General features: G+C 36.7%; 6 protein-coding genes, 1 long non-coding RNA gene and 1 other non-coding gene across 9 annotated transcripts; 4 read left to right on the top strand and 4 right to left on the bottom strand.

Moving 5' to 3' along the window:
* Positions 1-2,464: 2,464 nt before the first annotated feature.
* On the bottom strand, positions 2,465-9,784 carry LOC141902871 (sodium- and chloride-dependent glycine transporter 1-like). The gene is made up of 16 exons (XM_074790794.1): positions 9,628-9,784; positions 7,636-7,857; positions 7,056-7,341; positions 6,828-6,971; positions 5,816-5,981; positions 5,542-5,674; positions 5,244-5,378; positions 5,064-5,167; positions 4,819-4,943; positions 4,627-4,739; positions 4,409-4,540; positions 4,213-4,312; positions 4,009-4,109; positions 3,758-3,925; positions 3,527-3,676; positions 2,465-3,184 (listed from the first exon to the last, which is right to left on the bottom strand). Exons 1-16 carry the CDS (start codon positions 9,658-9,660, stop codon positions 3,089-3,091), a joined length of 2,208 nt encoding a protein of 735 aa, XP_074646895.1. The 5' UTR covers positions 9,661-9,784; the 3' UTR covers positions 2,465-3,088.
* A 1,056-nt stretch (positions 9,785-10,840) lies between these two features.
* LOC141901197 (uncharacterized) lies at positions 10,841-11,252 on the bottom strand. Its single transcript, XR_012618813.1, has 3 exons — positions 11,205-11,252; positions 10,990-11,131; positions 10,841-10,896 (listed from the first exon to the last, which is right to left on the bottom strand). It is a non-coding gene; the product is annotated as an uncharacterized LOC141901197 (long non-coding RNA).
* An 8,097-nt stretch (positions 11,253-19,349) lies between these two features.
* Positions 19,350-25,522, bottom strand: LOC141901289 (uncharacterized). The gene is made up of 2 exons (XM_074788439.1): positions 24,940-25,522; positions 19,350-24,170 (listed from the first exon to the last, which is right to left on the bottom strand). The coding sequence occupies exons 1-2, from the start codon at positions 25,310-25,312 to the stop codon at positions 23,776-23,778; spliced, it is 768 nt and encodes a 255-aa protein (XP_074644540.1). The 5' UTR covers positions 25,313-25,522; the 3' UTR covers positions 19,350-23,775.
* A 784-nt stretch (positions 25,523-26,306) lies between these two features.
* Positions 26,307-26,393, top strand: Trnastop-uca (transfer RNA opal suppressor (anticodon UCA)). The gene has a single exon. It is a non-coding gene; the product is annotated as a tRNA-Sec (tRNA).
* A 4,919-nt stretch (positions 26,394-31,312) lies between these two features.
* On the top strand, positions 31,313-37,175 carry LOC141901522 (uncharacterized). Of its 2 annotated transcripts, none has more exons than XM_074788824.1 (4): positions 31,313-31,442; positions 32,017-32,067; positions 32,642-32,731; positions 35,301-37,175. In XM_074788824.1, exons 2-4 carry the CDS (start codon positions 32,052-32,054, stop codon positions 36,410-36,412), a joined length of 1,218 nt encoding a protein of 405 aa, XP_074644925.1. In that variant the 5' UTR covers positions 31,313-31,442; positions 32,017-32,051; the 3' UTR covers positions 36,413-37,175. The 2 variants fall into 2 exon arrangements, with proteins under 2 accessions (XP_074644925.1, XP_074644924.1); XM_074788823.1 differs by having other exon boundaries at positions 31,322-31,434.
* Positions 37,176-45,814: 8,639 nt separating this feature from the next.
* On the bottom strand, positions 45,815-59,424 carry LOC141901580 (putative receptor-type tyrosine-protein phosphatase mosPTP-1). The gene is made up of 28 exons (XM_074788907.1): positions 59,268-59,424; positions 58,865-58,947; positions 58,458-58,772; positions 57,967-58,087; positions 57,616-57,806; positions 57,298-57,512; positions 57,054-57,192; positions 56,729-56,929; positions 56,530-56,625; positions 56,091-56,275; positions 55,744-55,873; positions 55,548-55,659; positions 55,363-55,433; positions 53,491-53,550; positions 51,744-51,844; positions 51,548-51,641; positions 51,381-51,460; positions 51,176-51,310; positions 50,913-51,047; positions 50,662-50,813; positions 50,368-50,503; positions 49,983-50,229; positions 49,806-49,882; positions 49,582-49,710; positions 49,377-49,502; positions 49,132-49,277; positions 48,902-49,037; positions 45,815-48,789 (listed from the first exon to the last, which is right to left on the bottom strand). The coding sequence occupies exons 2-28, from the start codon at positions 58,923-58,925 to the stop codon at positions 48,565-48,567; spliced, it is 3,816 nt and encodes a 1,271-aa protein (XP_074645008.1). The 5' UTR covers positions 58,926-58,947; positions 59,268-59,424; the 3' UTR covers positions 45,815-48,564.
* A 336-nt stretch (positions 59,425-59,760) lies between these two features.
* LOC141901392 (mitochondrial-processing peptidase subunit beta-like) lies at positions 59,761-63,150 on the top strand. Its single transcript, XM_074788600.1, has 12 exons — positions 59,761-59,895; positions 60,629-60,769; positions 60,866-60,952; positions 61,041-61,170; positions 61,278-61,369; positions 61,467-61,573; positions 61,661-61,850; positions 61,936-62,174; positions 62,265-62,330; positions 62,459-62,633; positions 62,726-62,801; positions 62,905-63,150. Exons 1-12 carry the CDS (start codon positions 59,833-59,835, stop codon positions 62,967-62,969), a joined length of 1,431 nt encoding a protein of 476 aa, XP_074644701.1. The 5' UTR covers positions 59,761-59,832; the 3' UTR covers positions 62,970-63,150.
* A 306-nt stretch (positions 63,151-63,456) lies between these two features.
* Positions 63,457-66,595, top strand: LOC141902380 (uncharacterized). The gene is made up of 9 exons (XM_074790079.1): positions 63,457-63,590; positions 63,682-63,755; positions 63,892-64,671; positions 64,802-64,876; positions 64,969-65,097; positions 65,226-65,334; positions 65,446-65,531; positions 65,615-66,224; positions 66,314-66,595. The coding sequence occupies exons 2-9, from the start codon at positions 63,705-63,707 to the stop codon at positions 66,364-66,366; spliced, it is 1,893 nt and encodes a 630-aa protein (XP_074646180.1). The 5' UTR covers positions 63,457-63,590; positions 63,682-63,704; the 3' UTR covers positions 66,367-66,595.
* The last annotated feature ends 5,007 nt before the right edge of the window (positions 66,596-71,602 follow it).

Below are 71,602 nucleotides of genomic sequence, written 5' to 3'. Positions count from 1 at the left end.
TGGGCCGTATTGAGCAATTTACGAACTACGTAAGATTGAACTATTATCTTAGGATTGGAACCTTCCGTCATAAATGTCATCGGCTTCGATCCTGTAACCAAAGAAATATACGGAATAGCTGTGAATAAAAGGGCCTACCTGATCAGCAAAGACAACGGACTTACCTGGCGCTCAATACCGCCTTCAAAATGGATGGAATCTCAAAATACCGTAGGCCTAGCCAGAGCCATGAACGTTGATTGGAAGGAACTAACGGCTGGTAACCAACCAGAAGCTGCCTTGAAAGTTGCCAACAAATGGGGAGGTAATCCACGAGTTGTAGTTAGAAAATCACCAGATTTAAGAGCAAACAAACCATTCATTCCAGCGTATAAATTCTTGAAATTGAAATCCTTTGGGTTGCAATTGAGACCCTACATACAGGAAATGGTACTTATAATGATATTCGGTCTGGTCTGGTACTAATGATCTGAAATACTCGTATCGAACGTTTCGTTAGATTTATGATGCTCGATCAGCTTGAGTACTAACATGTATATCGTGTATGCTATTAAATAAATGTTATTCTTTAAAATATCTTCATGACGCAGTTTGTTGGTGCATTTTGTGGCATAACTTTGTACGCTATCGGTTGTGTTACATCGACTTCATGCGCGAATGATACTATTGTAGACGCACTGACGGTGATGATGTTGCTACTTTTTCCTTTGCACTTGCATGATCAGTTTTCTTCGCATTCTCTCTTATGAATGAATTACGAAAGTCGTCCACATTATGATAAAGTTTTGCTTCATATCGACCTATTGACTTCTTTTTTATCGAATATCTTGATGTTATTTCCATATTTTCCTTTCATTTCCTTTTTCGTAGATTAACCCTTTCACCAATTTTCATCTCCCGAATTAACAACACGATACCTGATTATTCCTATAACAAAAGGCAAATCCATCACAAATCCGTCCGCACTTCATGATATGGCCTAATTGTTGGCATTTAATGGTGACCATATCCACCTAAGATAGATCCTTTCCATTTTGTTAAACAGAGTTATGCCACTAAAGCATCATCCATGGTGAAGGGGTTGATTAATTGTCCTATTCTTTATATGTTTTCGCTATTCTTGTTTTATTCTAGCCAACTACAACGGCATGTACGTGACAAAAGATGGTGGCAGTACCTGGATACAAGTTTCTAACTGGAATACCTGCTGTACTTAAAACGACTAGCTAAAACGACATTTCTGTAAATAGAATATCGAAATCATTTATAAACGAAACTGTAAAACTGAACAGATTTGTTTGTTCTCATTCCACAATTAATCCTTGATCTAATACGGAATCAGCTAATGTTCCCGCGGCATCATTAGCCGTGTTATTTATGAAAGCAGCATCCGTCACTTTGTACGGCATCTACTGCAGAATCAATAGGGTTTCAGGCAATATGTAAATGTAACTGCTGAATTTATATCATCTTGAGAACATTATAGACAGGTTTACTTACCATATTCGTTACACTCAATTGAGTAGCCCATGTACTAGCCCATCAGTAGCCTTAGTGTTTGTTAAATTAGAGCTATATATTTGTTTTTGATTTAAATCATCGCAGGATATCGTATTTTACCGAAAATTTAAGTTTTACAGAGTTTATAACTGTTTTCTTTCTAAATTAAAATATGTGTGTGTGTGTGATACGAAAAACATATGCCGTCGATGCAGTAGCCTGTGATTGTAATATATTTTCAATCGAAATTACTACATCAAAAGCAGTGATATGTTTTTGCATACGACAATGATGTCTGATTGAAAACCGTTTTTTTAGATCGGTCAATCAGCTGTGGCTGTTGAGTTAAACGCGATTCAATTACATTAAGTTTGCCGTTACTGTTACTGTTACAGTGATTAAGTTGACGACATGATGAACGATTTGTTGACATTTCTTCTGTATATCTTTCACGTGAAGTTTCTCTCAAACTGACTTTTTTCATCGTATGAATATAACATATTAATTTTATATACAGCAGCTAATTCTATACCTCTGTGCTTCAGCTTTATGTATTGCTTGAGTAAAGCTCATTAATGGTGACTTAAATCCAGTTACTTGTTGTGATTGATTCGTAATGAACGCCTGCTTTCGTCCAGATATTTCGAACCTCATATCGTTATATTTTTACTTTCTTTGAAATCGTCCGTATATATTGTACATAATATTTATTTAACTCGATAAAAATTCCGTCCAGGCCCATGAAAACTATGTCATACCAGGCACATATTGCTGTTAAATCTAACCTTCTGAAATTGATAATAAATGTTTATCACTGTTAAATGTTGCGTATATCTTCCTTACTTTCGTTTGGATATCGGCCGAACAGAGTTAGCATTGAAGAATCGCCGGTAGAGATCAGAGGCACAATCTAACAAATCCAGAAAAATGAAGAAAAGAAACCCATGCATTATTCATTACTCATTTCACTCTTTTTATTACGCATTGCTATATTCTTATCTAAAAAAAAATCCGATAGAGGTAAGTATTAAGAACAGCTAAATACGGACGTCATTCAGTACATGTATATAAACGATGAGAAGTATGAATAAACAAATAATGACTACACACGCCAGACCGTTTGCTCTTACGCATATTCGATAGTTGTATTCGTCCCTATCTCTTTAAAATTGGATTCAAATATTTAAAAAGCGATCAAATATAAAAACGATCGCACGATTATCAGATAGAGCTTACGTTACATCTAAAATTAATTTGCAAATTACAATTATTACAAGATTCATCATAGTAGTAAAATAATCAACGAAAATCAGGTTGAAACATTGAGTGACGTAAAAATTCGGAATTTCTTAAAAGGACGGTTTCATTACACATTCAATAAAAATGGTGGACGGCGTTTGAATGTAAAGATTAAAACAAACTATTGCAAAGAAAAGGACATCATAAAAATGTCATGGAGATTCTAAAATCAATTGACCGACAGAAGCTTTTAACCGAATTCTGTAAATACCTATGGAAGAACCCAAAATCTGAAAGTTTATCGGGAAAATGTGGAGAATTACGTCCTGTGGTACTCAAGTAGACAATATTAAAGAACTGATTCCTGCGAGCCGTCAGTACTACGGGACTGAGTCGTCTTGATAGTTCCTCGGCCGCTGTCTGGTGTAGCCTGCATACTAGTTCCCTGTGAAGAAAAAACGGATATTCATATAAAAACCTCAACATTCGTTTTGTGACACTGCTCCATATAATAATCAGTATAATGAATATACATATATTACTAAAAATAAAAATGCTGTACCGGGTATACCTAAAGTATTTAAGAAAATCCTTAAGCAGACCCGACTAATGCAAATAAAATCCAGTGTAGCTTATACAAAATAGCATGAATATCAATATCAAATTACGTACGTTAGTCAAACGTATGGTAACTCTATAATTAAAATGCATTTATTTGTACAAACAAGAAATATATACATTTTGGGTGAATTATCGATTGATGTTCAGCTGTATGGTTTTTACTTACGTTGTTTAACTTTGGCTCTTTTATATTTTGATCTTCGACATCAGCATTCGGGTAGACTTTGAAATCGGGGGCGTACCCCAAACAAAGAACTCGGTGTTTTGGAAGAGCTGGCCCCCAGTCATCGGACACTCGTACTGCTGCTTTCAACCTCTATAACATTGAACACGATCCGTCGTTACTTTCAGAATACACGTATAATGGATAAACCGATGTCATAGGGTCAACACCTACCTCGACGAATGATCCTTTCTGTACAACGATCTGATAAATGATTAATATCGGGATCCAAATAACGGCAGATATCGTCATAAACCAACCGATTGTGTCAGCCCATACTGGATAAGCTTGTTCTCCGTAGCGAGCAGGGCTATAATCAATCCACGCAAATAAGAGAACAGCCTGCAGAAAGATTCGAAAATCATATATTCTTATGTTTCATGGCCATGCAATGAACGAATGGACAGAGATCTGAGTCGACGTACCACAATGAGGATAGGGGTGATGAATTGCCAGGTCATCCTCCACCATATTGTGGGCCTTCTTCCCATCATGATTCCAATATCACTGAAATATCTATCCCAGCCTGAAATGATATCGATACATGAATTAGTTTACTGCATCGTATCAACCGCTACCGCTTGAGAATAGAGTCTATTCTCAAGCGTGATGTAAAATTGTCTACTGACCGTATATCCATCCAATTCCAATACATTCGCATAGTCCAATCACCAAGAGCGTCCAGCCACCCGCGTATGAGTCCATCAGTTGTAACCAATACGGCCCGGACTGAAAAATATATCATATATTATCACTTGTAGCATTTCATTGATCTCTTTTTCGAAATGAATTTTACTATGAAGTAGAAATTGTTTGCAGACTTACGCCGGTGCAAAGAGTAAGGCCGAGCAAAAAGAATATAAGACTGAAGACAAGGATAGTTAGCAGTTTCTTGCTTCGGAGCTTCTCTGGGTATTTGTCTATAATCGCGGTGACCACCGTTTCCATCATAGCGAACTGAAAGTTAATTAGAATAATAAATTTTACAAATTTTCTATTTCTATATGTCTTGCAACGTTCAAGCAGTTATTCGATGTACTCACCTGACTGTCCAGACCTAACAATAACAGCATTATAAAGAAGAGGATAGCCCAAAGAGGTGACACAGGCATATAGGTCACAGCAGCCGGGTAGACGATAAAAGCTAAGCCCGCTCCTGCATTGGGTAGTAAACTTAGAATCAAAACATTTGAAAGAATATCTGGATGTATATTTCAAAAATGTAAGAAACTTACCACTACTGGCCACCTTCTCAACTGTAGTGTTCATGATACCAGCCATGTACCCGAGGAACGAAAATATGACGAAACCGGCAAAAATGCTAGTTCCACAATTACCGAGAGTTACTATGAGCGTATCCCTGAAATAATACAAATCATAAGACCATTTAGTTTAAGAGATAGTTTAGAATGATTTATATACTGGATGAAAAAAAACAACCCTGATACATACAAATTAAAACACAAACTTATAGGCTTACCTGAGGGCGTTATTGTTGAATTTGTTGTAACTGGCCAAAGTAATGAGTCCACCCCAGCAGTTGGACAACGAGAAAAATATTTGGACGGCAGCATCATTCCATACCTATAAAAGTGTTCTGATATTCATTAATGAATCTGCCGAGTGGTAAACTTAAATACGTAACAGATTATCTACATACACTGGCATCGAGGAGTTTTTTCCATTTCGGTACAATGTAGAAGAATATCCCTTCGCTAGCATTCGGCAAAGTGACTCCGCGGAAAAACAATATCACCAACACGACATACGGAAACAAAGCTGTAAAATACACAACCTAAAATGAAAAAGCAAAACATTTCTTGATATCTTTCAAGTAATCAATATCTACAAATATGTGGTAGGGATAAAATTTATGCTAATCAGCTTTGTCTTTTGTTAAGAGGATTACTTATTGAAGCGAATAGACAGGCAGCAGCGAATTTGCGGACCAAACTTACCTTTCCTGACGACTTGATGCCCTTGATCAAACAGAAGAACACGATTACCCAGGCGAGAAGTAAACACAAAACAAGCTCCCAATACGGCTCTGTTGTTTCGTTAATACTGTTGGTGATGTGCAACATCCGATGGCTAAAAAATTGTAAGATTTAAAGTGAAAAATTGTATTTTTTTTAAACTTGGAACTATCAGATTCTAAGTATAGCACTAAAGAAACATAATTCATTTTTCATCTCATAAGAGAGCATGTAGAGTAGGCCAATTGAAACTTACTTGTAGTACTCCTCACTCGGCGGTATTCGGCGTTTTTTCGTGATGTTTTTATATAATTCGTCATCGTATATACCAACAAGTTGACGACCGATGTAGCACGTGCCGTTGTACAATTTTACCTGTGCCGATTCATTGCACTTAACCAATGGAAGGTTGAGAGAACAATCTGAAACACGACATTTTATTTACTAAAACAGGATGAATAAAGTCGCATAAAATGTTTATTAGCTCAGAAGTATAAATAAAAAAGAAATCTAACATGTATCTTCATTTGTATTTATCTGACTTGCGTTTTTATAACACAAACAGATATTGAATTGTGTACAATTGGTTAAGGCGGTATAACAAGCACTTTCTTTCTGAAGTTGGTAAATAATCGCTATGGGAACGTCGCGAGTTGACCAGAAAGTATTTCACAGTTTGCACACGAGATTAACTGTGAGCATAGCCTCGAGTTCTCATATTGCCATTTCCGTTCCTTAATAGGATATCGTTGTCCGTCATTATATGGTAATTCATTCTTAGGGCAAAGAAAATGAAAGTTCATAGCATTCTTCTGTCGATATAATCATAGACCCGATCGAAAACAAGTTTCCAAGTGCAAGGCACCTAAACAACATGGGGCTCGGTCGCAGAGGTGGAGGCTTTCAAGGCATTTCATTTATTGCCAAGTCCATAACAATTTCAGTTTATCTAATAGTTTGCATATATTGCGCGAATAGAAATCGAAATGCAGCCGTCCCAGGCAGAAATATCGTTAACATCGAATATAATATGTTCATTTTATTTCTGTAAAATTGTTCATATACATGTATGTACATATATATATTTGTTCATATATATGTATACATATTTGGCAATTTTTTTCTTCGTATGTGAGTCACGCACAGTGCAGGCGCTTTGTGGACAAAAACTTTTATGGCGTCTTCACGTGAATCGGTTCTCTGACATTGAACTATAGCGCCAGTGAAACGTAACGAATGAGAAAAATGTGGCATATAAGGAATCGTACCTTTAGTGTTCCAAGATCGGTCACAATGTTTCCAAGGTAAATCTCCAGTAAATGATGCGAATAGATAGAACAAAGCGTATGCGATGATCATGTTGTAATAAATACACACTAATCCGGATACTATTACCATCGCAATTCCAATGCCTATTTAAAAATGAAATGATACGTATTGTGAATTCAAAAAGAAATGCGGAGTTTGCGATGGAGAATATTTGAAGAGAGCCATACCTTTGAAAATGGGACAGAATCCCCAGCAAGTTAGCGGCCCACTACTCGTAAACTGTCCAAGAGAGAGTTCCATAAAAAACAGTGGTATACCGACTAGTGACATCATTATTAAGTAAGGTATGAAAAATGCACCGCCTCCGTTACGATAGCACATATACGGGAAACGCCATACGTTCCCCAGGCCAACAGCAAACCCTAAACATGACAGAATAAAATCCAGTTTACCGCTCCAATTCCCTCTTTCTACGTTCTCATCTCCTGAATTATCATCGTCAAAAAGGTTTCTCTGAAATTCAGAAACATGAACAATTTCACTTTATTACTAATCATTGATTTATGGTGTCCTTTACAAACCTACGCCACCCGCCGGGAACGAAACGCCCCCCCCTCGTTTGGGCTTGATTTTTGGATCGGAAATCGAAGAAGCACATTACATATATCAATTAATTGAATGGTCGGTCGAATTTACACAATTTTATGTTGAAATATCGCTATCGTCTTCACAGCGGGAATTACTAAATCGATCTAAATCGCATATAGTTAAAACCGCGAAACTAAACCACGAACGGTGAGTACTTACAGTTGAGGTAGCAGTGCTGGAAGGTACATTAAGGGTATCCACCGAGTACGAATAAACACCCGGGGCTAGATTCGTGGTGATTGTCGATTTGCTTCCGAAAGCAAAATTGTCATTGCCTTCTAGATCGCTAAATTGTTCCTTTTTATCATTGTTCGGTCGAACCTTTAGAACTTTGCTCAGGGCGTTTCTTAGTTTTGATTTCTGTGCCGGAGGATCTTTTTTCTTGAAAAAGAGGAAACAAAATTGAAAAAAGGTTATGAGGAAAGAAGAAATTGAAAAAATAAGTAGTAAATCTTTCAAACAACGATTGAAACAACGCTAAAAGCGAAATGATGCTACGAACAGAATCGAAAGGTAAAGAAACTTTTTAGAATTGATAAATTTTGTTTTTGCTTCTCTTTTTGGAAAAATATGTTGTTCCAGTTTGAAATAAAATGTATCTTGGTGATTTTTTGTTGGAGTGACATGAGTAGATAAATCAACAAATTTGCGTGCCGAGTTATCAGACGATAGCAACGTGGGCTTGGTGTGACGTGTATACATAATCCAACAATTTCCAAAGATCTATACGTCTATCTCTAGGAAATGAATCTAACATAACCGCAAAAAAATACTACAATCCATGAATTCATGCGTCTATCAATTGCTTTTTACAGTGAAGTCCAAACAGCGACAGGTGATTTCAAATTCAATATTACAGACTGTCACGGTTCGATTATTCAAATTGAAACGAACACAGCATCTGCTGCAGCTCTTTGGACTCGATTGTGTCAGGAATTCATTGCGCGTTCACATATATAGTCAGACGTTACAACAGATTGTCCGTACTTACAGCGCCTATTGTATAAACATCATCGTCAATCTCATTGTTTACGAGATACAGCGAGTCCTGTCGTGGTCAATAATCATATATATTTATACACAGTAATATATAACTATATGATAAATATAGGTATGAACAACCTGTTATTATCAGAGGGATTTCCACCTTTTCTTTTCGACTAAAAAGACAGCCAATATATATCTGAAGGGAATTCCATTATTTCAGTAGTCATATATAAACTATATATGACGTTATAAGGCGTTATCTAATGTGTTCAAAATATGGAAATAAAGGATATTTACAGATAAGCGGAATCCTACTTCAAAGCAAAATCAAATCATCTTTAAATTGTTTATGGAACTTCTTTACTTGTGAGCTTATAAATTATGTGCTGACAAATTGTTTGTCCAGTTAATCGAAAGACAAGAGATGTCAATTAGATTCTCATGTATGTAATGTTTGTCAGTCATATTGATCTCAGGGATTAGTTAACCAACATATGACCACTTTGATTATGTTGTACTTTGAATAGACGTTTTACTTTTACACAATATCGGACGAGTTTCCCTTCTATTTTCGCCGAATGATAAGAATAGATCACAGATGAACAATTATCAATCCAATCCCCCTACCATACCATAAAAAATGATACCTTGGTTTCTCCTAATCGACCAGGTCATTTTGTAAATCACAATAAAATTTGTAATCAGCCGCCGGATCTGTTAAGGTTAGCTTGATCATTATATTAAAGAAAATAATCTACACGGTAGATATCGGCCGGCCAGGTCAACTTTCAACTTTTAATTTTAGCCAGACCTTGAAACTAATGATAGTGACCATTTTCCCCGTAGAAAATATTATGGGCCCGGTTCCACAGTCGTGAGTTAAGATTTGACCCCGAGTTAAAACATCGAAAATGAACTAATCTTAACTCAGAGTTAACTCTAACCCACAACTATGGAACCGGATCATGGTGTTTTAATAAAAATTCATTATTCTTTGTTCAGGGCGCAGTATCAAAACAAGTTAAACGCACACATTTTTTGGTTTTTCGAATTTAACCGTTTTAAGCTTAAAATCATTCGTTCAACAAGACCCAGTGTACAACGAAATTAGACATTGTACTGTATAAATGTAAATCGATTCTAACTTAGGACTTTAATGTTTACCTGAGATTCGGTGTTGTCTTGAGTTACTTCCATTTTTCTGTAGCTCCAATTTCAGCAACAGAATATCACATAAGATATAGCCGAAATTCGACATAGAGTTCAAACTCGGTCTGCACGGCACAGGTTTTTGCACAGGTATGAACCACCGCGAATGGGCGTAAATTTGAATTATTCAACTACAGACATGCGAAGCCCGCAGGTTATAAAGCACGTATTGTCACCGAGAGATTGTAGTAAAGCAATTAACCGTTCCGTACGGAAGCCGAGAATGGAAATGTCGCGCAGAATTCCGCGGTTATTCGTCACCTACCAGGTATCAATAATAATTCGTACCAATCATCTCCATTGTTCTACCTAAGTAAGTCAACGCCTTGTTCAAAGCCTTTATCAAAAATTACGTCAACACGACTTAACTGGGGAAATGATTAAGCCAATGACAATAGGGCGCCTAATTTCAAAGATCAGTAAGATCAGAAAGGTGCGAGAAACTAAACACTAAACAAACACATATTTTAACAAAATTTATTCTGCGTTAAAAGGTACACGATAACAAATGTATATAAAACAATCACATGCATGTACATGCTCGGTGGAAAAATAACACTTGTCCAGTATATAATTATAAGATATAGTATAAATCGAATATTTCATATATTTTTCTATCTAGTTCTGTCCCAAGTTATACGAAGTCATTTTTGTGCCCCCTGTGTGAGAAGTTATTCTTCCAGGTTTAATATCTTAAGAGTATTGGCATTCAAGGGTAACATTTCACAATTGAGACCCATTGATTTAAAGGTCGTCGGAAGCAAAATCCAGTCAAATAAATCTAAATCATCGTCGGTGTCGACATTTCGTAAAATGCTAACAAGTTCTTTCGTTTACTCCATGTGCTCTTTGATATGATGTCGAAAGTGGGTAGGAATATACGCGGGAACATAACTCGGTAGTATTCGCTCGGTTGTGGGATCGTTCTCTTCAAGTCTTGAGGCCTGAATTTTCAATCGTTTTTAGACAATTCAGATTTAAGCATCCTTTCCCCGCGAACCCTATTAACTCAGTGTGGTATGCACAGATCAATGCAATTGTCGTATTATCGACGATCATATACTCGACATTCTCCATTCACATCTTCATTACTTACATAACTTTGTATTCTTTGTCCAAGTCATACAAGAAGCTGATTATATCGCAGAAGTAGTCTTGGTACACGATGATGCGTTTTTGTCCCCGTGAAACATATTCTAACAGTCCAGGATCGATTCTACAAGTCTACATTTGCAAATAGTAAACACGTGATTATTACGATGCAAACTAGGCGTGTTACGTAGACATTTCACACAAGCAAGTATTATTGTTACAGACCCAGTTAATGTAGCCGGTCCACGAGATTGCGCTGTTCATAAGACGGGTCACCTCGCAAAATAGTGCAGATCTCACTTCCGGCTGTGCTCCAACTGCCAGGATATAGTTAAATTGATCTTGCTGCGACCAGAAAAACGGGTGACTGTAATGGAAATTTCAAAGATTTTGAATGGTGAACATGAAGTGCGGATTTAACCTTTTCAAATGATACATACTCAGTACAGACTTGTACCGATCGCCTCTTATTCGGTTCTGGATGTAACATACAGCCCATGATGTGCATGGTTATGTCGTCGAGGTTCGGGTGAAGTTTCGGGCGGCATTGTCTGACGAGAAGCTCACTCATGGCGGGATCATTGCCGAAAGGATGGCTTCCTCCAGTAATCATATAATGAAACAACATACCGGAAACCTATCTCAAAATAATGAAACAGTGCTTAATCAAACTTATACATTAACGAACTGTATGGGAAAAAGCACGATGCCGAAAAGAAAAAAAAATATACTTGTATATCGGACGCTTCGGTGTAAGGCATTCGACTTTCTCCGGGCAGTAAACATTCGGTAGGCTTCCAGCACAGTCCTGTTCTATTGACCGGAGTTTGTGCAGACGTAACGCTATCTCCTTCGAATATTCCATAATCCGCTAATTTCAAGTTTCCTTCTTTCGTTATTAGCACGTTGCTTGGCTATAGAAACGAATATTAGTGTCGGTAATTTGAGATTGTGGTGTTATTTGTGCCATAATATTCGCCAGGAATCATTTCCCAACTGTACGCACTCCAACGAGCTTACCTTCAGATTTCCATGTAGGATATGTTCATTGTGTAGAACTCTCAGTCCTAGTAACACTTGTAGGCACAGATTTCGAGCTTTTCTTTGCCACGTAGTTGGGCGATAAATCAATTCGTTTGGTATGTATTCGTCGAGCGACATCTCAGTCAAATCCGTTATCAAATATCCGAAATGCTGATCTTCCACGTAATCCTAAATGCATTAAAGGTGGAATTAAAGAGTGAACATGGCAGGATATTTTTAAGTTCGCTTTAAAGGTATACCAGATATGCGAGTAAATAAGGGGTCTCTAAATTGCGAAGTTTTAAATCGATAGCTCTGTCCCTTATTGTGGCGGTGTTGAGTTTGAGCATTCGTTTGACGCTGACTTCGCGACCGTCTTCGTGTAGCCCTACACTGATGATATTACCAAATGCACTGGAGGTTAAAAAAAAAGACTTTTCCAGTATAACTGCGATGTAATATCCTTTATCAGTGACAAAGAACCGCAGCGGAATAACTCATTATTCATCTACCACCAAGCACTTACCCTTGCGCGATTACCATCTCCGGATTGTCACAGTACATGTAATACTGGTAGACTTTTGTTCGACACACGGTATCCGCCTTTACCAATTTCTCAAAAAGTTTATTCCATCGATTGCTACATGACGTCCAGTTGATACGCACAGGTTGTGGGGGTGCTGGTGCATGCCATAACTCCTGGAAGGGGTTCCGGTAGATTTCGTGATCGCCAGCATGGTCAACGTTATCACGTGGATACCCATCGGTCACATCGACGGCACCGTCTTCATTCGCCACGAACGTTTTTGTAGACCCGTGAAATATGTGCTGCAAGTCGTCGAATAAGTTCCCTTTTGGCATACTGGGAAAGAACGCTGTAACTGGCTGACACGGAGCAGATGGTTTTTGCTCAGGAATGAGTTGTTTTATTTGTGTCGTTTCTTCGAGTGACGTTATTTCAGAAACACCGTGGACTGCGGGTGATATGCATTTGACATCAATTGATGCGCTCGATGATTTTGGACTTATATCCTCTTGTTCTCTTTTCTCTTCTGATCTTATAACCTCCACAGTAACTTCTTTGGACTTGTCCATTTCCACTTTGGACATCCCATCTGTGTCTTGTGAATGCGGATCAGTGATGCTGCTAGATTCTTGTTCGGGATTAGTGTCAACTACTTCTTTGTTATCGTCATTGCTTTTTGTATCGTTTTGATCGGATGATGATGAACAGCTCACGTAATCGTTATTTTCACTGGAGAGTGAAGACGAAAGTGAACCCCGACCGTCGGCATCCTCGCTAGCGCTCTGATATTCTACAGTAGATAAGTATGCGCTACTCGTTTTCTTAAGCACTGTGGCACTCTTATTTTCATGTCTCGATGATTCTCTAGTCTCTTGTCGTGATTGTTCTTTAGGAGGAATGAACTCGTCCCACTCTTCCAGGTCGGGAAACTGATCGATGTCATCGTCTTTTGCGTCTTTGTCGTCATCGTCAGACGGAAAATCGAACAGGTTATCGATAGCAGCAGTCATACGCATAGTATCAAATTCTTCATCCAGTTTATTCTCTTCAATAACATTAACCGTTACTTTCTCTTTATGCGCGCATCTATCGACAACCTTTTTTTCGGCCTTCCTTATTATATGCGCAGGCATCACGTAAGGCTCCATTCGAACTTTTTTGGAAGGTGCTAGAGCTATTTTTATATCCGGTTTTCGGACGACTTTCGGAGTAACAATTTCTTTTTTGATGGTAGTCTTTGGTGTTGGTGTAAGTAGAGCTGGTGGTTCTGCAGCTTTTGTTGTCTTATCTTCAGTCGCAGGATTGAAGTGTTTACGTCGACATTTAGAACCGAGTCGAGCAGGGTCTTGTGTCTCCGGGCGATTTTTCATCAATTCTTTATCTAAGCTACCACGCTGTACTTGTTCATCTTTTGCCGTTGTATCTTTTCCTTTTGTAACTTTCTCTTTCCAGGCGCCGGTTAACTTACCGCAATCTTCTATTTTAAGATTTTTGAAAGCCATTGTCATAAATTCAGTAAACGGTATCGGCTCTTTTCTCGGCTCCTTCCGAACGGTTTGTGTCCTTGGCGGTGTACCATACGTTGTCGTAAGTGGTGATGGAGGCTTCGTGGACTTTACAGGAGTCGATGGTTGGGATTTCGACTTCGGTCTTAAAGGCTTGTTTGTTTGCCGTCGTTTAGCGTCGTTGTGATCTGATTGTGGTGGATTTCTAAATTTTGGTTCCTCTTGATATTTCATGGACTTCCGTGTGTCGTACTGTAATTGTGGTGTCACTTTTTCATGTTCTTTCATTGCGCATTTCAAACGCTGTTTGTTATTTCTTGGTTCTCGTTTAATGGTTGTCAAAGCCATATTTGGCATGGGTGATGTCGATACCATCATCTTCGTGGCAGAATATAGTGGTACATTTCTCCTCAAATCCTGGTCCGATTCATCACTGCTTTCATCATCTGCGTCGTTTATCGCTGGTGCCACTACAGTATTTTTGCCCTTCAATTGCTCGCATTTTCCTGCTTGTCTCTTCTTCCTTCTCATTTGCCTTCTTTTCTCTGCTCTTTCCTTTTCTGCGCTCTCGGCGGCAATGAGTTCTCTCATGTTCATGTCAGCGACTCGATGTAAAACCAAGTTCAAGATAACATCGGCGTTTTGTACACGGACTTCAAGATAATCTTCTGATGTCAACGCAAGCACACAATCACTCGGTGCTTGATCTGTAAGACTGTTCTTTTGGTCACCAATGAACTTTCCTTTTTTATCAAGGATCTTTGCACACCGCGAAAACAGACGAGCGTGCACTTCAAGCCACTTCCGGCCTTCTTCAACAGAGCAGAAAAAGCCGATGATTACCAGCAAATGGTAAAAAGTGACGTCATCGTTACCGTAGGTCGTGGCGCACTGAAGAAAAATGTCACTAGCTCCAGTTTCGTGAAAATCTTGAAATATCGTTGTTATTTGAGTCTTGTTTAGTTTCATCAGTCGAATCGGATGACCCATAACTATCAGTGACCATGGTAACAGGCGATGCATCGTACGGCAATGTTTGCTGTGGTTATCATGGGAACGGTGCATCATCAGGCGCTCGTAAGATTTCATGCGGAGTTTTTCGGGTATCTTCTGGACCAGCACCAGAAACGGACACAACGAAAACGTCGTCATAAGCAGCAACACTCCATCGTTTTTGTTTCGTCCAAGGATACGCAGACGATTCTAAAATCACCAAAATACAACAACTAACAATATATCAAACTTATGTAGTTTGGATCTTGAGAGTCCATTTGCACAGATATGACTTAAGCTAAAAATTGTCTTAAATCTTAAGATTGATCTTAAGTTGTTAGATTGGACATAGAACTAGGTGGTCTTAAACTAGTCTAAGCCTTGATTATGCAACTGGATGCTGACGTGTCAAATCTACCTTTATGAAAGCGCCAACAAGATTAAGCTTCATGAGTCGATCAGCAAGAATTCTACAACACTTGTCATCTTCTTGGAAAGAGCTTATACAGTAGGCTGTCAAAGGCAGCTAACCAATACAAAACAAAAAACGTTCGTGTGAGTAAAAACAATTCAATCGCGCAAAACGCTTGAAAACGCTTTTTTACAATTTTCACCATTATTCAGTGGTCTGCATGATTACAGTAACTCACGTTTCGTCTTGCAAAGATATCGGCTCCACATTTCATTAACAAAAAACGTATAACGTCCTCGTGCTGTTCAACAGCAGCAAAAACCAAAGCGGTGTTACCCATCTAGAAATTTAAATGATGCAGTTTAATGTAACCTCCTCCCTTGATGATAAAGCATTCATTACGTCGAACTTCGAAATATCAAATGCAATATATGAATTCATACTCGCCTTTGTTTGTAAGTTTATGTTCAAAACCCTCTGCGCCGTTAATATTTTTATAGCCTTGAAGTCTCCGTTATTAGCAGCGATCATTATGGCCGTGTGGCCAGTCTAGATATTAAAGAAATAAAACGTGGAGTCCTCAAATTTCAATGAGGATAACGATTCAAACTTAACCGTTTCAGCTTCAGAAAAATTCTGATACAGAACTTACGCGATTCAAAATATTAGGATTTTCAAATTATTAATAGAAATAATAGTCAGATGCGTAATAAATCAACTCCATCTATCATCAATCAAAGTCGTTGAGAACGTTTGAAAATAATTAGTTTTTTTCTATCATACGAAGGCCTAAAAAGAAGGCCAATTAATGGTTTTTCGGATATCTATTCTACCTTGTTTTGTATATTGACTTTAGCTCCTCCGGCTATCAGTCGTTTCATGCATTCATATTGTCCATTAGCAGTAGCTTCCATCAGAGCTGTATTTCCATTCTGAAACAAGAGTAGTAGAAGTCCAATGAAATGGAAGTATAAGCTATGCACATTTAGATACGTGTTAACCAAAAGAGGATGAAGAAACTGTTTGCCGATGCCTACCGTTTGCTGATGGTTCACATTTGCCCCTGAATCTATCAATTTGAGCAACATCAAAGCATCTCCACGAGCAGTGAAGAGGTGTAACATGGTGATCTTATCCTTAAATTTAAAGCAAATTTTAGCAATAGTAAATTATTCGTTGTATTAGATGTAATACAAGATATCTATTTATAGCCAACGCTAATACCAACAGTCTCTTGCCATTTAGAACCTTACCCTAGGTCCTACAAATTCAGATTCGAGTAGAAATTGAACTAAGACGGTGAATATACCTTATCTCCGAAATGGTCAATATTAACGAATTCATATTCACTTCTTTCTTTTTCATTCAAAATTATTTCAGGGATGTACTGGGCGCCAGACTTGACCATTTTTGTAAACAGCTGCCGTACGTCTATTATTTGAACCTGTCGACAATTTGTTACTTTTGTTTTACATGCTCTGTGAAAACCATACTGCGACGGCGCAACCTGGAAGACTCTGTTTAATGCTGAACTTGTTCCTGGCGTTTCTGGACCAAAGAATAATGATGTAAAAGGATCCTTAAGTCCATATTCTTCCGAGATCTCACTAAACGCAGACTCGTCGGAATCAGATTCAGACGTCATGATTTGAACTTCAATTTTCTCTTGATTGATTTAAAGAAATTAGCGATAAATTTTTCACACGATCCACGGATTAAGATTCAAAACTGTGAAGAGTGATCGGTTGCAATGCTATGGTAACCAGTGTACTGTTTCATTGGACAGTGTGATAATCGTAACTACGGTTGATGAAAAACACGGCAACAGTTTTGCACCAAGTAAACCGTAAAGTGCTGCCGCAAGCCAATGGTGGTTAAATCTGATACTAATAAACATAGCGGATTTATGTTATTGAAACCATCCGCAAGAGGGCCATAGCTCTCCTTTGGAAAAATCATGAATTTTCAACTTCTAATTCCTTTGTTCTTAATTTTGCGTATCCATTATAAAGTTTCTGATAGGCATTTTTACATTCTGACAACTGTAGGGTAGTTATATTTATATACGAGTTTATTTGAATCATCGATTATTGTATACTGACTACCCAGCTGGATGTGCAATCTTATCCAATCGGTGGTTGATAATCACCTGTAGAGCGAAGCAAAGCTGAAACGCAGCTGTCATTAAACAGTACAATTTACTTCAACCGTATTTGTTTTGTTATGCTGTCTAAAATATGAAATTTGCCGTTATCCATTTATATTTACACACCCGGGTTTGCCAATAGATTTATCAATATACACATGTAATGCATAATTGTGCCAGCCCACCTGTCCAATTTTACCCAATTTCTCTATATGATATATAGTATATAGATTTGCTATAATTTTGCTCCAATTATGGCAATCGTACTCGGAGATACCAGTAACACCAGTCAGATTGTGGGACCAATGAAAATTGGCAAATCGGGGCGAGCTCAATTCCGGTATCCCGAGAATCGCTGCAACAAGGTGACACAGCTTGGAATATTTCTTTTGTTCATTCAAATCCGAATATAAAGTATGGACCAATTTTTTTCAAAAGAAGATATATATGTTTGATTCTTCGGTTTCGTCGACTGCACATTGCCTCGGGCATCGGGTATATTCTACAAATTAAACAGTAACTTACTGTAAAATAACTAGCGTTTTGAAAAGCGTAGTGCATCGATTTCTGTCATTACAAAGAAGAATTTGCATGCAGAAGTTACGGAAAATGCCCGAAGGCAGAATTTGTAGCTAGATTTTACTTTATATGGCGTATACCATGACGTATATGCACAAATGGTGCTCGTTAATTGGATATCTGAAACCTAGAACGAAGAAACTTCTAGTGCCTACAGGCATCTTGGTAAAGATGGTTTCAGGCTAACGTGGATATCGAAAAATGCGACAAGTTTTAGTTGGTTATTGGTCAATCAAATTGTTTGATATGAAAGCTTCATTTTTGTTGGAAATGTATCCTGCACAGAGTTTCCAAGATGGAGTCAAACATATGAAACCGAAAGACAGCTCAGCAAAAAACATTACTTGTTTGTAATGAATTCTAATCCGATATGTTAAACACCGGATTATATACCGCAATACCGGCGTAATGCATTTTATTTTCAAAACGATGATCTTGATTAATTTTCTAAATGAAATTGAAATAGGATGACGTCCAATAGACAGTGCGGATTCAGTCGCAGAGCACCTGTCTACAACAGCCATAGTATTTTCAGGCTATTGTAATTGAATATTCAGTCACATATGTTCCACGGTCGGCACGCTGCGCTGATATAAGGATGTATCGATCAATGAAATTCTGCCTACGGCGATTAAACGTTTAGATCCATTATTTTGTTCGTGATCTTAAATATCAAAGCGAAATCAACCGATTTTCAGGAGAATTCGAGTTTTACAAATCGCCTCGGTACATATTTGAATATATATATATATATATATATATATATATATATATATATATATATATATATATATATATATATATTGTTATATATATATTGTATGTGGTGTGTGTATGCTTAACCGCAATATAAATCAGTAATTTCTGCATCTCATAAAATCAAACAAAGAAAACTTTTGAGTCACGTGATTTCATCATCTACCTTTCTCATATTTGTCAAGTCAATTCAATTCAAAATTTATTTGTGCTATGTAGATGTTTTTTTCGGGTTCGGAGGCAAAAAATTATGATAGGTCTCGGCATCGAATAACCTTGTAGGGGTTATGGGCAAACAAACTATAAGTAACATATCGCTTCAATTAACTGATAGCGGGAGAGCAACTATGTCGCATGGGTTTACAGCCAGCTGTTCACACACAGCCTCGCAATATCCGTGCACGAATGACTATACCTTTATACGGATAGAACATGTGCGGTTTTGATGTTATGAATATATATACATATACATATACATCGATCGAAACGTTCTCAAGTTTTGTGAGAATTATCACAGTTTAGTACATTCAGATCCAAGTGCTTGGTGCGATTTTTTCTAGTCAGCTGTTCGATCGCCATAACACGTTATACATGTATGTACAATGAAAAATAAAAGCAAAAAGTCATTTTCTGTTTTTAGTTCTTGCTTTATTTATTTACGAAAAGTTTCAATATATTTCAAAAAGTAAAGCTTTATAGTTCAGCATTTTATACCTTTAACAAACGTGCGTTATCATTGCCACAATAAATACCAGTACAAACATTGGTTCATGTCATTTTACTCACTGACAGTACAAAGTCAAAACGATAAAACTCTTATCTTTTAAATATCTTCACTTTTTCACTATTCGTTACAATGTCCGCCGAGAATGAAAGTACTCCGATGGCTTTTCAGGCGGCATTGAATAAGAACCTGATCATTTTTTCTAAATTACCAAATACCCTTCTCGGTTTATTGTGAACCCTGAAATGAAATTTCTCTAGCATTCGGAATGATCATTGCGAGTCCTCGGACACGATCAGTCAGCGACTGCTGTTCTGATGCACTTTTGGAACACCAAAATAACGATAGTTCGTCAATGTTCATAGAGTTATTCGGTTTTTAGCGCCAAATGTGAAAACCAGTTGATTCATTTGTCTTCACGTATTACATACATTGAAATGAACTGCAGTATTTAGATTTCTAAAATGAATCCAATCAAGTCAGTAGACGCTTCTTTCTACCTTATAAGTATCAACCGTTAGAGAAACAACTTTCCAAAATGCTGGTGCACTATGCTTTACTTCAGAAGTATGATTGTTCTTTTCTTCAGTAACAAAGCACATATCCTTGTGTAGCCACATGGTTTTACTGGTTATGGCGACCCGAAACCGCTCAAATTGTATTCGCTGTATGCAAAAAAGCTGAAACAGAATTTTCTATTTCATCAAAGCGCATATGATTTGTTCAAATGTATCCACGTGGTATTTTAGTGGTTCGGGTCGAAACATTGAGTATTTTCCTTTCAACAAATGTGTCACTTTAAATTAAACTGAATTAAAATAGTACATATCACGAGAGAAATAACCATTTAAAACGGAAATACAAGAAACATCTAAAATGTATCCACGAACAAAAAGCAGGATTTTCATAGTTTTATTACTATTTTAGCGCCATCATTTGCAAAATGATCGACGACTCACTGAAAAGATTACCCGTCGGGTAAGTTTGATTTTACTAGTAATTAACAGCATTATTACACAAAGTGACACATGCTACTATGGGCTACACACTCGACTGTGCTGTTAAAAGAGTCAGAAAAATAGCCTACAAAAAATAAGTGATTTAAACTCGTGGTCCATTTAACAATGCATTGTCAATTTCCCTGGGCGGAATCAGTCAAATCTTTAATCCATTTTAGATTGACAAACTCGAGAGCCGAGGCCCGACAAGACCGGTTTATTTTCCCTGGTCCTACGCCTCGACTTGAATATTTTTGATTTTTTTCTTTTTTTCTATTTTTTTTTAAATTCCCGTTCCATAAGAATTGGCGTCTCAACATTGGCAACAACGTCTATGATTTACGAGAGTAACATGCCGCGCGAGTGCCACATATGGAAAGGGAAGTTTTTTTTATATTTTTGTGTCCTTTTTCTCTTAGATTTCAACGTTTCTTCTGTATTCATCTTAAATCGTTATCCGAGTTACTTTACAAAGTTAGGTGAATCCGTTTAGTCAGTCCGTCGTCGTTAATGTTATAGAATCCCTCAATCAAATAAAGATGGCCACCTCACTCAATAGACATATCTTGCGATGGAATTAGCTTGAGAATGTAGAGGCGGGTGGTTTTGAAGAGAGCTTTTTCGACAGCCATCTTTATAAGCGGGACCTATAAAAACCCAGTATGGGTCATAAAATCCCTCTCCCGCAGCTCTGCGGGCACAAACCTACAAATATCTATATAGCTTAACTGGTCATCATGTCCGTCCTGTGTTCCGAACAAAAATCTCTCAAATATTATCTCCCATTTGTCCCTATCAACACACATCAGTTTTGTATTATTTCTTTCAGGATAACGTGCCTCACAGACATATTACCTATGACCGATTTGTTTTCATTTTTTAACTGACACTTGTATAATCAATCGGTCTGACTCCTGCGCTGCGGGAAATGTATACTAATAAGAATACGAATTTTACAATATCAGGATTTCAGTACATCTCACACTTTACTAAAAAGAAGTCAAAATTCCATGGTCACTAACAAGCGTGTACTTTATTCCTTAAGTATTTCGTGTTTCCTTACGATATCAGTAAAACTCTGCTGTTGGCCTTTCACCGGGGAAAGACGATGTTTGTGATTTTCAAAACCATAAACGAGAGTAATATCGACAATTGAATGGAAGCCACACGTCAATATTCTATAGGTTCTATAAGTTCTGGTAAAGTCTAGCCAGTTCGTTATATTTCGTAAGAATAAAACACGCGACAATTAGCGAACGGAATATTGACTCTATAATAACGTATTATGTACGCTCAGTTGATGCTATATCAGTTGCCTTTGGTATGAAAAAAAATGAATAAGAGAAACACGACCTTAGCTAGATAGACATTAGAACTTTTCGAGATATGAATAAATTATGAGACATTATTAGAGATAATGCACAGGCTGATAAAGGTTTTTATAAATGTACAGTATTTGACCATATTCCATTTTCCGATCACTTACAGATAATGAATATTTGAATGCGCACATATTGATTGATTGCTTCATGGATATATTTAATTGTATGTCCTCCGGGGAATGAAGTCTTCGCAAATATATATTCTGTACTATATAACATCTATGTATTTGTGCGCCGTGAAAAAAATACTAACAAGTCAGCCGTCTTGGGCGATATAACATCTGCACAAACAAAAGCAAACAAAGTAACATACGCACAAATTTACTGGGTAATCACAAAGACTTTTTTCATGATTTTTTAAATGCTTATATCTATGATAACAAAACAACAACGAAGATATAACGACCTTTGAAACCTAAAGAAACTAAATAACAACATCCATACACATCGGATAGATTTTTGCCTAAAGGCCTTACCATCAAACACAAAATCGAATACAGCAAACATTCGCAATAATCGATGTGCGAATAAGAGAAATGAGATGCGATTTGTATTGAATAAAATTGGAAATGTACTAGTAAGGTTTGCCTCAGGCGCTGCCAGGTAGGTTTAAGTTTTATGTTTAATGAAACAAGTGAAATATTTTTTTGAATTGATGTACTGGGTCTAGGTTCTCATTGCGCTAACAACAATTACTGTTCAACCACTGTCATTGTCAAAACAAAAAAAGAATATGAAATGTACGAATATGTTTGATTTCAACAAATGATAATCATCTTTTTTCATTCGGGTCTGTCCGAAATGGTTATGAATTAATCAAACATTCACTATACATACAGAAATGTATGAATGAAAATACAATATTCTGTATGCATAATACGCGAACTGAAAGAACACAGCTGTTGCGCGTTAATACAACGGCTGTGGATCAGAATTAATGAAAAACATCGATCTTTATATCGGGAAAAGCTTCAAAATTCGCGTGTATGTTATAATGGTAAATGAACATATGCTGTTCGATATGGCGAATGTATAAAACTGGAAAAACCTAAAACATGTGAAATTGACACTCAAATAGAATCGAATTGCCAATCTTTGAACCAGGTACACTGCCCTTTAGATAAGATATTCAACATAAAATCCTGAGCTCTGCGCACATCCATTGTATAACTGAACATACTAAATGATTTATAATTCGAGGTGACAGTTTTTGGCCAAAAATAAGATAATAAATTTCTACATAAATTCATAACGTTTTGTAACAGAATAACCGTTTATAATATTATGCATCTGCCAGAGATTATTAAAGACATATATAATGGATTTGAATGGGGGGGGGGGGGAGTTACTGCCTATATTTAGTGATTCCAATAAACTTTGATAAGTATTCAACATAATTAAAACATTCACAATCAATGCCAATGGTGCGTACACACGTAAAACTGTATTTCTCTAAAAATCTATGAACAAATAATGCAACAGAAAATCTCAATAAGCATATGTAATTCTGAACACTAAACTCAAAACGATCAATAATACATCAAGTTGTGATCCGACTCTTTTGGATTTATAATACAGAAAAAAATGTTTATGTCTATGATACACTTTTGACGCTTCGCATTAAATTCTCATTGACGAGGCCCCAACACGGGCTACGCCATTACAAATACATTTCCGTTTTTCGGGTATCTAAAATCTATGATATACATATCATCAGTATGCAAGTGTCAAAAGAAAAATTTTAGGCAACTTTTATGCATCAACTTTCTCCCTAAAATAGCACCATTTAGCCGTCAATTAATATGCGTTTCTCGAGGGCTTAATATGTTAAAAGCCCTCGGCTAAAACCAACGCACGAAAAATATATTTAAAAAAATATCACATCACCTTGGGCCCGTCTTGTTCTTCGTGTGAGTCGACTTGTACGTTCTGGAATGATTTTATCACAGTAAAGTTGATTTTTCCTGTTACAAATTATCAAAGTCACACGATTCCGGTGAGCTTGGCTGGCTGATTGAAACTGAATTATTGCGCGTCCGAAGAGTTTCTACTTGTTTTTTAAACTGGTCGCGTTCGCGTATAATTACTTGCAAATGACGCCTCAAGATCAAATTTTCCTTTTCCAGTTGGGTATTCCTGTTTTCGAGGTCGTATTTTTGGCGGTTCTTCTTCGTTCGGCAACTCTGCGCGTATCCGCGGTTCTTCAATGTTCTTCGTTTGTATTTAAGCCTTCGGACTTTGTCTTTGCTTAAACCACGCAACTTCCCGTTTAGTTCTCGTACAGATAACGTGACCAACTCCTCATCGGTGATACCGTAACACTCGTCAGAATCCATGTCGTTGTCATTCGTTGTGTCTAAAACTGTAAGAATAATCAAAAAGATATCTGATTAATATCATAAGGAAAAACATTGGATATCGTTAAAATGCGGGCTGTTCAACATGGAATTAGCATATATATCATAAATAAAAGTAGACATTACGGATTCATTCATTTTTATTCCAGGGCATTATGAATTATTCATTTTTTCTTTAGAAATATTTCACAGTTTTTGTTTTATCTATATATTCATCTATTATTCATGAATTTTGACAGTTATTTAGACCACGATTTGAATAATAAATCATCCGATCATCATGAAAATCTATTTCTTCTTTTATGTACTAGAACGCCAATCTAAAGTCAGTTAATTTCTTATAGTTTTGATATGTATATATTATGCTATTCAAGGTGTTTGCTAGTTTTATCTATGTAGGACAAAATTCCTAGATTGTCTATACATGAATCAATATAACAATGAATGAAATACATTTTATATAGCCTAACTTTATTTCTATGCTATTGCCATTGAATGGAAATACGTGGACACTTTTGTGAAACACGCTTATATGCTGAAAGTAACATTAGCCGGCAGTCTTAAGCGTTTGCATTTATATGATTATCGGTCATAAAGCGATTGCCAAGAGAAAAAATCATTTATAACGATTACCATGAATAAATGAATTACATATGGAACACAATAAGCTTTTATTAGAATGAATTCGTTTTAATGAATTGAATCCAAACATTGTCTCTCAAAATAACGAACTCGAAAAGCATAATGGTTATCTTGGATAAATTCAACACTTACCGGAGCTAGCTGACGGCGATTCCGGGGTCATCATCGCTGGGTCTTGGTCATCGATGGTCAGATCAATTACGTTGTTAGAAGTTGTTAGATAATTCATGGGCAGGGTAAGCCAAGCCAGGTCGAGTTCGTTGCTAGTAGACGTGTGAGGATAGATTGATGCCGATTGTGAGGTCAAGTCGATTGGGTCGTTTCCAGACGGTGCAGGGGAAGGTGTCAGGTAGGATCCGGGACTACACAGGGAGTCAGCCGAAATCCATCCATCGTCGAACCCGCCTTCCGTCTTCACTTCTATTGTGTCCACTTCCGGTAATCCATTGTTCGTTAACTGGTCGAAATCAAAATGCAAGTCATTGACTAAATCCTGAAATTCCATTTCGACCACGTTTTCAAGTTGCTGATTGACCGTCAGTAGTACGTTATTTATATCCCTCCAAATTCAACGATTTCAAATTCTTATAACCAATAAAATTGTCCGAATTGTAGAAATGTTCAAATTTGCAATATGTTGTTCACTAATTGAAAGGCAATGGTGGAAAAAACGGTGGCTGAGGGAGATACCACCATCCACCTGGGAAGAAAAGGGGCACGCAAACTAGCGCGATTTCCAGCGTATATATACTTCCTGTGACGTCATCATGGCGGATTAGTCTTTAGCCAATCACCGGCCTCAAGTCAGCTCTAACGCTGTTGCACAACTACACAGTACAGTTCTGCAACGCGCTGAATATGTAATTTATGATTTCATACAACAGAACAGTGCGCGGAACTTAGTGAGATAGCTTATATCGATCCAGTTTTGCGCTATCGCATGTGACTGATGGGTCATTTTGAAAGACAGCGCGCGCCATCTAAACATTTTTAGGGCGGTTAGTAACACGTTTGAAACATTGCAGTAAGTAAATTCAGAAATATTATTTATCAAACAAGACGTTTCGATCAGATATCCAAACACTCATCACCAGGTTATTGCTACCAGTAGCTTTGACATGACATACAAAACATAATTTGAGGCTCCTTCTCTTTCCAGATGAATTAGGAAAAAGTAAGTAAAAAGACGATCAACGACCGATATCTACGACTGAACCAGTCAATGCATTTAGCGCCATCTAGTTATCGGGTATTAGAAATATTGCACCGGCAGATGATGGGCGCTATAACCGTTTTAAACAACACATTGGGAAGAGCGCCATTTCAAAGACAATCCATATTAAATACGAAAATATCGTGATGTTTATTTTGCAAACTATGTTGCATTCTTTCACAGCTGTCATGTCATCTAAATAAATTGGGTTACCGGGTATATACCGTGTTTGTAAAGAGTACATAAAACAACACCTATTTAACGGTGGTGACGCGAGTGGTAGAGTGCCCGGATGATCCTCAGTGGTCTGGGGTGCAGGCTTCAAACCTGTAGCTGACTAGCGTCAGAGTGGTTCAATTCCACCTTTCGGGCGTAAGTAATTTGTGACTACCTGCGCGTGCCATGTCCAAACCAACGAGATAATTTATTTTTGCATCTTATAAAGCATTCTTGACACACGGCTCTAAGTACCTTGCACGAAGATCTGCATTTTTCGAAGGCCTGTTTGGTGTCTGATGTCCGGTGATTATAATAAATCTTAAATGAACTGTTCATGAAAGTCGCAAATACATAAACCTCTTCAGGGGCGGTTCCAAGATCCTCCCGATTTTTTGCCAAAATAACTTTTTCACAACGAAAGTTACACAGTGGCAAGTTATTGCCGGTCATTTTGTTCTAAAATCACTCATGGATTGAATTTTCTTGGGCCCCCAAACCATCTTCAGAACTCAGCGTCTAAGGCGCTCGCGTCCATGTACCAAGTACGCTTGGATTTTTAGGGAACCCCTTTATTCCTGGATCCGCCTCTGCTTTTTTTGTAGTGTAACTATAATGTGTACTTTTTGGTAAGTCAAAATTATCCCTGGTTAAATTTCCCAAAATTTGAATTCACTTGAAGATATTTCAAAGTTCTTACGTTTAAAAACTGATTGAATAAAAAAATTTTAAATTCTCCGTTGCATTGGTCACATTATTCATCTTGGATAATCTGTGACTTCAAGCTAGCTACATTCATCAAAATGTCATTATCGTATTTTTGAAAATCTCCATGAAGAGATACAATTGGAAAGTAATAATACAATATCTACGTACATATGTATTCCTAAATATTGTTGTGAAAAGTATCATCTAGTTTTTATCTTGGTTTTATACTCTGGTTTTGATAGAAAACTGAATTTCGGGGGGATTTTAAGCATGATAGATTTTTACCTTGGGGGATACTTATTGAGGGTGATAAATCAACTACAACCGTAAATTTCCATTCGCATTCAACGGCTCCCGGTTTTGCTAAGCTTTTTGCAGTAGTGAAAATTCAGTGGCAAGAACTGACGAAATCCGTAGCTCGTGCGAATAGTTCAATTTTTCAAGTGCTGTACTTTATGCATAGGAATTCTCACCTACGGCATAATAACAAAATAATGTTAGGCTCGCGAACGTTCAAAAATAAGATCAAAGATCAAATACTTCGGTTGAAACCTTTTCGTAAATGTTTATGTTGCGAGTTACCGTGGACTCGGAGACCTGTTGAATCGCGCCGATTTAGAAGATCCGTTGCAATTCGCGCGCGTCCGGGAAATAACGACTTTATTTTATTGTAGCCTCCGGTGTTTATTGTAAAAGACACGAGAATACAAGAGGACCTGTTCTCCATGCGGTGTTACTAAGTTAAATAGTTCCCTGGGCGGCAACGACCAAACCGCCCAGATCTATTGTGTAGAAATGATCACCCATTGATAACACGAGTTCTACGCATAATCGCGGGCACAAGATGAAGACCGACACAAAAGGCAGTGATAGCCTAAATACTTCCGTTAGTCTGATGACGGGGTCACCATGCATGGGAATGCCATTCAGCCAGACTCATGTGACGTCATAAGATGGTGATGCCCCGAATATCCGGTCTCGGGTAAAATGCAAGTGCACGCGCTGTGATTGCCATTTCCAATCATGACCACCATCCTGTCAAGTTACCATTGAACAGCTGGGAAGGCAGAAAATATTTTTAAAGTTGACTTCAACGAATTTGTTTGCACTTGGATACGGATTAAACCACTTTTATTCATTTCTATTGGTAAGTGCGTTTCATTTTAATTTTTTAATTTTATCCATGCAAAATACGCGCTTGCGCAGTCTTGTCGCAGTGGTCAGTTTTTTGAAATAACGGCGAAGTAAGTAGGAATCTCGTGTAATTTCATCAAGATTCAACAATTAGTAGCAAATGTCATAAACTATATAGAATCAAAGTTATTTGTATATTTAAGATATCGTAAACAATATTTTTTGTCGGTGATACGCGCGCATTTTAGGCATTGGGAAGTGGCATCTTCTCCAGCGGTATATAGGTCCATGTTTTATGTATGCCTTCTATATCTACGCAGAGAAATTTTTTGATAAATTGACACTATTGAATTAAGTCGTGCAGATTTCTGAAAAATGATCGCATAAAAACCATTTGAAAAAATTTCAGTTCATCCTTTGCGGTTTTAATGAAGTAATCCGCATTTTTATATATTTATATTTACCTGCCTCGATACATTTCATATTCCTGATGTCACAGATCACATTGGACACGTGTCCTCTCTACTTACCGTATCTAGCGTGAATTATATATGTATACATTCAGATTAATGAAAGATTACAATCGTGATAAAGGTATTACGCCACATTAGATAAGATTGGTGACAAGGCATCGTTTTAAAACTTATCTGAAAGCGGATTAACCGACCATTGGATTTTTCAAAGTTTTTATTGCCATTTTAGGGATACCACATAAAAATTTATGCTATCGCGGTAACCGAAGCGGTTCAGTGCGGTTCTCATTCTTGTTATCCGCCGTAAGTTCATCGCCCAGTTCACCAAAGATAGTTGTCCAGTGAGTAACTGTATTATCGTATGAAAAAGAAAACGGTTACAGAATTTCAGATATTCCAGATATGAATGTATCAAAATTACAACCTTAAAAGTGCGTATGGAGAGTTTAAATGAATAGATATATATGTCTTCAACTTGACCGAATTCCAGAGGTTGGAACACGGTATAACTTCCGACGTGCGCCCTACTGTGAGCCATAGTTCCGGACGATTATCAAAGATACTACTGTTGACTTGAGGAATACTCGGCATTCTTTAGGAATCGCTATGTTTTAGAAGTGGTGCTGTTTATGCCGAATATGTTTTGATTTGAAACGATATTTTGCTCGCGTACATAAGTGACCCGATTGAACCAAACCAATTGAATTATTTGTTTGATATCAATTTAATTGAAAGGCAATATATTACATAACTGAGACTTTTAGAAATATCAATATAATGGAGTATTAAGTAGTTGCGGCACTCATCGCGCCTTCAAATGATTAGTATTAATCAGTGGGATAATAGTTTATTCTTTTACCCGAATTGATATTTCGCTGATTTTTCGCACGGAGTTGAGTAGGCGACTAACGGATCGGTCACCAAGTTCGTCTCGTTTGCCTGTTCGGAAACTTAACGGAAATAAACGCTTACATAAAAAACCGGTTTAAATTGTATTGTCGTGAAAAATCATGATTATTGTTGCTATGGGCCAGAAATCTCAGTAATGGCGTATACACATCCGGTAGTAACATTATCCATCACTCCGCGTATGTATAACGGTATTTTTCTATCAACTTAAAAAAGAATGATTTGAATCTAATAAAGAATAAGATATTTGATAAGAATGATCTGAATTCAAAATATATATAGTCAAATCTGAATTTATGATTGCGCTGAGTGTTTAGATTTTCCAATTGGGCCATCATTGCGCATACTATTTGGAAAATACTTTTCGAATATGTTTTGAATATTTTTTCGAAGTGTTTCGCGTCTCGGAGAGAGTGCATGTTACGAACAACAGAAATCGACGCAATAATGTAAACGCGGATCAACCATCCGTTTCGGTTGATCACGCGGTCACGTGACAGCGTCGTCTGTTCAGTCGGCAACAGGTTGATAGTAACAAGGCGGACACTTGTCATAGTCAAGTGCACTATAGATTCACGGTTGTCAGGCGGGTATCAACTCCGCCGCCGTTTATTGTTGTCCCCCGTGCTCGATATTTGTCAATAGGATCTTGTTTTTCTCATGACGGTCGGGAACCCGTGTCCGGTTAGAACATCTTATTGTCGGGTGATAATGGTTCCTAACGGCTGGGATATTTTTTTGGGGCAGCAGCGACAATATATAGATTAGTTCAATTGATAACAATGACTTAGACAGATTTTTTATCCGATATATGTCTGATGCTACTATGCAAAACGGAGCAAACACGTTTAATTCTATGCAGAAACAAGCGGTTATGTAGTATCGGAGGATGAACTTTGCTGGTTCTTACCACACATCAGAATATTTGTCTAACAATGCAAGACAGTCTGGCGGGAACCATGAAATTTCTTTAATAAGCGTACTGGTGATTAATTAACTACACAGGAAGTAAATGAGCGCGTTACTACGCAGATATATCGACGATTAGGTCTCAATTATTGCGGTCAGGATTAAATTTGTTCTCGTGGTCAAACATAAAATTTAATTGTGCTTAGTGCCAATTAGCCCCGCAATCTTTTCTCACTAAACAAGCGTTAATTGCCCTGATAACGCCCTCAAAGATAGCTGAATGGCATTGTCGTCTGTCCAATACACCTAGCAACGCCACAGTTATATAATAACCTAATGATTAGCGATTATTGGGCCTATTGTTGATATTGATAGTTCAAAGAAAATACTATTCAGAGTCCGCGGAAAAAATTTCGTTCAGACGAAAGTGAGATCCGACTTTGATTTATATTGCGTAAGTTGTCGGTTGTCATGAGCCTAGTTAGTATTTAGATATCAACCGGCGCCCTTCTCAGCAGAAACTGAAATACCAAAAGCGTTCTCCTTTCAAATCGGAAGTATTCACGATAGCCCTGCCTAGCTGTACAGACGAAATGTCTAAATTTTAGGAAATAACTTGATTTGCCCCATGGTCGGACATCTCTTCCCGTACTTGCGTAGGCATTCATCTATTTATATCACAATCCAAAAAAATGTTTTAGCTTCCGCGTGATATAACGCATGGAAAAATGACAATTGAAAGCGTGGGTTGATTCCGAACGAGCCTTATTTAGAACAGTAATTCGGCCATCATTATTCATGAATACCTCCTAAAGCGGGTCGACTGCATAAAATACAAAACGGATTGATGACGTCACGTCAGGTCAAATTCCAATCCCGGGTTTCCCCGTGTTGATACCGCTATTCGTGACGTCACAGTGACGCAATGACCGTCATTAATAATATCCGGGGCAGTTAGACGTGATGAGCAGAGAACACGGATGGAATGCAGTTTCTCTCTATACGCTATATGGAGTATAACCTCTAGTGCAGTCTACTATCATGAATGAACGAATGAACATATAGGTAATTAGGTAATTTGAAACCTATTTAGTTATTATTAAACATAAATATATGTATATACATTTACATGGTTATCATAATAATCATATACGTATTCGAGCTTGTTCCCTTTTTACTAAACGGTCTTAGTAGGATGTTTTCTTAATGTATTTTTCAAATGTTGGTTCTTCTATAATGTCGGTTATTTTGTGATTGATACTTTTATGTCAACGAAGGTATTTATCTAAGAAACAACGCATTGATCGTTCATCTTTTCGTCCGGCGTAAAAAAAAATGTGCTTAGGTCGTAAAAATTTTTTCCGGCCCTCTGTCACCGGCATTTGCCGCCCCCTGAAATAATTGTTATCAGACACATAATTATGTTAGGGTAAACTACCTCAAGATAACCTCCTTTATAAACTTCCTGGTTATTCCCAAACCTTCCTACGTTTTGGTTGATATTAAGAAGTATCACTGCAATTTTGTCTATGTAACAATAGCTTTTTGTGATTCAGTGGCTACGGGATCCGCATTTGGAAACAATTTTATTTTTTGATTTGTTTCTTTGAACACCGCATTTCATATCTTCAATTTTCTTTTTGACAGATTAGCGCATATCTTAGAAAGCCTTTCAAGTTTGAATGACGTTTATGGAAGGTAAGTTTAGTGAGATTTTTTCATATTACATCACATGTCCGAAGATAAGTTCATTTATAATTGTGGTGAAGATGACGCGTGGGTGGTTTGGCGGTCACAAGTCGAATACCGAACGAACTAGTCACTGATTATTTAGATGCTCACGCCACGCTCGACCCACATAATCTAATATCAGGTTTTTCACGCCCAACAAAAGATTCGTAAATTTTATTATGATAAAGTGAACAAGGCCCAAGGACTCGTTTATTCAGTAGCGTGGGAATCAGCTCCTTCAGCTCCAACGCGATAACCGCAGCGAACTTTTTTCTACAAAACATTCACCGCTAGTTTCAAGCGTTTTGAATATTTCATTTTGGAATAAAGACGTTTAAAAATGCGCAAAAGAATATCTAGACATCGGCGTGAATGTCTTTTTTGATTGAATGACATCAGTTCAAAAAAACAACATCAAAAAATTCTTTAAAAATCAGTCAAATATAAAATAAGACTCCACGATGCAATATAAGCGACTAATATTAAACGTAATAAGACTAACAGAATCTGGATATCTTATTCAATGATTTTAATCTTTCAGATAATTGCGGAACTGGATATTGTAAGATGGGCGATACGTCACCAGAGGCGGATGTGGCCAATTCAAGGATCACCAGTCCAAAATCAAAAGGTATAAAAAGACTTCTTAAGAACACAATGATTGAATAGCCCGTTACTTTCTGTGCAGATGCGGCTTGGCCGTTTTTGGTAATATGCGGGCCCATTGATACTTGTTTATCGATAAAATTCGACCACAATTTGAAAAACCCGTTGAAACGTGTTTAGCGTCGAGGTTTTCGGGTGCATTTACCTTACAACCGATGACCTAGACTGGTGCTAACCGGTCAGGTATAATGATGACGTCTTAGGATTTAAATTTGAAATTTGTATGAAGATAATAGCAATAAGTTGTAATATGAATATCGTAATTCCTCCAAACTTCGGCAGTTATGTCGAAAAAAAAGAATCTCATGAATGACTCCATGTCTATGTTCTGAGCAAAATCTGTTTGTAGGAAGCAATGTCTTAAGTTCATATTAATCTACTAATGTAATCATACACGTGTTCGGGTCAATACCAACGAACCGCTTACAATCATCAAACAGGGAGAAACTCTGTGGTGACAGAGGATCTCGAGCTTCGCTGTGCAATCTAATCTTCCCGGAGAGGGAGGAAGTGAGAAAAGTCTCCCTTTGTTTGGAGATTAGTTGTTTTATTGCTGCAAGCGCCCCAAAAGACAGACACCGAATTGAAGTACCCACTTCCGCTTGCGGTGCTGGTTCAGTAACAGGAAGAGCTTATATAACTAGCCATTGAGCAAGCAGAAGATTTATTTTTAATTTCCTGCAATAGGGTTTAATATCTTGCCATCTTTAAAGGGAAATAACATTTTCATTTCCGCATCTTGACATTACAGTTCTCGGCTGTTCTTACGTTTTTTTCTACCAACATAAACCGGCGAAATATTCATAAATATCTGGCGGGACCAACCATCCGTTGATCTCTCATGTTTATTCAGAAAAGAAACGACTTTTCTCCGTGGCGGAATGCGCTAAGTTAAAATGATACTCATTTTTTTTAGTTATCCGTTCAAAGTTTGAGTGAATATCTACTCGGAGTTAATTCTTTTGAGTTTAGGCTTTCGAGGCTTTCTCTTTTCAAGTGGTGAAAATTGTTGTGTTAATACTCCAGGGAGTCGGTGATCGCCGAAACTTATTGACTAAAATCAATAGTTAATGACGAAACCCATCTTCGAAAGTAAATCAAACAGTTATTAAATATCGGAATATAACAATTTAATCTAGCTAGATTAATATCGGTATCTGCTCTAATCCCTCGTAGGATTAGTAACCTAACGCGTGTGCTGCCCCGAGGTATTGTGATCTCTACTCCTCTCATCAAATCAAACAATATCCGTCTCCATCGCGAGGCATCATGGGTAGGCGACGATATATAAGTTCATCGACTCAAAATATCAAGATCATAAAGCTTCGAAAGACGACTTTCTTCATTCGGATCCCTATGAAGCATAGGAATTGTGTACAAAAGCTCTATAGTTTAGTGCGAGTTGTGTTTTGAATCGACATTCATCACGGAAGTTATTAACAACTTGCAAGGCTAGATATCATCTGTATGTAAAACGCTGAAACAGTTGACAGTAGTTTGAGAACGAATTTACAGCACGTTCTCTGGTGCGCAAAATATTAGACTTTGGACAGGGATTAATTTCTTAAAGTGTCGATATTCCACGAGATATTTGTAGAATGTGTTTATAAGTATATATTTCACCATGTGTGACATGTTACCAGCAGTAACTGGTCAGCTTATGAGATCGACTCTTCCCTTAGGTAATTACTATCGTCTAACTGTATTTGTTATTGATTATAGAACTCTGAAACCAATTTACTGTAATAATTTCGGGTGGAATGTCGTTTGAAGCGAAACTAGCTTTGCTATATTTTTACTGTTTTTTTTTTAATCTGTCGCACGTTGTTTTTTATTTCAATATCTCGTTGTTGTATTATTTACCATACGAAGAGTTATACTACGAAAAATAACAGATGTGCACATTTAAGGATTGTCAAGAGTGCTCCTTCAATCACATCTGATACAGCGGTCATTGGGAACAGGCTTGCCCCTATTCTCATCACAGGAGTGTGAACTAGTTCAAATGACAGCGCAGTCATTTAAATGGCTTCTAATGGGCTGAAAAGGATCTCAAGTTGCAAGCTGTATATCATTGTTTTGTCCGCGGGCAGACGCGGGCTTTAGAGCATCTAAGTAAACACACGACTATCTCACCATTTTTGATAGACGCTTCTGCTAGCCTCTCAAAAACTAGGAAAAATATATACACAGTTTTTTGGTCATTGAAGCACGCGTATGTCGCACTCGGCGGTCTTGCGTTGAAAGGGTTTCATTCGAGTAAGTCCTTTTGTAAATGAATTAACAAAAGGATGCGGCCTTCATCCGGCACATGCTGCGCTGAAGTGCTATTTGGGATTCGTTTTACGGAGTGCCTTCTTATTTGGTGTGATATTCAACCAGTTGATTATAGATCGGTGCCCGCATCTATACAATATTGTTAGCATCTGCCAATTGGACTATTTAATGCATTTGTTTTTGTGCGTCAACCGTTGATAGACTTTATATATGAATATCGTTGATAACTAAACGTTCTTTATTTTCGTGTCTTACAGGAATGGAATCAAATATAACGTTGTGGCAGTTTCTGTTGGAGTTATTGCTCAGTAATCAATATACACATATCATACAGTGGACCAACAACGAAGGAGAATTTAAATTGCTCAACGCAGAAGATGTAGCGCGATTGTGGGGAATGCGAAAAAACAAACGTAATATGAACTACGATAAATTAAGCCGCGCGTTGCGATATTACTACGACAAGAACATCATCAAAAAAGTGATGGGACAGAAATTCGTGTACAAATTCGTGTCGTTCCCCGAAGTCATCAAAACGGAGAATAAGGTTCCGTTCAAAGTAAAAATGGAGAGCTTAGCTAACGAAGGACAGTACAAACTACCGTTCGGTTTGACATCACCCGGAATGTCCAACGAATTGCGCAGTCACGGGCATTGGTCTCCTCATTCCGCATTTGTATCGGCGCCTAGGTCCAGCCCACCTTCTACTACCCGCCAACAAAGTCATTCGCCTGAGCTCCAACCGCGTGGTAGATCTCCGACGATTCGCAAAACTGAACAAACGCCTTTGAGTTCGCGGGACCGCAGTAGATCCAAAAGTCCTCGACGCTTTTCGCCGTATAACTCGCCGAATAGTGAACCCGCTCATCGAAGGAACAGTAGCACTAGTAGTCACGGTTTATCTTCTCCGTTAAATTCATCCACCGATTCTAACACACACCGCGGCAGTGCTGGACTTTCTTCGCCCCCATCGGTTTTGACGTCACATCTGCACGGTCGCCGACACGTTCCGTATCCGATTCCAATTCCGCCGTCATTAGCGTCCGAGTCGAGTTTCACTTCACCTGGACTGTATACATTCTCCTCTCCCCACAGACACGCTCTATACAAAAGTGGATGTCAGTCCTTATCACCACCGTTTCTATTTTCTAGTCCTGGATTCGGTCAACGGTCACCAATTCTCCCTTTACATTTTTGGGGTTCACTCGCCTTGAGCCCGCATTACCCCGCGGCGCCCGCATTTCCATTCCCTACGTACATTCCGGGACCAATGTTCTCACCAGTACCGATGCCACCGATGCATTTAGACGATTTGCCATCGCCACGATTCAGTTCGCATTCGCCGACTAAAACGATTTCTGTTCAATGACATGAGGAGAAAAAAGACGCTTCTAAGTGAGTGAACAGCGAGAACAATAAGTATTGACCTCGTGGACTGTAAATGGTCACCTCCTCGTTATCACATATTAAGAGGGTACAGTGGTCATTATATATTTCAAGTAAATTCGATGTGTGGTGAGATTTTGATGAAAGGAGATGATTTGACCGAAGCCTTGAGGTTCATTATGTATGTGTTCATTGTATAAAGAAAAACATTTATTGAAATGTACATGGAAATATACTGGTGCTATTACAGCGGAATAAATATTTGCCGCATTTCATATTATACTAATAATTAAGATTCCAAGTAGATTTAGAAATGATCAAACGTACACAAAGTTAGTCTTAAGAATGTAAGCGTTTTTGCTCAAAGAACGCCTTTAAAATTTCAGTGTTTTACTAGTTTTGAAGAGTCCGCTTAGTCGTATTGGAATTATATTGTGGAAAACTACGAATATTGTGTATTTTGATTTTCTGGTTTATTCGTCGTTTGTAAATAAAAAGTTTCTGTGCATTGAATTGCAACTACACGATTCTGGTTACTAGTATAATTTACCGGTTGTACCCAGTTGAGTTAGTAACTTTCGAAAAAATAGATTGATTAATTGTGCTTCATCGAAAAGGTGCAAACTGTTATATATCATTAGTTATTAGACGAATAGGTCTAATTGTGTAAATATGTATGTATGGTATTTGATAATAATTGAAAAGATCGCAGTCAATTATGATTTCAAAGAAATAAAAACATTTAAAAGGAAGCCTTGAGTTTGGTGTGGAAACTGTATGTTTAAACTTCAGAATAGTCATTCTAACAGATTGGTTACAATTATTCTACTCAACTGTAGAACTGGCTGCTATTTCAATAGTCTAATGGAGTTGGTCGTTAATTCGACCCTGAACTCTGTTACTATTGAGGCGATTTGTCTGAGGAAACAGTTGGTTTTTATCCTCCAATTTCGCCATGTGATCGCTGTCTATGAAAAAGCCCGATCAAGTACTTCCGGTAAACAGATCCGCAGGAAATGGGAAGGAAATCGCATTTTCCCGACTTGAGAAAGAAGAATTTTATTAAGCATCTAAATAGCGCATTGGTGGTCGAGAGGGAATTAACAGATTCGATGCTTTTAGCAAAACAGGAAGTGAATTATGTTTGATACGCGCCGTTTTAGTCCCTCTAGAATTAAGTTACATGAGCTGAGACCAACTTCTGCCGGATGTGGGGATCGCGTACTAAATCGGCTGGTGTAAGCTGCTATTCGTGGTTTATTGCCGATACATTGTCGCCTGATCACCCATAGCCATTATCTTGGAGAAAGTTTGCTACACTTTTACTCTGATGAAATAGAGCGCTTTTATTACACCTTTTTTGCGTGAATATTTGTGTAATACTGGACGCGTGGTATCTGGCCCCGGGTTAAAATGTGTCTGTGGTGAGGAACGCTTCACTGTCGAATCCACTGATGCGTCACTTGGACACGCATTTACACGGTAAATTGCCGGTTCCCGATACACTTCCCAGACAACGTCGCCTGAAAATTTTCAATCATTTCCGAAAAGTTTCTTGTTATTTCACGCACGATTTCATTCACACCAGCGGCATAAGCGAAGAACGAATGAAAACCCGAAATCTGAGATGCGATCATTGTTTGCTTATATCAGAACCGTTGTCACATTTCTGTGAATAAACTATATCAATAGATGAAACACTTGAAAAAATGATAAGAAAAATATCGCACCGATGGAGATGTATGTGACTAATTTCAAAGAACGGACTTTTGAAGTGTGTATGTTGAAAGAACTGTTTGACAAACTGATACGGTACATGTACTGCAAAACCATAATTGAAATAGCTGATTCTTCAACAGGATTACTGAGCTGAGTAATTAACGTGGCTAATGGCTTCTTGAAATCTGTGACAAGATGCGGGTTAAAGGTCAGATTGATATTCGTCTGCGCATTAAACTTTACCGTCATAATAATCTCTGTCTTCATTTCATATCGGTTTGAAGGTGGAAATGCTAATCTCCTCGTACACGAGGATTCGTCTTATTCGATAATTCCCAACGGGCCGGGAATTAATGTTTCCCCCAATCGATTCATTAATATCTGATGTGACCTACCGCGCGTATAGAGGATGAATGATCTATCAGTTATTAATAGAGAATAACAGAAATGTGAAATAGATTGTATTAAATGAAAGCAAATCAGTGTATTCTTCTTGCTAATCATAAGATTCACCGAAAACTGACCGCATCGTGTACGGGAGACGAGAAAGACCTAACAGCGCATGGCTATCTTAGTCAGTAAACTCTAAACCGTTCCCGATCAGATGTATTTGTACGAAACATAATATTCTACATAAAGATAACGGTTGTTAACTCATATAAAAAAAAGTCCACAATATCACGCTACGAATGCGCAGTGTAATTGGTAGATACGTACTAGAGGTCACTACGAGTTGAACTGAAAATCCAATAGATGGCATCATTGTCAATCGATCGTTAAAACTTCCGGTAGATAATAGGATAAAAACCAGCTATGTACAAATTAAAAGAATTTTAAAATCGAGAATTTATTTATTCAAAAAATATGAAATACACTATAAAATAATTCCGGTAGATGTTATGTTCAAATTATATGGCGTGTGCGTCGTTTCTAAGTCATGGCGAATTTCGAAATGTAAACTGTTTATAAAGCGATATTTTTCTAACAGTTAAATAAATAATCATAACCATTCAATTTTCAACAGCCCAAATTTCGGATATACCTGGCAGAAAATGTTGGTTCTTTTAACATCAACGTATAGTTAACCAACAAGTCAAAATTACTGTTGGCGCTACGGATATCAATCTAGAGTAATGAGAACATTCATTCGAGGTTAAACCAAAATGAAAATCGTTTCCAGAAACTTTATTCACGACAAAATAGAGAGATGATGAATTGATTATTTCGGATATGTATCTTATGATATCTAACAATATTACTGAATCATTCCATTGTGTTATTTTACAATATTGTATATATATTTGAAATGGTTAAATCGATACTACGCACGTTTCTTTTTAGACATCAATTCAACTTCAAATCTAATATACGTCGGAAACTTTCGAAAAATTGATTTCATTAGGTTACAAATATATGTGTATTGTTATCAAATTGAAATAAGATTGACACGAACAAATGAGTAGATAACAACTGTAAGAGATATGATTTTTTTCATTTCCATATTTCCATACTCATAACAGCGGGTGCTTCCTCGTAGATAATGAATTCTACGGAGAATTCTACAAATGTGCAGATTGGTCGGGCGTACAGTAGTTACATTTTACTAATGTCTGTGGCAAGTAAATCTGGTATTCATCGCATGATCACAATAGTATTTTTGCTGATCGTATTTTCACTGGGAGCCTTCGGAAATTCAGCTACTTTCCTGATAATGATAAGTCGTAAATTTCGTAGTTTATCTTATGCTAATTATCTTATCAGCTTATCTATCTGTGATTTTATGTTTTGTCTGAACTGCACGCTGATGCCTGTGATACAGTATGTACTATTTCATCCAAACATCGGTCCAATAAATCTGATGATTTCGTTGATAAGCTGTCAAATTTACGAATTTATAATGGAGCTTGCAAGCTTTATGAGTTCATGGTTAATAGTAGCGATATCTCTAGAACGTGCGGCAGTTGTGCTCTTCCCGTTCACGTCTCGTTTGATATGCACACCCAGATTCGCGCGATGCGTTATATCCGTCATGTTCGTACTGAACGCTAATATTCTAGGAATTCTTCCGAAGATGATGGATTTTTCAATGCATTTAGGATGTCACTATCGCTTATTCAACCAATTCATAATTTTCATGATTTTCGGCGTTGCCCACGTGTATATTGTACCGTTGACATTAATTATTACTTCCAATATCGTTATAATTGTCCAGTTATTCAAAGGTTCAATAGTTTCAACTGATAAGAAAATCACGAAAGCAAAACGTACAACGATAATGCTTGTAACAGTTTCACTGGCGTTTACGTTATTCACGATTCCAACCACTATTACTGCGTTTTTGCCAATTCCTGCAGACCAGCAATATTTCATTTATGACATATCCAATAATTTCCTAACGTTAAACTATGTCATAAATTTCTATATATATCTTTTACTTGGTCAAGAAATTCGTGAATATTTCTGCGACAAACTTTTCTTCAGAAAGCGGCAAAAATCGTTGGCCTACGAGTAGGCAGTATAAAAAGTTGGAATTTCCAGTACTTTTGTTCGTAATGTTTCCCTATTCCTTTCCTCAGTTCCCAATGCTTCGTACAACTGGACAATACGTGCATTACGAAATATTTAAAGAAATTCATCCCACATCCCATTACTTAGCTGGGTGACGTAGTAAAACCAAAAAGAGGTTAAAAAAAAGTTACCAAGTGAGTTATACGATAAACAAACGAAACTTAACCAAGAAAATAGATAGATAAACTTCCGGGCTATTTAGACGAGGAAAACGACAAAAAATATAGAGATTGACAAAATGGAATCAAAATCGTCAACATAGTTATGAAGTTGTTTCCAACATTAGCATACAAAATTATCTCTAATCAGTCGCTGGCCGGTTCAGGTTGGTTGGAAGATCGCTTGAATGAATCAGAACCAAAATTACCAATTATATATGTACTTCGATTTAAAAAAGAAAAATCTGTTTTCGACCGCTCCTCACGCACTTATATCTGTACTTCAATTTTCGATTTAAAATCACTCCTTTTTCGCTCCCAGCAGGTGTGGTGGGTTTGTAAGGTACACCAAATCAAAACTAATCAAACGAAATCTACCTATCAAATAAACAACACGGTCAATCCCTACGTATTTTTGTATTGATACAAGGTATCTATTTAAAGTTGTAAATGGGTATTCAAACAATATGAAGATAGATATTGCTGACTTAAATATCAAATATTGTAAACAAAAAAGAAACGAAATTTCGCACGGAGCCACAGAACTACGGAAGCGATCAGATCATATCGTCTGTAATCATTTGGCGTGTATTTTGGACATTTGAGGAATATCTAAGACCATCACCTGTTTACCGAGTAATATATCACTGCATTCTACCAATTCCAGAGGATTTTGTCATATTATATCTAACAATATTATTGTAACATTATATTACATTATAGTACATTATCATATCACATTTTATATGATATTTACAATATCACATTTAAGTTGGTTGAATCAATTCTATGCGAAGTTTTACAAATTAACAATTCAACACCAATAAGTCGGATGATTGTTGAACGACTGATTTGATTATGTGACAAATATGTATTCGTAGTAAAATCAAACAAGATTGACATGAACAAATATGAATAGATATACAGTGCAGGAGACATCCTTCATTTTTCATATTTTTCATAATCATCTGACTCGTGGTTTCTCGTAAATCATGAATTCTACGGAGAATTCTACAAATGTGCAGATTGGTCGGGCGTACAGTAGTTACATTTTACTTATGTCTGTGCAAAATAAATCTGGTATTCATCGCGTGGTAACAATAGTATTTTTGCTGATCGTATTTTCACTGGGAGCGTTCGGAAATTCAGCTACTTTCCTCATAATGATAAGTCATAAATTTCGTAGTTTAACTTATGCTAATTATCTTATCGGCTTATCTATCTGCGATTATATGTTTTGTCTGAACTGCACGCTGATGCCTGTGATACAGTATGTCCTATTTCACCCAAACGTCGGTCCAATAAATCTGATGATTTCGTTGATAAGTTGTCAAATTTACGAATATATAATGGAGCTTTCGTGCTTTACGAGTTCATGGTTTATAGTAGCTATTTCTCTAGAACGTGCGGCAGTTGTGCTCTTCCCGTTCACGTCTCGTTTGATATGCACACCCAGATTCGCACGATGTGTTATAGCGGTCATTTTCGTAGTGAACGTTATGGTTGTAGGAATTCTTCCAACGATGATGGATTTTTCAATACATTTAGGATGTCACTATCGCTTATTCAACCAATTCATAATTCTCTTGATTTTCGGCGTTGTCTACGTGTATGTGGTGCCATTGACCTTAATTATTACTTCCAATATCGTTATTATTGTCCAGTTATTCAAAGGTTCAATAGTTTCAACTGATAAGAAAATCACGAAAGCAAAACGTACAACGATAATGCTTGTGACAGTTTCGCTGGCGTTTACGTTATTCACGATTCCAACCACTATTACTGCATTTTTGCCAATTCCTGCAGACCAGCAATATTTCATTTATAATATATTCAATAATTTCTTAACTTTAAACTATGTCATAAATTTCTATATATATCTTTTACTTGGACAAGAAATTCGTGATTATTTCTGTGACACACTTTTCTGCAGAAATCGGCAAAAATCGTAGACCTAAACATTTGGTACGAGTCAGCAAAATGAAATGTCGGTAATTCCTGCATTTTCCCCCAAACATCTTACTACTCCATCATTTCTCCACCCCACAGGCTCAGCGCGTACACACAACGGTTGGGTTCGAATACAAATCTTTTTTGTGATTTAATTGGTTTTCTTATTATTTGTCTATTGATTTCATGTACATGTACGTAGAAAGCTATTCCTCTAGATCGCCTTTATTCATTTCGCTTGGGTTACCTCACTTACTCCATTTAAAGTCTCCTTTATGGAAATTAAGAAAAGACAAATTCGAAGAGTTAATTTGAAAGCAATTTGTTCTGTTTAATTTTAGACATCTCGCCATAATTACATGTATATAATAATAATCATAATAATAATCGTCGATTATTCGTAATGTACACAACACGTATCATTTCTATCTTTATTGTATCTTATATTTACATAACATCTTCATTTACAATCACATTAAATAATATAACAAAAAAAGAAATTTTACAAAGCTTCATTCCAGTCAATGTTATTCATTTGTATGTAGCCGTTGATATATATTTTCAGCTGACAGGAAAAGTGAATATATTCCAAATATGATCGAGAATAAGCCAAGTGATATAATTGCTTAATGCTTTTTAATCGAATTAATATTTCACGTAATAAATAGTAATATATGTATACACCTTGCAAAATATGGGGAAGCAGAAATTCTAAAACTTAAGACCATGCTTCGTTTTACTTTAAAACTTAACATAAATCGGCCAGGTTTAAGTCTGAAAACTACTGGTCAAAGGCCGATTCTATTGGATGTATAGTTAATCTTTTTTACTTTTTCTATGCAGCCAATACTTCTGAAGCATCAACAGCATTTTAGCACATAAAGCAAAAACACACACCTCGACATTGATTTGCATCATAAATTGTACGTAGCAAGACTTATCAATAGAAAACAATATTGATCTTTAGAAAATATACGAAATGAAGCCGAAAAGCAACATCGCAGTGGCAAATTTTATAAAAATGATTTATACAAAAATATCAAAGTCGAAATGTACAGTATATATGTAGCTGGATCTACGATAACAGATGACTGCAAATCCTCTTGCAGGCTGATCTAAGTGAAACCATGTCATATTGATATAAATAGGATTTAAGGTTTTCACGGGATTGAAAATAGATTCTTCAGACAATGATCATATCGTCTGTAATCATTTGGCGTGTATTTAGGACATTTGAGGAATATCTAAGACCATCACCTGTTTACCGAGAGCTTACGTAAATAGTGGACAGTTTAAGAGGGGCTATATAAATCAACCCTACACTTCCAGCTAATATATCACTGCATTCTACCAATTCCAGAGGATTTTGTTATATCATATCTAACAATATTATTGTAACATTATATTACATTATAGTACATTATCATATCACATTTTATATGATATTTACAATATCACATTTAAGTTGGTTGAATCAATTCTATGCGAAGTTTTACAAATTAACAATTCAACACCAATAAGTCGGATGATTGTTGAACGACTGATTTGATTATGTGACAAATATGTATTCGTAGTAAAATCAAACAAGATTGACATGAACAAATATGAATAGATATACAGTGCAGGAGACATCCTTCATTTTTCATATTTTTCATAATCATCTGACTCGTGGTTTCTCGTAAATCATGAATTCTACGGAGAATTCTACAAATATGCAGATTGGTCGGGCGTACAGTAGTTACATTTTACTTATGTCTGTGCAAAATAAATCTGGTATTCATCGCGTGGTAACAATAGTATTTTTGCTGATCGTATTTTCACTGGGAGCATTCGGAAATTCAGCTACTTTCCTCATAATGATAAGTCATAAATTTCGTAGTTTATCTTATGCTAATTATCTTATCGGCTTATCTATCTGCGATTATATGTTTTGTCTGAACTGCACGCTGATGCCTGTGATACAGTATGTCCTATTTCACCCAAACGTCGGTCCAATAAATCTGATGATTTCGTTGATAAGTTGTCAAATTTACGAATATATAATGGAGCTTTCGTGCTTTACGAGTTCATGGTTTATAGTAGCTATTTCTCTAGAACGTGCGGCAGTTGTGCTCTTCCCGTTCACGTCTCGTTTGATATGCACACCCAGATTCGCACGATGTGTTATAGCGGTCATTTTCGTAGTGAACGCTATGGTTGTAGGAATTCTTCCAACGATTATGGATTTTTCCAAACATTTCGGATGTCACTACCGCTCATTCAACGAATTCATAATCATTAATATTTTCGGCGTTGTCTACGTGTATGTGGTGCCATTGACCTTAATTATTACTTCCAATATCGTTATAATTGTCCAGTTATTCAAAGGTTCAATAGTTTCAACTGATAAGAAAATCACGAAAGCAAAACGTACAACGATAATGCTTGTGACAGTTTCGCTGGCGTTTACGTTATTCACGATTCCAACCACTATTACTGCATTTTTGCCAATTCCTGGAGACCAGCAATATTTCATTTATAATATATTCAATAATTTCTTAACTTTAAACTATGTCATAAATTTCTATATATATCTTTTACTTGGACAAGAAATTCGTGATTATTTCTGTGACACACTTTTCTGCAGAAATCGGCAAAAATCGTAGACCTACACATTTGGTACGAGTCAGCAAAATGAAATGTCGGTAATTCCTGCATTTTCCCCCAAACATCTTACTACTCCATCATTTCTCCACCCCACAGGCTCAGCGCGTACACACAACGGTTGGGTTCGAATACAAATCTTTTTTGTGATTTAATTGGTTTTCTTATTATTTGTCTATTGATTTCATGTACATGTACGTAGAAAGCTATTCCTCTAGATCGCCTTTATTCATTTCGCTTGGGTTACCTCACTTACTCCATTTAAAGTCTCCTTTATGGAAATTAAGAAAAGACAAATTCGAAGAGTTAATTTGAAAGCAATTTGTTCTGTTTAATTTTAGACATCTCGCCATAATTACATGTATATAATAATAATCATAATAATAATCGTCGATTATTCGTAATGTACACAACACGTATCATTTCTATCTTTATTGTATCTTATATTTACATAACATCTTCATTTACAATCACATTAAATAATATAACAAAAAAAGAAATTTTACAAAGCTTCATTCCAGTCAATGTTATTCATTTGTATGTAGCCGTTGATATATATTTTCAGCTGACAGGAAAAGTGAATATATTCCAAATATGATCGAGAATAAGCCAAGTGATATAATTGCTTAATGCTTTTTAATCGAATTAATATTTCACGTAATAAATAGTAATATATGTATACACCTTGCAAAATATGGGGAAGCAGAAATTCTAAAACTTAAGACCATGCTTCGTTTTACTTTAAAACTTAACATAAATCGGCCAGGTTTAAGTCTGAAAACTACTGGTCCAAGGCCGATTCTATTAGATGTATAGTTAATCTTTTTTACTTTTTCTATGCAGCCAATACTTCTGAAGCATCAACAGCATTTTAGCACATAAAGCAAAAACACACACCTCGACATTGATTTGCATCATAAATTGTACGTAGCAAGACTTATCAATAGAAAACAATATTGATCTTTAGAAAATATACGAAATGAAGCCGAAAAGCAACATCGCAGTGGCAAATTTTATAAAAATGATTTATACAAAAATATCAAAGTCGAAATGTACAGTATATATGTAGCTGGATCTACGATAACAGATGACTGCAAATCCTCTTGCAGGCTGATCTAAGTGAAACCATGTCATATTGATATAAATAGGATTTAAGGTTTTCACGGGATTGAAAATAGATTCTTCAGACAATGATGATTTTCAATGGAATCAGTATATTGTAAGAACTGTGTGCGTTATCATTATTTGCATATACATAATCAGAATTTTGTCACGCGTACAAAATTACGATAATTATGCAATACAGGTTGAAAAGACCTGATGTTTTCACCAGGATCGCTGTCTGTATTTCATAAATATGATTTTTCACTAACGAGGAGATAAATCAGTCGTAAATTTGTCATATCTTTTGGAGTAATACAGTCTTATTACTCTAAGTTCATATCGACACTACGTACAATAGTTAAGGAAAAGAACGATCAACTAAACATGCACGTTGCCAAACATAACAAAAGGTTGGCAGTAGTTGCACAAAAATCCAACAACAAAAAGAATTTTCTCATATTACTTGTACATGAATTTAGTACTGGTCAGTACACTGACATTTACACTATCAATATCTATATTCGTTATTAGTGCCAAGGAGCTAGAAATCTAAGGTGAATCTCAATTTTTTTCCAACTACAGGTACATTTTAGTAAACAAATCATTTCCCGAATAACAATCCATATTGTAAAGAATAATAACCATATACACACACAGAAATAACCAAATACAAAAGCATGTACAATTCTTTTTGTATCACAAGTAAAAGAAACTTATATACTTTTAAATTATAAGTTCTAAAATTACTGACTTAGCTAAACACTAGAGTATGGTTTATATACAATTCACAATCTCACAACATTCATTCGAATATAGTCACAAAAATAAACTGGAATAATCAACAAGGAGACAACTATTTCGACCAGCTCGAATTGTCCAACAAAAAAATAAAATGTACCGCAGTACATCTAGAATAAACTAAGCTCAATTCATCACGAACCAATGATACAACGCTTACGATTTTAGATTTTCAAGCAAGTTCCCAGATCAGGTCAGTTAAAGGAGAACTGAAGAACTTATCAAGTTTCAGTTCCAAGATTCTATTGACATCAAAAGAATGTGAAATAAAGCGAGTTCCAATCATTCCCATGATATATACTGTCAACGTTGATCTAGCTATAAGTGAACCTGAAAACAGATTTGCTGAGCTGTTTGAAAATTAAATAAAAATGCTTGCAAATTGTTCACATACACTCAATACTTTCCCAATGAAAAGTTTACGAAGGCATCATATTCGTTCCAACTAAGAAATCAACCAGCAGAAGTATACAAACTAACCACGATTTCTGAGCGAAATAACTGAAACAGTACCATTCAATCTACTCTACTTAATAAAATATGACCAGCATGATTAATGAGAAAGACAAAAATCTTTCGGGGCGTTTTAGAAACACGCGCAAAGATATTCATTACAACTACACAACAATAATAATGAAAGAGATTACATGTATAGAATGTTATGTAAAGTTGATTACAGTGAAATACATTGATAATGGTCAAATTAGCTTTGCATTCTTTAAGAAATGCGCCAGATTTAGGAATTGCTGGGATCATTTGCAGTGCAACAAGCGCATTAAATATCCAACTTTCAGTTAAAAGAGAGCCGTATATCTTATAGGATTCTTAATAAAACATCACATCAACACGGACTAGAGAGACATTACAAGGTGTAACATAGACATCTCCTCGACTTGTATCCTACCAATATACTACAAGTTAAAAGTGGTATTTCCTAATAACCAAACGGCCAAAGATATCACATCAATTGGCAACTAACAATTTCATACTATGAAGCCATAGAATCTTAGTACCGGTATATCATTTCAATAGATATATATATATCTAAATATAATAATTTTGAAATATAATTGTCTAAAGATCACTGATCTTGAGTTTGATTTCTATCCACCCGTATTCCACCCGGAGATGCCTGTGTATGACTATAAATGCATGCACTGGATAACATAAGCTGCAAACAACAATATTCGCACTATCAGATGGTTGTTTCAGGACGTGGCGGTCGTTCTCCTTGTCGCTGGCGGTACTGGATGGACATGTTGTTTAGATTATGACTGTGAGATAATGAATTGTGTAGTAATGGCGTGTGATTGTTATGAGGACTTCCCGGGGCATGATATCCATTCATCACACTAGATTCCTTCTCAACAATGTCTTTGCTAATGCTTTCCATTGCCTTGTATATGAATGACAGATCTTCCTGTAAAATTCACAACAAAATTTCGTCGAATAAGTCACATTTTAATGCGACACAAGACTTCGATCAGAATTAATGAATTTATAAACGCATTACTTCAGTCAAAAAGATTTACCTCATTCTTGAATACACCAGGCCGTTCTAGGTAATACATACGACCAATTTCATAGACATCAATTTTGCCTTCGTGATGTAATTGGTCGTATAATGTTGATAGAGCACAGAAAGTAGCAGCAGTCACACCACCCATACTACAAAGGTCAAAATATGAAACATCTTTATAGTATTTACTGACCCATTTATACTTAAATATTAGTAAACTAGCGTGAAGAGAAATGTTGTTACCAATCTACGACAATAATTGGTCCAGAACGATGATCAGTGTACCAGTTTTTGACGGTAACTAGAAGTTCGAATGCCCGACTGAGGTTCTCGCAACCGTCCGGCCAATACGACGAACAAATTATCCTCGTCATAAGCTCGTAGTCATCCTATATAAATACAATGCAAACAATGCGACTATGCCATCCATAATAACCTAGCGGTAAACCTCAAGTTATCTTCTGATTGCTTAAATATGAATAAATTACCTGTTTAGATTCGAGTAAAAAGTCTAGGGTGACACTGTTCAGGTTTTGACGTTCTTCTATCTGACTGACTTTGAAATTATAACAATCCAAGTGCTCCTCCATAACAGGCCAGAATTTAGTGTAATCCTACAAATAATCACCAGTATTACATTGCTTATGGTGGGAATCTCATTATTTTCAAAATGCGATTCATTTAATGACTTACTGGATCTTTGATTTCTGTTAACACAACGACAGTTGATGAATTTTGATCCCAGATCATTCTCCAGAAATCTTCCATGTATTCTTTAAGTGGATGCTGAGCCACTATGTATTCCTTTTTGTGGTTATATCCCTATACAAATAACCACGAAGATGAATATTCTTTACATATCAATGGATAGAGATTCATTTCAGCAAATTATATAGAACTTTTATCTAAAAACTTACATGAAGAAATGAAGCATTGAGATAATCAGATCCATCAACACCTGGTATTGCAGATAACATTACCCTCGTATCAGCAACTACAATATATCAATATCAATTGTAAAAGTTCATTTTAAATGTTGGGTGAATTATTTGTGCCCAATTGAAATATACTGAGATATAATCAATGGAACGTACCTGGTAATGGGGCATCTTGTCGATTTTTTGCCTTATTGAACGGTTTGAGAGCTGCGGCCATGTCATACTCTTTAGGTTTATAAGAGGTAATCAACTGAAATTGTTTCTGGAATGGAGTAAGCTCATCCGTCTCTGATGTATCATTTATGTGCAGTACATACATGCTCAGATCTCGAGCTATCACTTCAGTTTCACCACCATTCAGGACAAACTCCAATAAAGCATCGTGGATAAAAACATACTGGATCTGAAGACAAATATATACGGTTATGTTTGTCCAGTTGATTCTGGTTCTAAGTTATATGTTTTATGTTTCGACTAATTTGTGTTTATATGTTTTAACTTCAGACGCTACAGAAACACCGAAAAAACGAAAATAAGTCACCTCTCTTTGTACAAGATAATTCCTTTGATTTCGAATGTGTTGGAGGAACCCAAATACATTAACCGTTCCTTTATCTCTTATCTGTCGCATCATACTGTCCAACACTATATACGTTCCTGTACGTCCTACACCAGCACTGTAGTAAACATACGATAAAATAAATTCATCAAAACCCTAGTTCATTGAACATGAAACTAACCTCTTTGTTTTATTTGAATCCCATTGGGGCATATACATGACTCATCCTTTCAACCAAAAGTAATTGATATGTTTAGAACGGCGGGTAATAATCACCTGCAGTGAACAACAATTGGACCAGATGTCTCAGAATTCATGGCTGATGATTCTCTGACTAGTCTTAACACCGGTAATGTATAATCAGGAACACCGAAATCGGGCCAATCGGTGTAATGATATTGATACACAATTCGCTCATTCCCACGGTGCTGGAAAACATAATAATGATTGTTAGAGACCGAGACCGAAGTTATTTTACAGTTTTGGATTGAAATTAGCTGGTAGTGTTTACATGTTCAGATACCTACCTTTTTGTGCCGCACATTTTTCACAGTAAACCGCCGTATTGTGTAATGAGCTTTTACATCAGTTGTTAACAGTTTCACTTGAATAAAACCGTACGTGGTATTACCTTCTGATGGCCAGTATTGATCACATTTTAACTGAAAAAAAAAACACATACAATCAACATCACAATGTACAACAATCAGGTATACATTAGCATTGAAATAACCCATTTACTTATCATAATATTCGATTGCAGGAATCTATCAACCTTTTGTTTGCTTACCTTTCCTTTTTCAACTAGATTTGTTATCATCACAATAACAGTGCAGTTCTGTTCCCAGATCATCTGCCAAAAGTCTGAGAAAGTATGAGGCATTGGTCCTTGGGTTCCTATGTAAGCCTTTTCCTTATGATAACCCTATCAACAAAAATTCAAACAAATTCATTTCTTTCCATTTTCCAGGATAAATCAGGTGTTTTGTACTTACATCTACAAAATTGCCATTTATGTAGTCACTGTGTTTTTTATCACCACCTAATGGACCTAATACAACTCTGCTGTGGTCATCTGAAACATATTGAGAGAATTATTGAGTGGAAAATGATTCCATTTCAAAGCAATCTTACGGTAAATGTGCTTTCATGGTTCCCTTACAAGCATTTATATTGGTGTATCTGTTTTTATCCCTATTTTCAGTATCGGTTGAATGAGCATAAGTTAGATCAGTTCTCCCACTTGCATGGAGCTCCTAAAAGTATACAATAGAAAAAAGCATCACGTATTATTCAAAGCATGAAGCAATTACAAATTAGGCTACAGTACTCGAAAAAACACTTCAATCCAAGCCCACCTCATATTCCTGCGAAAATCCCATATCACTGTCCTGGTGAAGTTTTGCAACATGTTTCGGGAAATCCTTTACCTCAATAGCACCATGACCATCAGATTCATCTAACAAATGGAGAAAAAAGCCAGCTGTTTAGCTTTAGGACACAAAAATGCAAAATAATCGAAATTCGCATAAAAGTTTTAATCCTAGTCAAGTTATTCAAGCAATTAGAATTTTGATAATGAATAAAAAGTAAATCCGTACACGGTGATGAAATGTCAAGTTCTGAAACAAGAGTTTCATCTAGAATTTCAATATCATCATCACATTCGGTTTGCACATAGAAATTAGAGCGGGATTGCAAAAGATCATCTGAAGACGAATCTTCTTCCAACTCCGGCTCCGAGAAAAAACATAACAATGAACACATCGTTCCATGAATCCATGCTAGATAATGTCTAATCCGAGTGTACACTGACCAAACAAATACAATACATTCTTCCTTATATATTCCACACATCTATACATTAATTCCGAACATGCCAATGTTATACACAAACTAATTTTGGTTTCTCTTGCGTAACTTTTCATAAACACGCGGATTATATTCCAAATTCATCATATTATCAATCACAAGAAAATGTGCGAATTCAATCGATTTTGATTTCATAAACCAAAGGACAACGACAGCTTCATTTCAGTGTGTGAAATATCAGAATGAAATGATTTGCGCAATACAGTTATGAATACATGAGGAAGTTATGATTTACACAAGATCTGAAAACTAATTTTCATATTATCACATTACCCGCATACATATGGGTCAAATGACTGAATTAAATTATCAGAAATTCTAAAATACTGTGAACCATCCTTTCGAAGCAATGTAAACTTTCTAAAAGGAACAACCGAACAATACTCTCCATTAGTTTATCAGTATTGGTCTGATAAATAGAGTCGATTCTACTAAGGCAGGTTTTGATTGGTCTCTTTTCTAGAGCATTTGTTTCAACCACAATACATTCTACTTTTTCTGGAATAACATAATCTGTAAACATGATAGAAGGCAGGTAGAGTTTATACAATCCTGAACTGAAACCAAAGTATGTTCATTTGAAACCTGCCTTAATCTGTATCATTGGGACAAATGAAATAAATCCGGTTTATTGGAACCCAAGAATAAAAACATAGCATTATTCTTCATGATACAGCATTAATGACAAGTGGCCAGTAAACAAAATTTTCTCAAATTTTGGAAAATCAGAAAAATCGGGTTCCTTCAGGATGTCCAAACTTTGCAATTGAAAAACTATGTTGCAGGTCGAAACCTATTAATAAGATTAATTTATATTTGCATGCGTAAAGAAAAATGGAAAAGCTACAAAAATAAGCACACAATTTGGGCCCAACACAACATTTATCTTAAATTAGAAATAAAAGAGTGCATTGTGTAAGATAAATACAAGGAGACTTGTCCTTTCTTATTTGAATGAAAACATAACAATTGACAAACACCACAACACAGAACCCATAGCCCCAGAAATATTTCTGAATAACATCTTATTCTCTTATGCATACTTCATTCTAAATAGTCTTAAAACAGCAGTTGACTTCACATGCTGGTAAAAGATTCGACATGTTCCAGCAACGATCAAGAATTCAAATGTCATGAAACCACGAGACCAACAAGAGAATGTAATGTACATAATAAAGAGAACAGATGGATGCTATAGTGTAAAAGTGTGTTACGGTTAGATAGGATTTTTACCAGGTTTATGTTGTACATTATTATCAGTGTAAGATACACACAGTTGGTCAGTTCCTGGACCTGAAAGCAACATACATCATTACAACTGATAGATCGATAGTGAATAGCATGAAAATACTACAAGTATATTCGATGAATAAATAAGATTCAAGTCAATAGTCACGGAGCTGAGTCTTTTCAAGAATGTCCCAATCTGTAATAATTTCACCCACTGAACTTACGCAGTAAAATTCTACTAACACTAAGAGCCCCGAAAACCTCCACTTCATCTATAATCATAGCCAAATATAACTATTAATTGGTTAAATTGCATCTTGCTATAATTGACAGTGGTGAGAAAATGTTTGTCACGCAACTCCTCTTCAGCCACGACATTTGCCAAATTTGGCGCACAAGACCAGAAATATGTGTAGAATATCCTAAGGGGTTTACATTCTTCGATATCCAAACCATTATTTACCTCAATGATGCCACTGCATGGGAATTTAATTCTTTTTTATCTAAGTTTTTGTCTACTATAAACGTTTTTATAAATGACATCGACTGAAATCGTTAAATGACAATATTTAATTTTATCTTCTTTGATTGATCCACTGACTAATGTATGGAACTTGCTTTCCACTTCCTGGTCTCACTTTAAAGTAATTTCACCCATCCTGAAAGTGTGTATTTTGCTCGTTAGTGAAAATGATAGATACGAGAATACTGGTTATGATAATTGGTTCAGTTTCAATTCAATGAACGTAAAGAGCACTGAATAAATATATACTGATGAAATCATAAACCAGGAAGTTAGATTTATCCTCAAAACTGCTGCCTGCCAGGCTTAGGAATCTGACCATCAAATACTAATAGGTTATACTACCGCCAACCACAGAAGACATGAGAGAAGAAGAAGAATGAAATAATATGAATATTTCTTAGTTTGGTTAATGTATTATTGATTTTCTCTGCAAATTTAATCTAAAGCCAACCCCTTAAAAATTAAACTTCTAACAATTTGCTATGTGAGTGTAATGCGTGTTTTATTTTAAAGATTAAATAGAAGAACTATCAATGGAAAACATAAATGAAAAGCAATAGGGATTTTGTTTTCACGGACTTAGAGGGTAGAGAAAATATTGTAACTAAATATAAACAACATTATCAATGTAATTCAAAACTTAGTTCAGGTTTTGAATTACCAGAACTAGACTGTGTCGGTAAGTAAAGATGTTACAAGATTATTAAAATAAGGAGTAAAACAACACGACTATTCTTACCTGGTTTATTAGCAATTTTGTCTGCAAGTATCACAAAAGATTTAACACTTAAAACTTGGAATATTCAGGATTTCATTGATTTTTGTTAGTCGAAGAGATCACATGAATGAAATGCATATCATAACATGTACGCGTATATATTCATTACAGCCCAAAGATCTGCAACCGTATGCAAGCAACAATCGAAATATACACACGTACAACAGATGACTAGATCTACAAGTCACACGGTATTCAAAGATTAAAGCGATTCGAAGAGATTTTCACGGAATTAGCTGTTTGTACGCGTATAAATCGAAGAGATAAAACACTGGATGCAGACGATCTAGAGACAGATATGAAATTCATCATCACAGCGTGCGACTTACACAGTACGCGTGAATGCCAACAACATCTGAAGAACGTATCGCTGTAATATTTTGTACAGAGATTTTCCAATTTTGTAAACTTTTCATGTGAAAAGATCAATGAGAGAAAATACTAAGAACAGTGCAGTATATAAGAATATATGATGCTATGAGTAAGGAACAGCTAGGAACATCGAAATAATTTCTGCTGTTCTCAGGGGTTTGAATTTGTCATTTAATGAGCAGCGCCTTTTTATACATACCATACGTTCCTAGAGCCACAATAGTTGACTTGACGAGAGGTGTAGATTGAGGATATTGTCTCCAGTATCGTCTGAAAAAGAACAATAACTGATTTCAATTGAGAGCGGACAACACAGTAAGGAGGTTCCTATGTTATGAAATCGGATATTTTTGAATAAATTACTACACATTATCTAAAACGCACCTTAAAACAATAGCAACGGCGATAAGAATAGCAATTATCAGAACACAGAGCACAATGCTGACAGCAACCACAGCAGTATTGTTTGATGTCTCATCGTTTTGTTTTACTAAACCTGAAAATAGGCGAAATAGAAACCTGTGAATCATCAAAATAACAATTTTGTGCCCTACCTGTTCTATAAGTGAGAAATACATACCTCGCAAGAAAACTTCAACTTTTTCAGAGTACTGTCCTGGATAGTACTGACCGCGATGAAACATACTCTTTGCCTCGCCGAACACTGATACCTTGTACCATTTATTTGGGGACAAATTGGTAATATCAGCCTGAAAAATAAATACAAAGCCAATAGCATTAGCTACATTTCTTCAATCAACTGAAGGTACTTGAATTTGTCCGACCACCCATCTTGTCAACAACTTTGAATGGAATCAGTAAGCTAATTTGTTTGGCGCATAAAAAAAATAAGAAACATCGGTGTTGTTGTTAGTGATATTGCTTCAAGTTTATATAGTATTGTATTACCGCCGGTATTGTATATACCTGTATCACATCCTGTTCAGTCAGATCTCCTTGAATGATCATATGAACACGAGACTGAACGCGTTCATACACAATTTGATATCGATCGATTCGTTCGCCGAAAACCTCCGGTCGTCTCCACCTGACGCGGATACTACGACTCGTGGCGTTCGCCGTTATATTTAAAATAACCGGCGCAGATGGACCTTGAATAAAATACAACAAATCATCAAATAAAACAAGAATTTCTTGAGAACATTTATCAAACTGAAATGATCTATCAGGGCAGCCACTTTTATTTGACTTCACTTTTCATTTGACTATACCCCTGACATGCACGTTTTTAGCTTTACACAAAATTCCCCGACTGTTCCCTGACTTTTCGAAGGAGAATTCCTTGACTTTTTCCAGAATTTCCAGGTAAATGCCCACCCTGTCTATGCATCACTTATTTTCTAACCTTTTATATCAGTCATTGCATCATATATTGAGCTATTTGCACTATATCCTTGTTTTGTACGAGCCGCTACAGCCAATCGATAATACGTCTTTGGTTCTGAAATATATTTTTCACATCTCGAATAGCTTTACTTCTTGAAAGCGATTACCTGGGCACGGTCCATCCAGAACACGTAGAATTTTGATAGTCGACGACTTACCTAAATTCTTAACAAATGCATGCATCTGAGGTGAGGTACCATCGACATCAATACCTTCCCAACCAGTATCAGTTCCTTTACTCGTCCAGTATAACTTGTAGCCTTGAATAACACCGTTTGGAAATACAGGCTCAGTCCACTGAACGCGGAAACTATGCCAGGTTTGATCAGAAACGTGATAAATCGTTGGTTCTGATGGAACTGAAATGAAGTTCGATAATGAAATAAGAGCGGATAACCAGAAAGAGAACCTTCAAGGGATAAGGGGGCAGTTAGCTCCTACACACAGCAACCATGGCTGGCTCATTCGTTCTGGTCGACTTACCTCCAGGTAGAGTTCTGATTGTTTTAGTCGCTGGAGGACCGACTTGATATCCATTTTTAACTCGTACACTTATATTATATACACGATAAGATAATAGTCCCTTAATTTCATACTCTTCTATAAACTTATCGGACACAGGCTACAAATAAATATCAACAATTGACGAACATTCATATCCTTAAAGATTTTCACATCGCCATACCACTATCTAAATCAAAATATCTAGAAGAATTGCATAACTTACATCTTTTCCTATCAGCGAATATGTCATTGAAGTATTTACACCATAATTCATTTCTAATTTGACAGCTTCACTTCTCGAACTCGTTTTGAGCACATAACTGAGCACATATCCCTCCATGATACCATGGATAGTGTTTGGTGGTGGAGGTTTCCATATGAGGTGGACACTCGTATTTTTGACAGCGAACCAATCAATGATCGGAGGACTTGATGGTACTACAATGATAACGATATTTCGATGAGATTAATTTGATCGAACTGATCACTCGCAATTCAAGACCATAACACCACCGATAACGTTATAGTTTAGTAAGTTCACCTCCTTGCATCGTCTTCACCACATCAGTGTCAAGACTGCTGTCACTCTCGCCTACTCCGTTTAAAGCTGAAACTCTAGCCTGATAGTCAGTGAACGGTTTGAGATTCGGAATACTGTAAGCATAATCAGACTTCAAATCATCAGCGGTATAGTAGTATCGACGGCTCGAATCCCAACTGTCCTCTAGAGTCCTACAGAAAACAACGACACAGAATTCATTAAGGTTTCAATACTTAGATAAAACCATGATAAAACAATGATGATTACTAATAAGCACAAAATTTCGTGCAAATAGTAAACATTCCTTCATCAATCAAATTCACTCAAAGGATTTTAGGAAGTAACAGCTACCTAATTGTTACGATATACTGCTGAATTTTGCTGTTATGGTTATCGCTGCCCTTCCATTCCAATAACAAATTGTACGGTTCTTTGGCAGTTAATTTCACTTGCGTTGGCGCACTAGGCTTATCTGCAATACAATAAATAAAATCTACACTCAAAACAACTAAAATTGATTTCCAAACACAAATACAATTTTCTGCAATAACCTTACATCAAGGTGGCTACTTTCTGCCAATTAACAAATTCCCTGAGTTTTCCATGTTATAATACAAAATTCCCTGAGTAAATTTCTTGGTTTAAAATGTTACAATTTATTCATTTTTCATGAATCAAGTATCGCTAAAGAAGCCCGTGGTCAATAACATATCCAAATTCTCATAACATATCCAAAGTTTTGCAGAAAATTTCATGTTTTTCAGAATTTTTTTCATTCCGCGAGTTATCCAGGTTTTCCAGGTCACATAGGTCTGATCGGAATTAAGATTGGACATATTTACCTTCGACGATGATCAATTCTTCGTCAGTAAGTTTATAAGAGTTGTTAGCTCGTTCAACTATATACGTATAACTCCCGGTATCCGTTAACTCTGCGTTCCTTATGATCAATGAATAATTTTTTGACATCGATATCCGTGGGTTGAATGTTTGATCTGTCGACCTAATAAATCCCTCGCCTGTAGTCCATTCTGCAACGTCTCTTAGTTCTGGCCCAAACTTCCAAACCACACGCATTAGATTTTTTGTTTTTGATAGGGTAGGGATGTCAACTATGACAGTTTGCTTGACACGCCATCGGACTGGAGATTTAGTTCCTGCAATTCAGAATTCGGAATACTCATTCAGCATCATGAATTCATCAAATCAAACTTTAGACGATTATCAATTAAAAGTGTTAAATTTTTACCTGCTGGATAAGCAACCGACTGGTGCCAAGATAAAACAATTACAAATACAAAGTACCACATTCTCAAGGTCTGTCAAAAGTAACTGCAAATACAAGAATATAATATTAAATTCAGATGCAAAATAGTTAGAATACATTTGCATTTAGGTTCCAATGCAGAGTATGCCTGACAGAATAATCTCACAATTGAGAGGCCAGTCAGGAGCTGCACTCAGACTAGGAGTATAAGACTGGAGCGGAGATGGAGGAGTGGAGGCTGAGCTGAGACGAGAGAGGAAGAGTTGGAGTCGGACACTTTTCTTTTGACCAGTTGACTCATACTCATAAATTTTCAATACCGGTAATTATTCCGCGATCTCGTAAGTGCAAAACATAGTTATTCAACATAAATATCATAACCTACCACAACATCTTCGTTCAAATCTCAATAATGAGTAATAAATGCGAATATGTACGCAGCTTTTCGCCGAAATGTCAGATCATAATGCATTTATTTCTTTCTTCGGCAACCATTTTGTGTTGAGTTAAAATTAAATGCCGAAACGTCGTACGCGCTTTAACTAAAGGAAATAAAAATCCTGAATGACTTCGCTAAATTTACACAAAACCATATAAATGAGCTAAATTTGAGTTTAACAGGATCGATAGATTGTAACAAATGCTTTTCTTCATTGACTTTGATGTTTTTGTGCAGCCACCGCAACCCTATCACAAGTTTTCGTTGTAGAATAAACCATTGGGGCGCAAATGACGGTTTGGGACTCAGACTAACTGGTATTCCATTTTAGTTCGTCAAGTTTCTGCCTCACAGTAGTGTGTTCTATGTTATATACTAATTGCTACTTTTGCTTTTATCCGATATTTTGTATTTCACATAAAGAGCGATAGAGTTTAAATTGATCGATGTCGTCAGTCCGTCAATCCAAATAGCTATCCGCGTTTTCTGCCTATTCCATTTCCTTAGCAAAATGGCGACTCGACTTTGGAAGGTTGTCCCCTCACTTCACAATTACCTCAGTAAAGTAACTCAGGTACGTGTTATGGTTTGAATCATACATCAGTCAACAAAAATACATCGATTAAATCGTATTTACATTGATTTCCTTTGAATTAAGCGCTTGAATTGTACAAAATTGGACTTAGTAATGGAATAGAAATGTGAAAAGTACGCCATCTGTCGGTCATTATGTAATTTTGTCGAATTATAGTACAAGTACTCAATCCAATACTTTGATTATTTCATAGATAATGATCCAGTGAACCGACTAAAGAGAAACTCCCTTTCCTTTAAGTGTGTGGGGAAATAAATGCTTAGCTTCAGCATGGGCTGGCGTTCTTTTATGATTTCTATCCACTGACTTTCGTACTCCCTCCCCTCCCCGATCATATCAATATATAAGATCATTCAGGAAGTGAATATTTGTAATAGGCATTATTCCTGTATTGAGTTTTGAATCCACAATCTGCTATGTGCTAGTGCACCATTCTACCACTGGTACTAGTTAGTTACCCAATCGTTGGTGGTAAGCTTTTATAATCAAATAGGCTTGTATATGGCTTGTGAAAATATGCGATCGTAAAACTTAACCACCGGCAGGTTACTGACTACCTCTGGCACCAGACCATCATTTCAAACTGCCTGTATTTTTTACATACTGAACACATTGTCCTTAGTACTTCAACAATTCCTTAATAACACACCTGAGAGGGTTTTGTTAGCTTTTCTCCTAAATGAATAAAACCGTGTGTTTTTATATATTCTAGAATCGCCTACCGGTGATAGTTTCGCAAAGATGGCAATCAACGAATGAAGCCGTACAATTGAATGTACCGGAGACCAAAGTAACAACTTTGAAGAACGGGTTACGTGTAGCCACGGAAGATTCTGGTATTTCAACAGCCACTGTATGTATTAGCTAACTCAGTTTGGAACTTCCCTTGTTATTTACTGGGTACATAAATATATCGTATAATTCTTTGCACTCTCCGTTTTTCATCAAGGTTGGTATTTGGATTGATGCTGGAAGTCGATTCGAAAATGCTAAGAACAATGGAGTTGCTCATTTCTTAGAACATATGGCGTTCAAGGTAAAATTGTTGACGATTAGAAACTCGTAGCTCGGATTCACATTGAAATCATATAACGTTCAACGGTAGCATGAATGAATATTTCCAGGGTACCTCGAAGCGTTCTCAGACACACTTGGAATTAGAAATTGAGAATATGGGAGCACATTTAAACGCGTACACATCCCGGGAACAAACTGTTTACTATGCGAAGTGCTTTTCTCAAGATCTCGAAAAAGGTAGAATTAATGAGAACTGCTGATTTTGTCACTTACGTTCCTTATAGTTTACTATTAAAAAGTTGAATATAAAGAGATATTAAAAAGTTGTCATCTTCTTTTTGTAGCTGTGGACATCTTATCCGACATCACACAGAATAGTAAATTAGAGGAATCAGCTATTGACAGAGAAAGAAGCGTTATTCTAAGAGAGATGCAGGTACGTACTGCTTCGATATCACACAATATCTTAAACCAATAAATTGCGGGTTTATCTATGTAATTACATTGAACATCTGGTAACTCTTACTTTTTAGGAAGTTGAAACAAATCTGCAAGAAGTTATCTTCGATCATCTTCATTCAACAGCTTTCCAGGGCACACCTCTGGGACGCACAATCTTAGGCCCTACCGACAACATTAAGTAAGTCTATTAAGAACCTATGAATCTTATCCATGAGAAATATATCAAAAGGTGTGTAAAGTGATAATTCCATTGATGCTTCTTCAGGTCAATTAAAAAAGGTGATCTTGTGGAGTACATCAACACACATTATAAGGGACCTCGTATTGTACTGGCGGGTGCTGGAGGAGTTGATCACGATGAATTGGTCGGTTTGGCTGAGAAATATTTTGGGGGACTTGGAGCCGTCGAGGGAGAAGTTCCTATCGTGACACCGTGTAGATACACTGGTAGTGAGGTACGAGACCCGCACGTTTTCATTCAGCCATACTTTATCTAGGTTATTTATCTCAGAATTTTTATCTTGAATGATGTTTTATTAGATACGTATCAGAGATGATGGAATGCCACTCGCTCATATCGCGATGGCCGTTGAAGGTGCTGGTTGGGACGATGCTGATAATATCCCGTTGATGATCGCTAATTCATTGATCGGAAGCTGGGATCGTTCTCACGGTGGTGGACCTCATCTCAGCAGTAAACTGGCCGCTAACTGCGCTACTGGTAATCTGTGTCACAGTTTCCAATCATTCAGCACTTGTTACACTGATACAGGACTCTGGTAAGAGAAGGATCGTAGAATGTCATTGTTAACGCTTGATATACCAGAATTTCTGCGGTTCTTTGACTCATTTTGTTTTGATTACTTCAGGGGTATTTACTTGATTTGCGATCCCCTACAAATAGACACCATGATTTTCCAAATTCAAAGTGAATGGTAAGTATCACAATTTAAATGATGGTCTGATTTTGAGAGTTCAATTTGTTGGCCAGTTACGTGTTGGTTGCCGATGTCAGGTGAAAAGCGGATTTTTCTGAATGAAACTTACGCTAATGATTTTGTAGGATGAGACTTTGCAATAATGTAACTGAATTTGAAGTCCAGCGAGCCAAGAATTTGTTGAGAACGAACATGTTGTTGCAACTGGATGGATCGACACCTATTTGTGAGGACATTGGTCGACAGATGTTGTGTTATGGAAGACGTGTACCTGCACATGAATTAGAAGCTAGAATTGATGTACGTGATAAGTTTACATATTCCTAAATGTCCATAATTCTGGAATTTATATTGCCCTTGATAGTTATACAATGCATCATTTACAATTACAGGCAGTAGATGCTAAGAAAGTCAAAGAGGTTTGCACCAAATTTATCTATGATAAATGCCCAGCTATTGCTGCAATTGGTGAGTATTGTTTGCACTCTTGATGCCATCAGTTCAAATCCCAATGGAGGATGTCATAGGTATGCATGTCTGGTTTGTGAATCGTACATGTCTATTTTTTCAGGTCCAATTGAACAACTACCAGACTACAATAGAATTCGAAGCAGCATGTACTGGATCCGTGTATAATACAGTTGAATCCTAGTTGAAAAATACATATACGTTTATAGTTAACATCTTATCACGAAAAAGGACGAATGTTATATTTATTTGCAAAATACAATTGAAAATCAAGTTCTAGGTGTAGCTTTGTCTTTATATCCAAGTTTCTGTGTGTAATTGAATAAATGAATGTAAAGTTGTTTAGAAATTTAGAAGTTGTTTGATCATTTAGTCAGATTCTCGCTCAGTTCCTCTGCTGAAGCCCATGGATGATCAGCTGAGTTATTTGTAACAATTTTCCTTAGGTATGGCGTGGAATACCGTTGGAGTTTTGGCTAACGTCAGGTTTTCTGCGTGTAGGGTTATAATCTTTTGGGGAGCCCTCCAGGCTATGGTTAAATGATACAGTTGGAGCATTCCTGACTGGTATGTATGGTGGAACATAAGGCGCATATTTACACAAAGGACGAGGTTTTGGACTTCGAGCATCAACAACACCAGTAGGTGCTGCCATCTACCCGGGAGATTCAACTTACCTCTGGCTAAAACATCGATGTTTTTTACGATAATATGTTGTTAACAGCCTTTTTTTATCAATGGCAACTGATTTGTTTGATGGATTGTGATATTTAGAGTATGCTAGTGTTGGTAAGTGCTCAGATATCACGCTGATATTACTAATTTTCACCTTTTTACGTAATGTGATTTATAGTCTGTGATTAAATTGTTAATTTTTTAGGATTGAACTCGAACATAGAGAAGATGTTCAGTCTTGATGATGATGATGATGATGATTTAATTTTTCTGGAGAAGGTAGATACATCACAGGCTTTTAAACATGGCACTGGCAGTCCTACAGTTGGACTGGCATATTGTCACAGTTGACTGAATCAATTAGTTAGGCCATGTTTTCTCTTGAAGATTCATTGATTGTTTTTTATGTTTCCAGGAGTTTTTCAGCACTTCAAAATCAACATCAATAACAAATGCAAATAATCGATCCTCATTCGAGTTGGGTTCCACACCGGTTTCTGAATCATCGAGGACTACACAAATGAGTGACAATACTGCAAAGAGGACGACAAGTAGCGATCATAGCGTTGAAAACGATATTAACAGGAAAAATCGTCAAAAGCAGGAAAAATTGTCCGTGGAAATCAGCACCAATAGGAATAATAATAATAAAACTGCTGTGTCGGGTTGCGATATACACTGGGACCTTGATTTGTCGGATACAGACTTTGATATCATTCTCAACGAAACCGACTTTGATTCGTCCTTCAATCGCGACAGTAAAGCGTCTGTAACTGGAGCTACTAGCAAAGCTTTAAAGACTAGCACGATTTGTAATTCACGTGGACCAAATGGTGTAGTGAAAAGCGTTGACGTAACTGAGAAGAGTGATGACCTAGATAATCAAATATTGCCAGCTGCTGAATTTACCAAAATAGACACTCAAACATTCTCTGAAACCAGAGAAAGTTCATCCATATTTTCTAGGAATAAGACTAAATTGTCGTCTAACCATAATGATACTAACGCAACTGAGTCAAGAACCTTATCAGATGCCAATTTGCTGGAATCTATGAAAAGTCATGATTCTAGATGCAAGTCTGTCTCACTTACCACCCCCGTAATCTCTTATCCGCTTCAAGAAACGACTCCAAACATCCGTTCAGGGCGACTAAAACGGAAATTTCCTGGACCTGCTGGTGCTCTCCCCAAACTGGTAAATAACAACTAAAAAAAATTGTTTTCTGTGCAGTTATTAGTATAGTATATTTTTTCGTGATATATGATTACATAAAGTCGTTCTGTGAAAAAGCCCCGTGCATCAAATTCAACTTTGATTATTTCAGAGTCCTGGTCAGGCTATTGCAGATCATACCGTAAATACTGATTTCGAAAAAATCCCCAGAGAACCTCCATTAAAGGTATGAATTGAAGTTATGAAGTGAAATTACCGGTGCATTTATTTCTTTTGTGTATTTTTTCTTTCTCAACTATACAAATATTTGTTTTAAAGGTGCTGTGTAGTCAATCGACACAAATCAGTCAGTTTGATGATTCATCGTGGGGCACAATGAAATCTGATATTGGAATAAACTTGTTTAAGCTCAGTCAGCAGCATTGCATTTCAAAAGTTATTGAAAAGGTATTTGATCCATCCCTTAAAATATATTTAAATCTGGCCCTGCAGTAAAATGACATCGGATTTTCATTTTAATAAGATTATCTCGACTAACTTTTTTAAAATGATTTATTTAATGTATTTTCTTGTAGGCGGCCCAGAGGCAACTGGTGAACTGTAAAATTCCATTCATGTGTGTACTGCTGGATAGTATCAACCTATTTGGAGCAGAGGCTAGTGCTATTTTTAAAGATCCTACTGGTATGTTTCTACTGACCGCTTTTAAACTTGATTCTAGGAGTGAAGTAATATATAAAGTTAATGTCATCTCTACAGTATTTTAATGGTTCTACGTTTTTCTTTTGACATGAGGCGATATCAAAGCAACATTACATAGACAAGTTGTAAAAGAACTCCAGATGGAACTTCTACCCGGATCAGCCCTGGTTCTAGGCGAGGTAAACGAGAAAGATAATCCATAAAAATACAGTTTCCTGACAAATCTATACATGCTGACAATTGATAAATGTTATCATTTCAGATTGGTGTTTTTAGTCCAACGTTGCGCAAACATTACCTAAACATAACTCTCAACAATATCGTGTATATCTACAATAAAAGAGATGGGCAAGTTTACTGTAAGGATACCCAGTCAATACGTAGTCTACTAGAACAAGTCAATACTAGAAACGAACAATTTTGGATGAAGATTTCTGAAGAAAAAACGTCCTCTCCGATACTAGTATCGCCGGCGATATCCAGTAGACCTAATTCATTATTTTCATCTCCTCTCACAAACCCCTCTCGACAGTTTAATATACCCAGAAACCGCAATCAAACCGATAAAACAACATCATCTTCTATGAGTTTTAATTCGTCATCATCGATAAAACAAACAAAAAAACCGTTTGTCGATAGGAATATCGCAAAATCAGCAAGCACTAATCAAAATTCTAGTCATGCGTCAAATATTTCTCAAAATCCATACTGTGCGACCAAAAACAACACATCACAAGCTTTCAGAAAATCTGGTGACTTCTTGACCATAGATACGGATAAAGTTCGCAACACTAATACTGCAACTCGTGCTGCTGTTGACACAACTCAACAGTCCGCATCAGTAACAGTTGATCCATTATATTCAGATACAGGTATGTATTTTGGTAGATTTAGCAATTTCAATGTAAAACGTCACCTTAAAAATGTTCTGTTTTGTATGTTTTATTCTTCCATATTTCAGCTATTGCAGAATTATTATGCGGTCTAGAAGATGAAATGATGTCCGACTTTTAGTTAAGTACTTCCGACACTTAAACAAATGACAAATGTATTACCGGCATATTGTACGTCACCTAGAGTTTATAAGTAAGCTTTATTGGTTCTTAGAGAAAGGTCACAGGAGCTACTTATTGATCATGATAAGTATTTTCATGGGTTTTTATCATCGCTCCTATTTAATTAACAGATCTGATGTACTATCTACGATACGCTTTGTTTCTGTCATTATTGAATATTTGTAGATTGTTATGAAAGCCATTATTAAACACTGTTAAGTAAATTCATGAGTTATTTGCGTTTGTCTTTTTATTTCGCGGTTATTGAGATTTAGATTAAGGGCAGAGCTACTCAGTGGATTTCACTGATGGGTCCTTGTCTACAGTAGCATCCAGAAAAATAATTCCTTTACTAATGAATCACCAGGACAATTATCCCCTTCCTTCGAGTTTTCTGAATTGATACATTACGGAACCTCGTTAAATTAAACGGAAGATCTTGACACGATTTTTATCGATTCCTTAAAACGATCAGATTTTCTTCTCCCGATGTAAATAGGTTCCATTATTTATACATGAACAACTGAAAAATATAACTCAAAGGAAACCCGAATTCTATACCCAAAAAATCGTAGCATCGGTTGAGTTAATCAGCAGAGGCGACATTCCCGACCGTTAAGCTTCTTGAGGATCACGCTGGAATTTTGTGAAGAGCTCGGTATCGAGGAAACGGAAAATAATTCACATAATTTCCCTGCTGCACAAACGACAGCAGTAACCACCATCATTTGCGACTGAGAAGGGAATATGAGAGAAAAAAATAAGTTGAAACTACCGCTATTACACTGGTGATGATAAAAAATCTAATTTAAGATCAATTATTCACGTACAATTTTTCAAATCAAAATTGATGAAGGATTTGAATTTGGGATTTCATCAAACTTTGATTAGGTTTTAAGTTATCACTTTGATACCTTCTTAACCCGCAGATGAAAAGCGTATTACGTACATGAAAAGGACGTTATTAATTTTCTGCATGGGCAGATCATATCAATGCCTTTCAAACCGACTGATCGAAACTGCAAAAAACAGAAACAGATATGTGAAATGTATCCAGCGACTATACAACATGAAAACTCAAAAACAACCTTTGATATATCCACACGATTATGCCTTACAATGTGTTAATGTAGGTTCTACGAAATACGTTGATCGTTTGCGTCACAGTGGTCCTACGTACGTACCAAACTGACGTAATCTGTGATTCAAATATCTTAATCCTATCAGTGCACAGCATCCGTTGAAACCCGTTAGTTTTGAACGAACAGTATGCTAATTTACAAACATATATTTCGGGCCAAATACAACTTTGGAAATAATCATAAAGATTAGACAGACGAAAATCCCGACAGCTCAGTTTGTTGTGTAGGGCCTTCATGTAAAAACGCATATGTATGTATAAATATATATGTAGCTAAATAGGCTGAATAGGCCGAACCATGGAACTAAATTAGACCGGTATCGAAATATTGTCACACGTTTGCGTTAGTTCATACACGTGTTAATAATCATCCAGAAGTGTGAACAGTTGCCATGGTTATAAGCCAGAAAATATATATAACTCAAATTATCAACTCAGCATCGTCCCAGCCAACAATCTTGAAACTTTCGCGTAGTCTTTATAATTTCAGTGACGAATCGTCAAATTCACTTTTGAGATCAATGTTCTCCAATATTTCCCTTATACACTTATATATATTCTTACACTGTGCTTATACGTCATCTAAAAAGTCCATTCAAGTGTGATGATTATGCAGACAGTCCGGCTTATACCGAGAATCTTTGAATATTTTCCTATATATTTTAAGAAATATGATGCAACCGTTTAAATAATCGCGAGTGTATTGATTACATTATGAGATTCAGAGGTGATTGAACTACGTATACCGTAGGCTGGGAAGCCGAGACGATACCTTTTTTGTTGACGCAGGGAAGTGTCATCATCACACTTCCCTGGTTGACGTAAGTGACAGAGGTGAGTTCATCGGTATTTTCTTGATTATTTTCATCTTTTTCTCGCGTAATAGTAATTAAATTCTTTCAAGAGAATGCCTATGAATTCAACTCGTCGTAAGGTATCCCGTTGTTCAAGTATCCCCATCACGGCACTTCTTTTTAGGTTACCGAGTCGGCATAGATATCTTAAACAATATTATCTTTATCGTAAATGAACCGTGTCGAAATAATGGTTTGACTTGAATGAATAGAATACTAGCTGTACAGAAAAATTTTAAAAGCAGAATTTAAAATGCACAGCCTGATTTTATTGTTAAGAATAAATATCAGATGCCAATTTATACTGGAATGTACGTAAAATCTTGATTCTACAAGTCTGTCTCAAAAGGAATAAACATCTGATGACGTAATAGATGAACACATTATATTTTACGAAGTGATAACAGATTTCTTTGCGAGAAAATAGAAAATACATCGATTAAGCTTGAACAATTAGTCAACAGAAAGTTCATGGCAAGTTAGTGAGCCAACACTCGCGGATATTACGAAAAGAGAATTGGGCCAATTATGACGATGAATGCTGCATTTGTTATTCCGCCGAAGGATTTTTAGATGTGAGCAAATATGGTGTGACGGAGTTTTAACAAAGTTAATTATTAAGTTAAGCACAGGTGCGCGCCAAAAAGAATATCACCGCGGCTGCGGTTATGAATTAATCAAATATTCTTTTTCGTGAGATCCGTGTGGCTTCCGTATCAGTTTCGTATCAGTCTCGTGAGAAGAAACAAGTTCCACAGTCAAGAATTAAAACAAACATCGATTTTGGATTAGTAGAGATGATGCTCCTTTTGGAATTCACTACAATTTTGTAAACGAGAATTTGAAGTCGAAATGGCACTTGTAAACCCATATTATTCTACGATAAACGTTAGTTATGATGCAAACCAGACGATGAATTAAGGCTCACCTTAATAATTATCAATATTGACAAGGAAGTGAAGTTACATGCAGCTCACACGAGGAAAAATATGGTTCGATCGAAAATAGTAGAACAAGGATCACCGGGATACGTCTCTTTGATCAGCAGCCAAGGCACCGAGGGAAAGAAGCTTACAACGGGTTTACTTCTGACTTGATTACTTTTTACAAAATTCCGATATACTCCCGGCCGAAAATTTATCTGACGTTGAGATGTGTATTGAGAACATGGATAAACAATTAAGCTGATGTATTCGACCTTTAGAGTTTATGATATATTCCAAAAACTATTTCTGTTACGTAGACTGTGTCTTCCCGCCCATTGTTGGAAATGCTGCGGGACTTTGAAGTCTAAGGTCAGGTGAGCATTTACAACTACTATAAAACAGTAAAACTCTACTTTTATGCACGTTGCGTATCTTCCATGTGCCGAAATATCAATCAAGGCCTTCTATGTGGATTTGAAATCTATAAAAGAAAGACTTCCACGTTCTGCGTAATTCTTGTTCTATTGTAACTAATCGGGGTACCGCAATGTGGTCTCCAATTAGACATAGCATTTTTGCATTGACAATTCCCGGGGTAATTTTGTCTTACTTCAACCAATTCCAGAACTCTACAAATGGGAGATCGTTTCATTAGGCGTAAGTGCTTTATTATTCTACCAATCAAATATATATCACACGTGTCGTTTTATACCTTTGAATATTTGAGTACCCACTGCTTGGACGTTCTAGCAAACGGACGAAGTCTCTAGGGTACCCGTAGTTATCAAAATTCATTGGAAATTACCATAAACCAAATGAGTCTTTGTTGTGTGAAAGGAGATCGGTACATCTTCGTATGGGCGTATAATTCAGCAATAAATATGAATTAGTATTCTTCGCCTCATTGAAGGTTGATATATGTATCGTTTTGGAGAATATGTGTGGACCGATTGTGTTAGTTGAGATCTAGCTTGTTGGCTGATCTATGAATACAGACGCAAAAAGTCACAATAAATAGATAAATATATTCATCATAGGCAATTTCAATCCGGAAAAATATTCGAACGACCGGTAATTGACAACTTTGGATGTGATGGAGCCAGTCTTCCGCCTTAGATCGACAATAAGTAAATTTTTCGTCGTATCAAACTGACATCGTGGTCTAATCGTTATTTTATTACGTTGCCCTCGCTCCGTGCGCATTAATCTCTGAACAGAATGAATAATAGGCGACCGGTCACACCGCGGAGGAATCAATGGCGCGAAATGCCTGCGTCATTTTGATACCGTCCTGAAATCATTTATAATACTTGTATCTGGCAGGGTTTCCCAGCCGTAAAACCATCGAAACATAACTAATCGCATATCACGCCAGAATTATTCATAAAAAAACATTTCAATTTAACTTATTCATGTGTTTATGACGCGAATTATTAGAAAGTCTTGAAAAATATGAAAAGGCATTGGAACGAATAGAATCGAATGATTTGACGACTGAAGCCTGATGCTAGATTCCCGTAAACCTGTTAACCCCGCCATTTCGGTGTAATTACTGCGGTGCGTCCAGTGTCTAATCGCATTACACCAATCTAAAACCTTAATGCCTGTTTATAAGACCCGTTATCACGAGAGTATATCAGCTTATCTTGGATGAAGAGAACTCTTCGTTGTTGCTTAGTTAGGTGAGGTTAAATAGTTTTCTTGTTTAAACTTATATATCAATATATGAATAAATATCAATATATATATATATATATATAAATATCAATATATATATATATATATATCTTATTATAAAGAGGACTCGTTGTTGATAGTCTTATCCAGCTTCTTACTAGTATAAAGACCAGTATTAGCCATCAGCACGTGACGTAGAAGTAGACAATGAACTCAATAACCCTCAGTTATCGCCGTCGTGTTCACGTTCATCAGGAACAAGTGTAACAACCTGCATCTAAACCCGCATGTATCGTCGTATAACCCCAGCTGTTTGGATTGTAGCTGTCACTTTGCAGCAAATAAGTGATAATCCTGACGGGATGGCCACCCACATTATTGCCCATTTTCGGTCAATTTTCTCCTCTTTTCGATGAAAATTAAGTCACAACACATTGGCCTCGATCTTGGCTGCTGACTTGTTCGCCGAGGTCCTTGAAGAATTGATGGTCATTCGCCTATAAATAAAAGCATCGAGTCCAAAACGAATTCGTTAGAGTCCATGATTAAACACGGACGTCACGCGTATTTTTCATATGCGTCATATCGGCCGTCAAA

This window comes from Tubulanus polymorphus, chromosome 3, assembly GCF_964204645.1.
Source record: "Tubulanus polymorphus chromosome 3, tnTubPoly1.2, whole genome shotgun sequence".
NCBI lineage: Eukaryota > Metazoa > Nemertea > Palaeonemertea > Tubulaniformes > Tubulanidae > Tubulanus > Tubulanus polymorphus.
Note: the sequence above shows the minus strand (reverse complement) of the source record. Positions and strands in the feature narration are given on the sequence as shown.

What these genes read in the sequence shown, in the direction of transcription:
- LOC141902871 (XM_074790794.1), bottom strand. Translation starts at nt 9,660, where the DNA reads ATGGAAGTAACTCAAGACAACACCGAATCTCAG. An exon ending in AAAAACTCCTCGATGCCAGT is followed by an intron (nt 5,168 to 5,243) that starts GTATGTAGATAA and finishes ACACTTTTATAG; the next exon opens with GTATGGAATGATGCTGCCGT. An exon ending in AGAAAGGATCATTCGTCGAG is followed by an intron (nt 3,677 to 3,757) that starts GTAGGTGTTGAC and finishes TCAATGTTATAG; the next exon opens with AGGTTGAAAGCAGCAGTACG.
- LOC141901289 (XM_074788439.1), bottom strand. Translation starts at nt 25,312, where the DNA reads ATGGAATTTCAGGATTTAGTCAATGACTTGCATTTTGATTTCGACCAG. An exon ending in ATCGCCGTCAGCTAGCTCCG is followed by an intron (nt 24,171 to 24,939) that starts GTAAGTGTTGAA and finishes TTATTCTTACAG; the next exon opens with TTTTAGACACAACGAATGAC.
- LOC141901522 (XM_074788824.1), top strand. An exon ending in CACCAGTCCAAAATCAAAAG is followed by an intron (nt 32,732 to 35,300) that starts GTATAAAAAGAC and finishes CGTGTCTTACAG; the next exon opens with GAATGGAATCAAATATAACG.
- LOC141901580 (XM_074788907.1), bottom strand. Translation starts at nt 58,925, where the DNA reads ATGTGGTACTTTGTATTTGTAATTGTTTTATCTTGGCACCAGTCGGTT. An exon ending in GGTGAAGACGATGCAAGGAG is followed by an intron (nt 57,513 to 57,615) that starts GTGAACTTACTA and finishes TTATCATTGTAG; the next exon opens with TACCATCAAGTCCTCCGATC. An exon ending in CTGGTGTATTCAAGAATGAG is followed by an intron (nt 48,790 to 48,901) that starts GTAAATCTTTTT and finishes TGAATTTTACAG; the next exon opens with GAAGATCTGTCATTCATATA.
- LOC141901392 (XM_074788600.1), top strand. Translation starts at nt 59,833, where the DNA reads ATGGCGACTCGACTTTGGAAGGTTGTCCCCTCACTTCACAATTACCTC. An exon ending in GGCCCTACCGACAACATTAA is followed by an intron (nt 61,574 to 61,660) that starts GTAAGTCTATTA and finishes ATGCTTCTTCAG; the next exon opens with GTCAATTAAAAAAGGTGATC. An exon ending in GTAGATACACTGGTAGTGAG is followed by an intron (nt 61,851 to 61,935) that starts GTACGAGACCCG and finishes ATGTTTTATTAG; the next exon opens with ATACGTATCAGAGATGATGG.
- LOC141902380 (XM_074790079.1), top strand. Translation starts at nt 63,705, where the DNA reads ATGTTCAGTCTTGATGATGATGATGATGATGATTTAATTTTTCTGGAG. An exon ending in CCAGAGAACCTCCATTAAAG is followed by an intron (nt 64,877 to 64,968) that starts GTATGAATTGAA and finishes TTTGTTTTAAAG; the next exon opens with GTGCTGTGTAGTCAATCGAC. An exon ending in TATTTTTAAAGATCCTACTG is followed by an intron (nt 65,335 to 65,445) that starts GTATGTTTCTAC and finishes TTTTGACATGAG; the next exon opens with GCGATATCAAAGCAACATTA.